The 68,530-nt window shown below is 39.2% G+C and overlaps 2 protein-coding genes across 3 annotated transcripts; one reads left to right on the forward strand and one right to left on the reverse strand.

Annotated features, from left to right (window-relative positions):
• The first annotated feature begins 961 nt into the window (after nucleotides 1–961).
• Nucleotides 962–16,056, forward strand: LOC139469556 (glutamate dehydrogenase, mitochondrial-like). Of its 2 annotated transcripts, none has more exons than XM_071251749.1 (12): nucleotides 962–1,469; nucleotides 1,938–2,138; nucleotides 2,621–2,707; nucleotides 6,724–6,812; nucleotides 7,454–7,552; nucleotides 8,562–8,699; nucleotides 9,198–9,335; nucleotides 12,691–12,771; nucleotides 13,399–13,522; nucleotides 14,169–14,266; nucleotides 14,587–14,649; nucleotides 15,502–16,056. In XM_071251749.1, exons 1-12 carry the CDS (start codon nucleotides 1,076–1,078, stop codon nucleotides 15,619–15,621), a joined length of 1,632 nt encoding a protein of 543 aa, XP_071107850.1. In that variant the 5' UTR covers nucleotides 962–1,075; the 3' UTR covers nucleotides 15,622–16,056. The 2 variants fall into 2 exon arrangements, with proteins under 2 accessions (XP_071107850.1, XP_071107849.1); XM_071251748.1 differs by lacking the exon at nucleotides 2,621–2,707 and adding an exon at nucleotides 2,776–2,862 and having other exon boundaries at nucleotides 963–1,469.
• A 3,135-nt stretch (nucleotides 16,057–19,191) lies between these two features.
• LOC139468635 (large ribosomal subunit protein uL1m-like) lies at nucleotides 19,192–33,716 on the reverse strand. The gene is made up of 9 exons (XM_071250758.1): nucleotides 33,674–33,716; nucleotides 28,833–28,998; nucleotides 26,504–26,720; nucleotides 25,873–25,962; nucleotides 23,668–23,739; nucleotides 22,562–22,682; nucleotides 22,025–22,137; nucleotides 20,429–20,510; nucleotides 19,192–19,630 (listed from the first exon to the last, which is right to left on the reverse strand). The coding sequence occupies exons 1-9, from the start codon at nucleotides 33,714–33,716 to the stop codon at nucleotides 19,476–19,478; spliced, it is 1,059 nt and encodes a 352-aa protein (XP_071106859.1). The 3' UTR covers nucleotides 19,192–19,475.
• Between the last annotated feature and the right edge of the window lie 34,814 nt (nucleotides 33,717–68,530).

Genomic DNA, 68,530 nt, shown 5'->3' on the forward strand with positions numbered 1-68,530 from the left:
CAGTCAGGAGATGGAACTATTCAGTCAGTCAGTCAGTCAGGAGATGGAACTATTCAGTCAGTCAGTCAGTCAGTCAGTCAGTTAGTGAATGAAGGATCATGACCTGGAATATAAACTTATTATACATGTACAACGTTTAGGGGCTACTTCTTGTCCCTTTATCGGATGAATGAGTGAGGCTGTTTTCGCCGCAATATCACAACGAAGGACTGAAAGACGGACTCGGGAAGTCAAACAGTTCACACACTGTAGCCCATATTTTAGTCGGCTCTCACGCAACAAGCATGGGGTCAACTTTTGACAAAGCGAGTTACATGTTGATTTCTGTTGAAAATTAAATTCATTTTTGAATAAGCATATTCTTTGAACCAAAACGATGTAAACAAGATAGGAATTCTTCTTTGTTTACAAAACTTTTCTCCTCAACTTCAAAAATGGTATCGATTTGTTTTCCCCCAGAATTCTTCAAACGTCACAAACGTCCTCATGTATCCACGTAGAGAATCTACAGTGTTTGACAACAGTTCTTGTGACCGGTTGCATCAGAGCTTAGTCACGTGGGCGCTGAGTTGACATGGGGTTTCTGTGACTTTTGACATTGTCGTATGATTTTTTGGGTGTTTTTTTTTGTGACCGGTTGCATCAGCTCATAAAGATCTTGAACCGTTTGTGAAATGCTTCCGCTGCATAGTTCGCCGTGGGTATATTTAAATATGGGACATGGTTCGATCACAACTTATCTGAGGAATATATTTTACATCAAGAATCCTTATGAACTTTGGAATTACGACACAACTCTGATATACACTCCACATGGTATTTTGTTTACTTTCTTGTTGGTTGTACTGTGGTGACATTTCACTTTTGACCTCATTGTAAAACACGATTGGTTAAAATCAGTCATGTGCTAGACACACCTCCAACCGGAAGGTCACCTCAAGGACGTCTGTTGGCCAATCAAATGAAAGTGTTTCTCTACCCTATCAATCGTGGTGTGCGTTGCAGATAGACGTAGGGAATAATTCATCAAACTTTACGATTCTTTCGTGTATAGCGGGGTCACACAAATAGCAAGATGTTGCGTCGTGTTTCAAGCGACCTGTTCCATCTTTCTCAGAAAGTTGGGGTTCAAAAGGTGTTGGGAAATGCAGTCAGGGCGACGACCGTTTCTCGGCCCTACTCATCTTCGGCAGAGAAAAGTGACGACGAACTGAGTTTTAACGAAACGGTCGACAAATTCTTCGACAAGGCTTCTGCTTTGATCGAAGAACGACTTGTCGATGAGGTTAAAGGCAGGAATTTGACACATGAAGACAAAGTGAAACGGGTACGCGGGATTTTGAAGATAATCAAACCATGCAACCACATTTGTTCGATGTCATTTCCAATCAAGCGTGACAATGGTGAATACGAAGTTATAGAGGCATACAGGGCTCAGCACAGTCAACACAGGACACCATGCAAAGGAGGTAACACATTGGTCAAAATGATGAATAACTATGTCATGTATGTTAAACTTGTCCCTTGAATGTTTGCATATATCACATGCTTTTATGTCGGCCTTGAATGATACTAGGGTAGATAGAAGCATTGTCATTATGCTGGTCATTGGCCAATGCGTTTTCTGCTATGATTTACTACAATTGTAACATTGTAAATATAAAGGAAGGTATCGATTTAAAGGTCACGGATTTTCCTGAACCGAACGAGTTCAAGCGCTCATAAAATCCATCCATGAAGGACATAAAGGACGTTAGCTGCTGAGAACTTTGCCGGTCCTAATTTCGGTGGCCTGGAGCTTTCTACGAATACTAGGTTATTGAGAAGGATGTTTTATCTGAATTATCATCTCATTAATATGATCATGATGTATTTTGTGGAGATTTTAAACATAAGACAGGTGATGTTTCTAAATGTAATATCATTATTTTTCAAAGGTATCCGATACAGTCCTCTTGTCAATGTTGATGAAGTGAAGGCTCTTGCTGCTTTGATGACCTACAAGTGTGCTGTTGTTGACGTTCCCTTTGGTGGTGCTAAAGCTGGTGTAAAGATTGATCCCTCGAAATACTCAGAAAATGAGTTGGAAAAGATAACCAGAAGACTGGCAGTTGAACTAGCAAAGAAAGGCTTCATTGGTAAATCATGATAAAGTACCAATTGTTTACCTGTTTACCATTGTAAGACAATGCCAACTATAAAATAAGGTTGATCAAAATAATTTGTATGGCACAACTGAATATGAAATGTCATTAAAACCTTATGGGATTAAGTCCTTGATAAAATCCTCGTGATTTCATGCATTTGACAAAACTGGTTTACCATTGTTCAACTTTTCGGCATTAGCATGTTTAGGGAGATGTTAAATTCAATTCAATCACTGAACATGGTTGATTTCATTTACATATTTTAAAGTTAAATGTAGTCTCTGGGTAATTTTGTTTTGGACTTTATTCACAAATCAAGTGCTAAATAGTTATAAATGTAAAAGAGTTGCTTCATTTGTAAACATACATATGATTTTATTGTTCTTGAAAGGAAAAAGCAAAACCATCAAATCAGTGGAAACTAGCAAATTTCTTCCAGCTGTTTACATGTTGCTGCTGCATACATTATGTAGGTCCAGGCATCGATGTGCCAGCCCCGGATATGGGCACTGGTGAGAGAGAAATGGCCTGGATTGCAGACTCATTTGCCAATACTCTGGGTATGTAGAACATACGTCAACGTGTAATATGCATAATCTAACCTTGTCATATCTTTCATAATCATAAGGTGCGGGCATTGATGTCCCTGCCCCAGACATGGGCACGGGAGAGCGCGAGATGAGTTGGATTTGTGACACATATTCACAGACTCTTGGTAAGATACAATGAAGATATAGCACACACTTGTTTCAAGCCAAATGCTATTTAATACTCACACAGCTTCACGATGGTTTAACATGTTTAGTGAACAGGATAGATGGATTTATTTCATTTCTAAACTCGATCTTGTTTCATTATGTCGGAAATGTTTGCCAAGATATTGTACATTTAAAATTACATCATGAAACTTTGAAGTTCATTGTCCAGTACTCAGTCATTGTCCTTTTGACTCTTGATAGAATCTGGGTTTGAATTGTTCCCATGCCTTCTATATTCATATTTGGCCTTCATTCGTTGTTAAGGGCTTTATGATAATAAGAACAGTATGATTGTTGCCTGGGATACTGATCATATGTACATCAATTTTATGCTTGGTATCACATTTCATAACATTGTTCATGATTATCATGATCTAAATGAACTAACATTGTTGCTACTGTCACTGTTACTACAGGTTCAAACTGTTTTAAAAGTAATTCATAACAAAATCAGATCATGATATGACATGTTCCAAAAAATTTGTTACCCAATATTCGTGATATGAATCGTATTCGCCTCACGGTGTATTCGATGCAGCCCGAACGATTAGACTTTGAATACTAGCCATCCAATATTTTGTGGTTATTGAGTATAGGTACTATATTTTGGCTTGAAATCAGTGAGTGTCGGGGCCCTGGGTGTAACAGACTTGCTTGCTTCTCTTGATCTGTTGTGGGTGCAGGATCTCTTTGTTGTCCTTTTCTGTCTATAATACGACTAGAACCACTTTCTTCTAACATGTCATTAGGGACTGTGTTCTTTTCTGAACAGTTGGTCACTAGGTTTTGGTGTAAGTTGTAACAAATTTTAACTGGTTGTTTCTTTGACCATGTTGATTAGGTTATAATGTTAGGATGGGATTCATTCTAATTCTTCTCATCCAAACTAAATGACGTAGGTATTTACAAGTGGTATCACCATGTTTAAGTGTGGGACTTAGTCTGAGAGTGGGCTTTACCAAGTGTTTATTTGCAGACCTATTCCATGTTGGTGATGAGATGTAGGTTGTAGTGTTTGGTATGTGGTACCTTTCACATATACCCAAGCTTATTTTGTTCCTTGCTGATGTACACATGTAAATGACCATGTTTAACTGTTAGTCCCTTGGAACGTCCTTCACTTATAGATGTTGAAAATGAATATTCATGGCAGAAGCTGTTTACTTATTATTTGATCTTGTTTCTGTTGAAGTGGAATGAATTTGATCAAATGATTACGATTTTGTGTTCAGTGAATTATCTACCCTGCTTGAGGCCGATATCTTTGTTCCAAGTCATCAGCAAATGTCAGTAAAACTTCCAAATTAGAATTAAACATTTCATAAGCCATGCTATTATTGTTATAGTTATGTTGTGGCTTGGTAGTGATGACCTGTATTTCTCTGATAACACGGCCAATAGAGAAGAAAAGGCTTTAATGCTTTGTTTAACATTATTACATTGAATGCAGTGTTAAAATACAATGTTAAGATACCTCTGAATTTAGAAATAATACAAACTTTAAAAGAAATCCAATTTTGAACAAAATAACAATTTACCCAAGTTTGCCTACCAAGAGCACATAGTTTGGAATCATAGATAAATCCCTGGTGTTCCTGGTCCCATGGATGACGATGCAGTGTAACGTTCATCACAGTGCCCAGAGTCATTCCTGTTGTGGGCGACTTGACTGACTGAATACATGCTAGCCTCTAATGTACAGAGTAGGAGCTTATGCCAGGTAGCACTAATCAAAACAGATAATCCTTTGTAGTTCGTTGTTAAATAAATATATGCTAATTGGCTGACGTGTCTTCAATTCTGTTTATTCATCATTTGTAAATCCACACGAGTCAAGGTTTCATAATGTTTACTGTGTATGGTTGAATATAACAACAACATCTGATCATGTTTCCTGTATCAATGATTTGTCTGAAAATATTTGTCAGATTTTCTATGTACATGATGTATGTACTAAAAACAACTAAAATTAATTATTCTAACTCTAACTATTGATATCACTTTACATATGAATGTCACGAATTAATTTGGTATAAGTTCAAACATTAACACAATCTGTGCTCAAGAATGCCTTGAAAAGATATGCTTGTTGTAGATGTAGGATAATCTCTGAGTTTTGTCTCTTCCTTGGATACCTAGTGGATGGATTTGAAATTTCCTGGGCAATTCAGACACTAAATGTATAATGAATACTCAATGCCATTTAGAAAGTAGTGAAATGTTAGATTTAAACACTCTCTCAATAAAGTACAAATTCTAGTACTTTTGGGGGTTGAGTCCCATCTGGGATTCAAACACACTCTCAGAGTGAGGCACCTAATCACCAGCACAGTGGATTTATGGAAAATGTGCACACTTGTTTTTCATTTATATATATCCATGAATACAAACCATATTGAAGTCAATTCTTATAAATATAGTCAACAATAATTACTGCACAGACTGCTTATTTAAAGATTATCACTCAAAACTGCAGACATCAGCATGATCAGTACGAAATCAGTGATGTTCAGCACAATAATGCAACAAGCCCTGGCCATACTGTCATCAGCCAATCAGGAAACAGTAGTTTCTAAGTATGCGTGGCCTAAATTGTTTTTTGTTTATGGAAATGGAAATGCAAAAATATTGCTTGTACAGCATATCAACCTCAAGTAATACTGCTATAAGTTATGTGATGTTGTGGTTTGGCCACTATTAAGACAGTGACTTCATGATGGAGTTGTAGGATAGATCTTCAACAACCCATGCTTGCCGTAAAAGGCAACTATACTTGTCATTAGAGGCGACTAACGGGATCGGGTGGTCAGACTCGCTGACTTGGTTGATGCATGTCATTGTATCCTAATTGCGTGGATCGATGCTCATGATGTCATTCACTGTATTGTCTGGTCCAGACTCAATTATTTACAGACCACCGTTTTATAGATAGAATATTGCTAAGTGTGGCGTTCAACAACAAACAAACAAACAAATTGTCACGTACACTGATGAAGGAGGTGTAGTTAGTCGGGGAGAAAGATACAGTTCCGGTAATCAAGAGGGAAGAACAGTTACCAACAATGTTATTTCAGACAGAATATGTCTTGTGCAATGTGAGCAGACTTGACATTGTATAGTATTACTAGCAGGAAGACCTAAAGGGGAATCACTGTGGGAAATCCACTGATAGACAGGCTACCTGCCCTGTTTACCTTGACCTCATTTCTCAATGTATTTTGTTGTTTCATGACATGTTAAAGAACTTGTTAAGCCTTCACAGACCTATTGCCCAGTTCACATTTCCCATTGACCGTCACCTTCACCTCATCCTTGCATCACGGCATTCTAATCAATGCATCAACATTATGCTTCATGTTTACTAATTTTGAAACTTCAATCACCTCTCTATTCTTCTTAACATTTGTTAACAATAAACTGCATTACTAATTATTTTATAAGCATGTTTATAACTTTATTGAACTCTGCTGAATGATAGTAATCTGATGCTAAATTATTGCTTTGAAAATGGACTTCCCGTTTTAGGTAATAGTTTGAATGTCTGCCAGAGTCAATGTTAATTCAGCTGACATCCAATAGCTCTGTAAATAAGGAATCCTGTTACAGCAAGAGCTAATGTCTATACTGAATAAGAACCATCTTCATTGATGGAACTAAATCACTGTTCAAACATGTTACAAACACTTCTTTGCTAAAATGCTATCCAACTTGTATTGGGATTCAAAATAATTGTATTAACAATCATCACTTCCGTGTCTCCATCATCCCAATCAATAGGATTGTGGACATTGTCATCAGGATGACATTTGTGACTGCAGGACACTACGATATCAACGCTAGAGCGTGTGTGACCGGCAAGCCCATCCCACAGGGAGGAATCCATGGCCGCATCTCTGCCACAGGGAGAGTGAGTACATACATGCATGCATGCATACATACACACACATACATACATACATTACTGATTGTTTTGGGGTTGATTACTGAATGTTTCGGGGTGGATTACTGAATGTTTTGGGGTGGATTACCGAATGTTTCAGGGTGGATTACTGAATATTTTGGGGGTGTATTGTTAAAAAGAATCATGGTGTATTACTGAATGTTTCAGGGTGGATTTCTGAATGTTTCAAGGTGTATTACTGAATGTTTCAGGGTGGATTGATGAATGTTTCAGGGTGGATTTCTGAATGTTTCAAGGAGTATTACTGAATGTTTCAGGGTGGATTTCTGAATGTTTCATGGTATATTACTGATTGTTTCAGGGTGGATTGCTGAATGTTTCAGGGTATATTGCTGAATGTTTCAGGGTGTATTACTGAATGTTTCAGGGTGTATTACTGAATGTTTCAGGGTGTATTACTGAATGTTTCAGGGTGTATTACTGAATGTTTCAGGGTGTATTACTGAGTGTTTCAGGGTGTATTACTGAATATTTCATGGTATATTACTGAATGTTTCAGGGGGGATTGCTGAATGTTTCAGTGTGTATTACTGAGTGTTTCAGGGTGTATTACTGAGTGTTTCAGGCTGGATTACTGAATTTTTCAGGGTGTATTTCACGGAGTGGAGAACTTCATCAACGAGGCCAGCTATATGAGCATGGTTGGACTGACGCCAGGATTTGGAGACAAAACTTTCATTGTGCAGGTGTGTACTGGTAAACATGTCAAACAGTATGTCAGTTACATGAAGACAGATTGATTTATCTGTGTCCCTACTGTATTGTTCCATTACTGATACTATACTACTTAGCAATTGCTGAGGACCACACCTTTGACTAAAGATGACTATTTTGGTCTTTTGCAAATGGCGAGTACTATTAATAACTTTTATTAAAGTGTTAATGTGGCACTTCATCCAATTTTCATTGATGCTACAGCTTTTAAATGAAATGTCAGTTGCTAGTGCATAATGCTTAATTCATACTGAATGCTAAGAAAGGGAACTGATTCCACATGGAAGCATTACCATGTTTACACGTTGGTGCTGCAACTTTAGCCTTGAGTAAAGTTTAGGTCAAGTAAAATAATTTGCTCTAGAAGCTTCAGTTAATATGTTCCGCATGTTCAGATTGAAAACCAATCTCCAGGGTAATATCCAACAATAATATGTGTATATTCATAACGTGCCAAATCCACTGGCACACCCTAAAGTGTGTTACTTTATGACCCTGGTGAATGGATCTGTGTGCACTCAGGTTTCATGATGTCTTGGTTTTGGCTCGGTTCCTGTTGGCTTCGCTTCAGCATTGGCGTTCCTATCCTATTCCTAGCCATAACTTGAAAACCGTTCAGTATATTTCAATGAAACTTGGCATATGCATTGCTCATCAGCTTAACTGGGGCCCTTTCAAAGCTATTTTAAAAAAATGTTTTTATGGAAACAATTTTGACTTAGTCTCAAGCAACTCTTGACTTCTTTTCCGTGCCATAACATTCCAAGTAATGAATTGCATGAAACTATACATATGGAATGACCACATGCTCTACTATTGTCTTCTAATTTTTGCTTTTTTTTATTTCTTGTGTTTCCATGGAAACAATTTGGAAATTTGTAAGAGTCTTTCTACTAAGCATAAACTGATGGGTTACGTCTATTTGCACAATTCTGTTTCAAACATGTACCAAGATAGGTTGTGTAATCTGTGGTGTTGCAGGGTTTCGGCAACGTCGGCATGCACAGTATGAGGTACCTGCACAGAGCGGGGGCCAAGTGTGTCGGTATCGTGGAGTACGATGGAAGCATCTACAACCCAGAAGGAATCGACCCTCGGGAACTTGAGCTGTACAAGATTGTACGTCTATTTTCATCTTTGTGGAAATTCAAGGGCTGAATAACAATATCCAATGCTTGTATTAAAATAAATATCAGAAAGTAGGATCTGGTTGATTTGCTGTCATCAAACACTTTTTTTTCAGCCCCAGATTCAATTATTTGGAGTAGCTGAAATAATTTCTAGCCATGCTAGCTTCCGATTGATAAGCATTTGGTCATTTTATTTGATTGCATTCTATTATTGTAAGAGTCGGTCGGGTAGCCTAGTGGTTAAAGCGTTTGCTCGTCACGCCGAAGACCTGGGTTCGATTCCCGACATGGGTACAATGTGTGAAGCCCATTTCTGGTTTCCCCCGTCGTGATATTGCTGGAATATTGCTAAAAGCGGCGTAAAACCATACTCACTCATTCACTATTATTGTAAAGTGGGGGCTCAGTCTTAGACATCTGGATGCAGCTAAGACTCTGGCATTTGAAACTTTAAATTTGTTCAGTATGTGGGCCCGATTGTTTGCAGGAACACGGAACTGTTGTTGGCTTCCCTGGAGCACGTGCTTACGAGGGAGACCTGCTGTGTGAGAAGTGTGACATACTGGTGCCGGCAGCCAGTGAGAAACAACTCACTTTAGAGAATGCTCACAAGATTCAAGCCAAGGTACACCGTTTGTGGCAATGCATGATGGGTATCATCCAGATTACTGCGCAATCTTACATGGTTTTAAAGTATATTGACATGTTAATTAATTGCAAATGATTTCCATGTCATTTAAGCGGCTAACCAAGCACATGTTTCCATTAACCTTAAATTGGCCACACCCACTGCTTCCTGATTGGGTGATGATAGTGTGGGTGGGGCTTGTGTTGCATTAATCCGCTGAACAGTGACCCTGATTTCATGTCGTCTACAATGCTTTATGATTAAATATGCAATTTTTTACTTATCCTGCATTACTCCTTAATGCATCTACTGCTTACCTTTGACAAAGATATGAAGAAAAAAGGTAGTTTTCACTTTCAGTCTACTTTTGTGAGGACCCACTGGGAAAATCCCAGGGCAGGAGCAGGGATAAGAGGGGGAAGCATTGAAGCTTTGAACAATCACGACTGGGAACCCCACCCACAGTCCTCCCAATGGTCAAGGAAGGCTGGGCGTTTTCTGGCAGAACTTGTCGGTCTGGTAGAGGCATTCGTACTAAATGTACTGTGCATTGACATAGCGGTAAACCCATCGTTGACCATGTCTCCTCCACCTTATAGACTATTAGGCTTACCCAAGCAACATCAACTACACAAATCCACCATAGACATCTTGCAGAAGAGAACTATAAAGATTGTACACGCCCCAGCGCTAAAATTCTCACATCTTCCTGGTACCCAAGGACTCAGACAAGATGCAGATGATCCACAATATCTCAGTGTTCAACGAGTGCTGAGCGCTCCTTTGAGACAGATCAGGACCAGTCTCCATGCCTTCGACTCCCTGATCAGTCTCGACGTACCTGCATGTACCTAACCATCCCACAGGCCGCAGGTTTCTCCGGTTCCAGTTCTATGTGGTCCTCTACTAATGGGCGGTCCTGCCCTATGGCATTTCAGTGGCCCCGTGGCTATTTACATGCAATCTGTCACCTGCCCTGCGACAATCTCGCACACTTCGCCAGTAGCAAGTGTTGTTGGAATTGCTCACATCAGCAAGGACATCACTCGACCGTTTCACCTAAGGACACATCTCAACTGGTGGACGATAGTCGAACGTCTTAGGAGGCGTCTCCTTATCCAGGCTAGCCCCAAAACCACACCCTTCAGGGGTTGGGTGAACATCTACAGCGCGAGACAGCCTCAGGGCTGTGTTCAGGCTTACAACGTAATTGGCACATAAACAACCTCAAGTTGGAGGCGTTCATTCTGCCAATTTCTCATGGGTTTATTCTGGCAATTTTACATGGGCAGGAGCAGCTACGATACACCCAACTCGCAATCTCCACTGGCAACAGCACGGTGGTGTGATGCCTGCACAGTCAGCAGACTATGCACTCTCACTCCCTGCTTCAACAGACGTTCCGGTTCGTTCATCTTGTGGATCACATAGGACTACAATTCCTAGTCCAGCAAATCCCCGGATGTCGGAATATTTTGGTGGATGCTTTATCCCAACCAGACATGGTGGCTCCCATGGAGTGGAAGGCCCACCTAGAGGCATCAATGCTGTGGTCAAACTGACATCAACCTTTTCACAACACATCAGAACCACCAACTAATGATGTACATCCGATCCCAGATCCACAGACTTGGGCGGTAGACGCATTTACCATCCCCTGGGAAGGGTTAAAAGCGCATGCTTTTCTGCCTCTTGTACTACTTCCCAGGGGGATTACAAAATAAAAGCAACCAAGAGCATCACTCTGATTTTGTCGCACCCTGGGGGCCAGTGAGGGGTGGTATGTAGACCTCAGAAGCCTCGCAGTGGACAGTCCACTACCAGAGTGGCCAAACTTACTCATCCACCCTCAAAGCAAACTACCTCTCCCAACGCCAGGCAGATATCATAGACACGCTTGGCTTGTCTTTAAAGAGCTAAAGGCTATTTGGCACGGGCAACTAAGGCCATTGCTGTATACCTTGGGGTTATGGCGATCGTTTGAAACCTTTTGTAAAACAAAAATCAAGATCCCACTACAGTATCACCTCATTATTTAGCCGAGTACCTCCTACTCTTGACCTCCTACCAAACGACACTTGAAAGGAAGCACCATTACTACGTACTTGGTAGCGCTTAATTCAGTTTCACAATCACAAATGATCAAAGTTCCAGAACTACAGGCCCCTTAATGCTCCTTCAGACTGGAGGATCAGAAGGCCAAATTCCGTCCCCCCACTTGGGATTTGAATGTGGTACTTTAAAGGATTGCGTACATCTCCAAATGCTTCATCCCTTTTCTACCTCACCAAGAAGGTGACCATGGCACAGGTTAGCAAGTTCCATTAGTTTGGTAGCAGTCTAGTAGGTGACCAGCCCCTGACGCAAATAATGAACTCTTCCTGTTCAGAGCCAGTCTTACATGACCTGCGCAGTGTTTTGACACACCCTTTAAGCCTTGGTTGGGTAACTCAGTTTTTAGAGATTAGCTATTTTCTTCTTACTGTTGTTTACCAGGACTGATCCTCTTTTCTCGTTTCTCTCTGATGGATGAGATTGAACAAGCAAAACCGATCGGCGCTTGACATGTTTGGCGCTTGACATGTTTGGTGCATCAAGGGCTTATATATATTGAGGATATATATCTGAATGTATGCCCACCAACTTCGGTCTGACACGGATGCATAAGGTGTAATGTAGGATAAGTAAAACATTTAGTATAATCCAAGATATTTTTTATACTTGTAAACTTATCCTGCATTACATTACCATCGCAGACCTGCCTCCCCACTATAGCGCGGGTCACAAGCAGTAATATGACCAGATGTGACCAGATGTGACTTCATGACGGACGGTCACATGACAGCTGTGATGGGTCCTTACAAAAGTAGACAGAGAGTGAAAAAAAATGTTTTCTTCATTAAGGACAATCACTAGGCACTGTCTCTTTGTCAAAGGTGAGCAGTAAATGCAATAAGGAGTAATGCAGGATAAGTTTACAAATGTGAAAAATAATTACTAAATCTGTGAAGTTATTATTGTTGACTAATTTATTTATATGAATTGACTTAGCATGTCCGCTATGCATATTTACACAATATGCACACCAGATTTTATGTTGATGGCTCCGTAAACACAAGTTACATGGAAGTCAGTTCTTAGATATTTTATCTTTTGATACATTGAGACATGGTAGTATTTTAGTTGAGGCATATTCCTTCACGATGTTAAAGTGAGACATTTTTCAAAGAACTGAGTTTTAGACATTTTAAAGTAAAGAGTGTGGTAATTATTACACTGAACAATGTGTTTGTGAGCAACACATTTAGATTGTGAAACAAAAGACTGTATCGGCATATCCTGTCCTGTGCAGATTGTAGCTGAGGGAGCCAATGGACCGACAACGATGGGAGCTGACAAGGTGTTCTTGGAGAGAAATATACTTGTTATCCCTGTGAGTTTATAGAGTTTATTGTAAAGCTTAGTTGATATTTGATTTGTATGGATTGCAGAAATTGGACAGTAACAAAGAATCGATGTGAACATTGGAATTTCATACAAATACGACCCTGATTAGAGCCATAGCATCATAATGCAAAGAAGTATGAGCTGATTTTATCTCCTGAACTTCATTTCACATATTATTTCTTTGAAACCAATTTAACTGATTATGTAGATATGGAATTAAATGTAACCTTTATCATATAAGCATGTGACCGCCTCCATGGTAGAGCGTCCACCCGGAGATCCGTTTGGGGCTCGATCCCCGGCTGCATCGTACCAAGATGTTAAAAGATGGTACTTGTTGTTTCCCTGCCTGGCACTTGGCATTGAGGCACTAAAACAAGGACTGGTCGGCTTGAGTCAGTATACTGGGCATTCATGTTAAACCGTAGCATGCTATGTCAGTGGTCTAGCACCATAAAATCCTCATTAGTCCAGACTAGTACAAGAAGCCAAACATATGTGCATTCACGTAGCTATATAAGTGCAATAATCTTGAACGTGACGTTAAGCCCCATTTCACCTCACCTCAGAGGCCTGTACTTCATATAATGGAACCTGGTTTGTGTTTGTTCAGGACTTGTACATTAACGCTGGTGGTGTGACGGTGTCGTACTTCGAGTGGCTGAAGAACCTCAACCATGTCAGTTATGGCAGACTCACTTTCAAGTATGAAAGGGAATCCAACTATTATCTTCTTGGTAAGTAGTTTAACCCAGCTATGTTAGTCATGCCTGTTGTTAGTCCTTTTTATTGTTTGTAGATGGATATGTTTGTTATAAGTCCTCTGGTTGGTATTGTGGGCAAACATATTCTAAAAAATTCAGATTTCTCTTTTGAATTTGTTGACTTTTGGTTGCTAATCTAATATCTTATGGGACAGTGAGACCAGGACTTATCTAAGGACAAATTATTTCCTAATTTTTGTGTATATAATTAAACGAATTTGAAAATTTGTAAAGAAAATTTTCAAATTATCTACTCAAATGCTCTTCGCCTATGATTGATCTTGTCAAAAGCTCACTTGAGTTTCTCTAGTGTCTTTTTAAAGTTTTAAAGTCAGATTTCTGCTTCTCGGAGTTCTAGTGGTAGATTGTTCTGTAGCAGTGGGCCAGCATGTCGAAATGACCTATCGCCATATGTTTTGGTACTTTGGTTCCACTAGCAGATGTTGATCTTTTGATGCTTGTGTGGTACTATAGGTTCCTGTAAGTCTGCAGGAGCCGAACTGTGCATTGCCTTGTAAACCAGAGTAAGTAGTATAAATTCCCCCTTTTGTTGGACTGGCAAATGCTATCAGTCAGAATCCAAAGGCGTTTCTTAGAATGTATGATTCTTTTTCTCCAGAGAGTGTTCAGAAATCTCTTGAACGCAAGTTTGGAAAGAATGTAGGCCAAGGCAGCATTCCCATTCTGCCAAGTGAAGAGTTTGAAGCTCGCATTGCTGTAAGTAGAAGTCTTGAAGTTCTGGGAACTCTCAACTGAGGTCAAAATGTTGTAATATTAATATAGAAAATGTCACATAAGGAAAGTATTGTTATGTGTCATAATTGTTCTGTGTTTAACAGTGTGAAACAAATTTCAACTACAATTGCTAAAATTAATCTTATTTCAAGATGAAGACATAAAACTTTTTTTGATGACATTTCATGGCTACTTCTTGCGTCTTCATCAGATGTATGCTGATTAACTGTTAACGTTTAGTTTTTATGCTCGTCCAACTTCCAAATGCCAATTAAAGACTTTTTTCTCAATATACACAACAGGGTGCTTCCGAGAAGGACATTGTACACTCAGGACTGGACTACACCATGGAGAGATCTGCAAGGGTGAGTACTTGTGTAGCACCAGTAGGTGCTGTGTACGACACAACTACCACACCCAACATGGGCACCTTGTGTAGACTTGACTGGGCTCGGGTTACTGCCACTTCCTTATGGGTAGAGACATGTGTAGCACCAGTAGGTGCTGTGTATACTACCACACCCAACATGGGGACCTTGTGTAGACTTGACTGGGCTCGGGTTACTGCCACTTCCTTATGGGTAGAGACATGTGATGACACCAGAGAACCTGCCTTCTTTCCACTTTATTCCATGATCCAGCCCATTAAATTTTAATTTAAGAACAAGAAGTTGTAACATACAAATTAATGAAATACTTTCTATGCAATGATAACGCAGCATGTGGTCCTGTGCACAGATCACAAATTAGGTGAAGTTAAGCAACTTCGGTCACGGAGAGTAGTTGGATGGGTGACCACATTCAGCAGCTTGACTCCTGAGAGTTTGTAGGGCTTCGGTCCTGCCCCACACTGAAGCACATGTACCTCATGTGGTGTCTCCTTAGGCAAGTGACTTTGTTCAAAATGTGCCTCTGTTCACCCAGCAGTGAGTGGGTACCCGGTAGGATGAGATGGAAATGTGACTGTTGACCTTCTAGCGCCTCACAGGCAGCTTGGGTTGTATACATCCCAGGGAGCTGAGAATGAAAAATCGAGTGCTCACTGCTCCATTGACCGGGGTAATAATGGTGTAGCGCCATGAGCATCCACTTGGTGAATGGAATCTGGCGCATCATAAATGAACATATTATTATTATCATTATTTTTATTATTAATATTATTATTGTTATTATTATTATCTGAAATGATTATTGAGTCATATGGTACCAAATTGCAGAACATCATGAAGACTGCAATGAAGTACAACCTGGGTTTGGACATGAGAACTGCAGCCTTCATCACGTCTATAGAAAAGATCTTCGGTGTGTACCAGGAGGCTGGTCTCACCTTCACATAACCTGCACGTGCCTTGTCAGCTGCATCACCCTGGCCATCGCCTGCTTGCACTGGGAGGGAGGAGATGTGTAGGAAGTGTTGTGCAACTTGGATAGGGTTGTGTTGGGTAACACCATATGAATACATGTAGTGCTGGTTAGGTTAAACTCTCCACATCAATACTGTTGCTTATACATGGGAAGGGGGGGGCATCATATAGTGCTGTTGGCTGTCTTGCCACCTGTGTAATATTAAGTGAACGTTCATACAGACAGGGGTTAAAAAATGTGTTTGGCCATAAACCAGCGAGCCATGACAACCATTATGCTGAAATAGTTTATACAAGTCTCAACACATTAAAGTACTCATGGAAAAGAAAAAAACCTGTTTTGCTGGATTTAGTAATCAACACAAAGCATTACGTAGATGTAAATACGAAATAACAAAACAACTGGAAAAGTACTAACAACAATAAAAATAACAGCAATGTTTATGTACATAATAATAATGACATGTGAGTTGTTGTTTGAGAAGGGAATATGTTACTTTTACGTTCTGATATTTTGACGATGATTCACTATCCCACAATGCCACTGACAAATCACTAACCACTGACAAATCACATGCACGTGGGTTTCAAGAACCTGTTGTCAAGGTGTCATAGGTCACCTGGTTATGCTCAGTTTCACAATAGTCTGTTTTGTTCATATTTTAACACACTATTATGTGTAAAAAAGACTTAAAAAACCTTTGATATGCTGTATTTGTGCCAAGGCCCAATTAGTACTAATTGAGTTGTTTGAATATTTATATATTTTGTATATTAACTGCATTTATTTAAACTCTGAGATCGAAAAAAACCAGGATTTTTTTCATTTCCGTGAGTACTTTAGTGACATGGTTATGAAAACAACTGAATATCAGTATCTGTTGTGTTGGATATTTACATTAGCTGTTAATTCATGACTAATGTATTTTTTAACCCCTGAGACAGCATCCAACTAGTGCCACTGATGAGAAAAGATTTTTTTGAAGGCAGTTGGTGGTATCTATATTATTGGAAGTAATATTAACTCTTTTAGTTACCAGGTATTCCGGTAGTTTTACTATGATTTGTAGTACTTTGGGTTGTAATTGAGGATGGAGACTGTCTGTGCTGTATGATGTTCATGCGGAAGTTGATATTGAAATACTCCTTGGATATTATCATTATGATATGTAACTGGGCTGTAACACTTCACGTTGCTGCAATAAGATTCATCAGACACACAGGCCAACTGATACTAACACGAAAACACCAGGTTAGGTTAGTGAGTTGTAATTCTCCAACATTGGCAGACCAGAGATGATTACAAAACATTTAAGTAAATTGATAACTATGACATTAATAAACGCTTGACATTCTTGAGTATAGTCTCAGTAAGTGTCATTACCATGGAAACACCTTTCCTAAACAAGTACCAGTATCAGTTTGTTTTGGTGATTAAGATACATGTGTTCATCTTGCAAGAAGTATGGCACAGCCCTGGTGCTGAAGGTGAATAGTTATAGCCCTGGTGTGCAGCCCCTCTTGATCTTCCTTTCTAGACCTAGCATCTTCATCAGCACAAATGTGTCATTATTGACATCAGTCCACTGATTTCAGAGTCGTATAGTTTACTTACAATTATATTTTATTACTTGCTGACATGATAGATGGTCTGTATGTTTGATGATGAAGATCACCATGATATCATTGTATCCATGTACTTATTGTGACCAAAAATAATAACATTAGATTCTTCTGCTTTTATCCTATTTTCCTAGTTATGATGGTCTGTCACTTACCGTTATATTGTTAGATATATTTATTCAATGTTATGTTTTCTTAGTAATACAAGTGCTAAGAATGTATTCCTGTGAATTTATACTGACATGAAAAGGAATGCTCTTCTCTCACCCAATAATGGTAGAGGAATCTCATGTTTTTGAGTGCTTCTTACTCGTGCAGTCCACACCCCTGTGATTTTGAAACCTTCTGTTGCTTACGTTTGAGAAATTAAAATGTAAACATAAAGGAAATATCTGCCATAATCTGTTTATTATTTATTTGATGAACATATATATTGGATATAGAAGTTAGAACTGCCAACTGATTCAAAACAAGGTAAAGCCTTCTGTTTTTCATAGAACTATTGTTAATCTGTCATGGTATGACTGCGTTTATGATACAGCAAGGTCACGATACGATATGTATCGCGATACGCATCTTTACATCATATCATGTGGAAACCTCTTGTCAATAAATGTTTCAGAGCAGGTTCAAATAGAAAGCTAGCTGTAGACACGTTTTCGAAGCAGGTATGTTTTGGAGTGAACTTGAAAGGCAATACATTTTGCGATATTTGACTGACAAAAATGCTGGGAGTCATTAAAAGTGTATTAGGTAAGTTATTTTAGCAAATGTATCTTTTTGTATCAATACAGGGAAGAACATATCATTTATGGTATCGTCGCATTGTTTCACCCCTAGTATGACATGAAAAAACTCATTGTTCTTTAACTTCTTCTGATTGGTAAGTAAAACATTTACCAGGTATACACGAATCTGTAACATCTAACTTACCATTGCTGTCACTGTCACTGTAACCATGGTAACAGTTATTTGAGTGTCTGTATACACCAAGTCTATATGAATGACAACCCCTCAACATTCTGCAGGGAAGACAGAGACCTCAATTTAATCTTTTCGATTAAATACAAAATATTCATTCCAAGAGATTCCATAAGATGCGACAATCGTGACCTCAAAATTAGCTTTAATATAGTAAATCCATCACCATATTTTTAGTTCTTGTTTCTGAAGAAAACTATATATTTGATGCACAAAACTGACAGTATAGTTCACCTTGCAGTGGGTTTCATTATGCGGATGTTTGTAGCAATCTCCTGGATCCTGTGTGAAAACATTGTAATAGTTGCCATCTTTGATTTTTACATCTGAATAAATATTTGTATACATGTGTTAATATGTGTTTCCTTTTACAATATATTGGCTTGTGTTCAAGTCCGCACACGACTGAGGTGGAGTGGTGGAATAATTTCAAAATTGAGAGATTTTCACTTGTTTTCAGGATTATAAGGCAGGGTTTTACCTTGTCTTCCAAAAGAGGGGGTCCAGGCCTGACCAACCGATCAATTTGGTCACCTCTTGTGACCAGCATTGGTTGCTGGATTGTCTGGTCCAGACTTGATTATTTACAGACCGCCGTCATACAGCTGGAATATTGCTGAGTGCGGCATTAAACAACCAACCAACCACTGGTTGTTGGGGATCTAATCCAACCTGGAATCCCCACAGGGAATTCTCGTGTCTACCCACAATCCTGGAATAGTGAAGCATACTGAAGACACTGGAACACATAACAACAAACCAACCAACATACACTGAAGCATAACCAAGTCAGCCTCATGTTAATCCTCCCCAAGGTTTCTGTTGGTAAGATACATGTTAACATGCTGTAGACAGTAACAAATAACTGCTGCCAATTTTGGCTGAGATTCTGGCAACAAGTTTGTGCCCAGTGATATAACACTGAAACTGGGTGAGGAGATGCAAGTTTTATTGATTTATAAGTCGAACATGACAGCTGGACTACTAATATCACATGCTGTAGCCTCATATCAACATACGATCAAGGTGTATTTGTATCTGTCATCGTTGCCTGACTTTATGCCCACCATCACGGTCCTTCCAGTTCACTTGCCTTTGGTGAACAATCAGAATACATTGAAAACCATTCACAGCTCCGTGTGTTCCTCCTTGCCTCTCACACACCATCACACACCTATACAAGAGAAGTCTGTTCCAGTTCACTAAGCACACTGACTAGATACTCAGTTCCTTGCTTCACTCTCGTCCTCCTCCTCCTCATCTTCATCAGCCATGGCTGACTTCTGTTTGCTGGTGTCGGCCATGTACTTCTCCAGCTCCACATGAAAGCGCTCCGGTGATGGCGGGGCTATCAACACAGCCTGGCTTACAAACTGACCTGAAATGACGCGCCAACATGATAATATTGCCTCATACATCGACAGGATTCAGTCTACTGTCCACACACTCATATCTGATGTGCCAGTTTCATTTTAAAATTCACACATTTCTACCTTTTTCAGCAAAAGTAAGGATTTTAATGCCACGTCATGATCTCGGCAGCAGTACAACAATCAATGTTATCTCACTTGTCTACCAAATAGCAAAGCAAAATTTTGTAAAACATTTTCTACTATTTTGTCATCATGGTCTGGGAATGAAAGATTACAGAAAAAAAGAAAAAGAATTATTTTTTCAAAATGACCCCATGAATTAAAGCTATAGTGATACAAAGTAAGGACAGTTAATTGCTAAAAAGCTTTTTGGATAATTTCAACAAGACATGGACATAATTTACATCTGAACTATGGTTATAGCAAACTCAAAGGGACCACTAATTGTAGTTAAATAACAGTAGTTCATTATAAGCATATATACAGCAAATGGTCTGGGGGAAAAAACAATTGTTTGTTATATCTATAAGTTTGTTATAAGCATGTTTGTTATAAACATAGTTTACTCTATATATTTTGGAAAGCAAACCTTGTCCTTTGAAAACATGACAAATGCACTTCTCACTTGCATAACTCCAAAATATTTTGTTAAAGAGTATTTCAAATATTTGAACGAAGTGTACAGTCTGCTCTCCTCTCACATTCAACGACATGCCATGATAACAGAATTACTCTTCTGTGTGGTTTCATAGACAACTCACTTCAATATAGAAACTCTAGAGGCTAAGAGATACATAACTTACCTAGTTTGGGTGCCTTCTGTTTCTTGATTGACTCCATATATGCTGAAAAGTTCTCCTCCAACTGTTCAGTGGACATGTTCAGCTGGAACACATCACACGAGGATTCATAAGGAAAACCCATCATTCACCCGAGTATCAACTACACTGTTTGAAGAACTTTTGAATGAAATAAATTAATCCCAATATACCTTCAGAAACAACAAAAAAATAGATTTTTTCTGGAATATTATATTGGATCAGAAAAAGATTTTGTTTGTTGTTAAACGTGTCATTCATCAATAATCAAGCTATATGACTTCTTAATAATCGAGTCTGGACCAGACAATCCAGTGATTGACATCATGACCGTCAACATGCATCAACCAAATTCCGTGAGTCTGACCACCCGTGCCCGTCAAGGGGATGAACGGGGTCATCTGAAAATCATGCTGAAATCACTATTCACCAGTGTACCAATTACACTGATAGATTAACTTTTGTATGTAATAAAAGAAACCAAAATGCATTTCAGAATGCAAACGATAAGAAAATAGAGCGGCAAGGGTCTGAAGCTGAATTTTTCTGGAATATTATATTGGCTCTGAAAAAGGACTTACAAAGAAAGGAAAGAAAAAAATAAGCAAATGGATACCGGTAACCGAAGTGTCCACATAACACATTCTTATAGTATGATAACTATATTGCACATAGAGGGACAGTCTTACATGTTCATTATGACAGACATGGAACCAAAGACAGGCACAGCTGTACATGAAGGTCAAAGGTTGAAGCTATGTCAAATACACAGTCCAACATAAAATGTGTTCTTGAGACATACATGTAGAACACACACTGCATATCAAATGTCAATGATTGCCTACATGAATGACATTTTAAAAATGGCTGCTGTGGTTGTAAATTGGATGGGAATTCTGTCCACATGTTTAAGAGACCTTCAGGCATTGCTGCTTCAGAGGAGATCGTGAAAAGGTACGAACCAGGCATCACAACAAACGTTCAACAGTATTGCCCTTATATAGTGATGTGCAGGCGTGTGTGCGTGGCTGATTATAGTCCTGGACTAATGCCGGCTTTACAGTGCTAGCCCACTAAGATACCATGCCATAGTTTACCATGAATACCCCACCCAGACGCCGAGCCTACCAGTCCTTGTTTTATCTGTTAATGCCGAGTGCCAGGCAGGGTAACAACAAGTAGCATCTTGTAACATTTTTTGGTATGACTTGACCAAGGATTGTACCGATTTTCTGCCTTCGAGGCAGACACTCCATCCACTACACCACAGACGCGGTCCTATCAGGCAACTGGGACAACTACTTGTCACTCTTTATAACACACAGGGATACAGAGGATATACTCCTTAAAGCCTTCGCTCGTCACGCTGAAGACCTGGGTTCGATTCCCCACATGGGTACAATGTCTGGTGTCCCCTGACATGATATTGCTGGAATATTGCTAAAAGTGGCGTAAAACCATACTCACTCACTCACTCCTACTTTCAGCTTCATAAACAGGACATGGTGAGTTTACATAGCATTAACAACATGTCGGCCATATTGCAACAATGGCCAATGAATGAGCAGAGAAACTACTCACAGTTCCCAGGGGTACTTGCAACTTCCCCACAGCATCGGAGTGTTTGGTGGACGTGTAGGTGACGCCTTGCTGGAACAGGGTCATCATCTCCTCCACGCTGGAGCTCATGTTGCCTGTTGACGGAAACCATGCAACCTTCATTACCCAGGGATAAGAAATAGGGAAAGACACTGAGATATTGTTAGAACCAAGGCAATAATACGATGGCTAACATTTATCTTCAAATATCTGCCAACACGACTATGGGTAATATATAGAGGATATTATATGAGTGTTCATGTCATGCTATGTTTACGACACGAGTGTCTAAATCTAGTATTTCCTGAGTGAGAGCATGAAAACCCCACTCAGACACAGTATACTGACTCGGAGCCGACCAGTCCTTGTTTTAGCCCCTTAATGCTGAGTGCTAGGCAGGGTAACAACATGTACCATCTTTTAACACCTTCTGGTAGGAGGTGGCTGAGGATCTGAACAGACGCTCTTCCACTACACCACGTAGCTGTTTCATCTGAAGACCAAAAGTAGGATACAAACCTCTGCTTTTGCGTGGAAACATGTCCTTCAGTATTCCCCGTAGGACCAGCATTTCCACCATTATGTCCGGCGTAGCAAGGGCGAAGTCAAACTCACTTTTGTCAATTATCCCATCAACAATCTAAGGGGAGATAACTCAGAATGATCAACAGCAGACACTGATAAGTCAAAACATATTACTGAAGTGAAAGTAACTTGTATTGTATGAATGTAATTGGATTGGGAAAATATAAAAATGGTACCACGACACTTTAGTTCACCTTTAATTGCAGTCAACAAGAAACAAAAGTTGCTTTCAATAGTTATACTAAAAATAAGATTCGAACCTCACAAATTCAGGTCTCATCACTGGTGAGAACAAGCATGTGACGTTTCAGCTTCAGTGGTCAAGTGGTTTTGTGCAGAGAATATTTACAGTGCAACAAAAATGCATTTTGACATAATTTAGGAGCCTAGTAAAAGTGGAAATGTCAAATCAAGGTCAAAATTCAAATCATTGCACACAAAAATCGGAAACGTGTTGAATTACAAACTACACACACACACACACCAAATTTCATCATATTTTGAACATTTTGTGTCATGGTCATAAGACGTTTCAGCTTTCAGTATGGTTGATGTTCAAAGGTAAAATCAAAGTCAAAATCTAAAATATCGCCAAAATAAAAGAACATATAGTTTACATAATACATAATAACTACACATGTACCAAATTTAATTACATTTTGAACAATAATAGTAGTGTCAGCCATAAATAGCTTTTTCAATATGGTTACGGTTGTGGCCATGTTGAAATACAGATTTGAACCTCTTGAACAAACTGGAGTGTCATCACTGATGGGAACAAGTAGGATATGTGAAGTTTCAGCTTCATTAGTCCCCGAGTAGAAACAAAGTGATCCTAGCGCTACAGCAGTGGAAAGCTACAACAGTCAAAGCTACAATCACATTGTTGATGGTATCCAGTCTCCAGATTGCTACTCTCAAAGTTTAACATAGACTTTCAACTGTGGGATAGCTCTGTGGGATGGGACCCAGATCGCCACTGCTATGAGTGCCATGACTCCCATTGTTATTTATCACTGCGGTGTAGGACTAAGTCTCACCTGCTTGATGAGATCTGCATCTCCGACATAGAGAGCACCAAGGTCCCTTGCCTTCTGTTGGTCTTCACTTGTCTGTGGACAAACACCATATGCTAACACATAGGAGCATAGAGTCATGTCACTCTTGTCGTCAACAGAAACACACATTATTCACATAAACTATCTTCATATTAACACATAAAATGGACTTAAACTGTTTATCATGAGTATCATAATAGCAATACTCCAGTCATATTACACCAGGAGACACCAAGATTTGTTTGTTTATTTGTTGTTTCATGCTGCACTCAGCAATATTCCAGCTATATGACGGCGGTCTGTAAATAATCGAGTCTGGACCAGACAATCCAGTGATTGATATCATGAGCATCGATCTACGCAGTTGGGATACGATGACATGAATCAACCAAGTCAGCAAGCCTGACCATCCTATCCTGTTAGTCGCCTCTTACGACAAGCAAGACAGCAACCTGTAAATAATCAAATCTGGACCAATGGTTAGAATAAATCTTCAGCAACCTAGGCTGGTTCAAAGAGGTGAGTTAATAGATCATGTGGTCAGACTTGGTGACTTGGCTGAATGTCACTGCACCTCGATAGCCTGGATTGTTCTTCATAATTCATCATCAATTACAGGATTGCCTGTCATTAACTCTATTATTCATGAAACTGCAATACTCGCAGTCTACTTGAGAATGCACACCCTTCTGCTCCTCCTTAGATACAAGTTGATGCGCAGTCTTTACATATTGTCAGTCTGGGATTTATTTAAGACAGGTTAAGACATTTCTTAGAGGAGGAGCCAAGTCAATACATATTTTGTTCTCAACATACTTTTTCAGAACATACAGGATGAGCAGCAAACAATTTCTTTTTTTGTATAGCTGAGGACTACAGTAACAAACCTTGCAGAACATCGGGTGGCTGGTCCCTAATGCCTTATGTATAGCTGAGGACTACAGTAAGAAGCCTTGCAGAACATCAGGTGGCTGGTCCCTAATGCCTTATGTATAGCTGAGGACTACAGTAAGAAGCCTTGCTGAACATCAGGTGGCTGGTCCCTAATGCCTTATGTATAGCTGAGGACTACAGTAAGAAGCCTTGCAGAACATCAGGTGGCTGGTCCCTAATGCCTTATGTATAGCTGAGGACTACAGTAAGAAGCCTTGCAGAACATCAGGTGGCTGGTCCCTAATGCCTTATGTATAGCTGAGGACTACAGTAAGAAGCCTTGCAGAACATCAGGTGGCTGGTCCCTAATGCCTTATGTATAGCTGAGGACTACAGTAAGAAGCCTTGCAGAACATCAGGTGGCTGGTCCCTAATGCCTTATGTATAGCTGAGGACTACAGCAAGAAGCCTTGCAGAACATCAGGTGGTTGGTCCCTAATGCCTTATGTATAGCTGAGGACTACAGTAAGAAGCCTTGCAGAACATCAGGTGGCTGGTCCCTAATGCCTTATGTATAGCTGAGGACTACAGTAACAAACCTTGCAGAACATCGGGTGGTTGGTCCCTAATGCCTTATGTATAGCTGAGGACTACAGAAACAAGCCTTGCAGAACATCGGGTGGTTGGTCCCTAATGCCTTATGTATATGTGAGGACTACAGTAAGAAGCCTTGCAGAACATCAGGTGGTTGGTCCCTAATGCCTTATGTATATGTGAGGACTACAGTAAGAAGCCTTGCAGAACATCAGGTGGCTGGTCCCTAATGCCTTATGTATAGCTGAGGACTACAGTAAGAAGCCTTGCAGAACATCAGGTGGTTGGTCCCTAATGCCTTATGTATATGTGAGGACTACAGTAACAAACCTTGCAGAACATCAGGTGGTTGGTCCCTAATGCCTTATGTATAGCTGAGGACTACAGTAAGAAGCCTTGCAGAACATCAGGTGGTTGGTCCCTAATGCCTTATGTATATGTGAGGACTACAGTAACAAACCTTGCAGAACATCAGGTGGTTGGTCCCTAATGCCTTATGTATATGTGAGGACTACAGTAACAAACCTTGCAGAACATCGGGTGGTTGGTCCCTAATGCCTTATGTATAGCTGAGGACTACAGTAAGAAGCCTTGCAGAACATCAGGTGGTTGGTCCCTAATGCCTTATGTATATGTGAGGACTACAGTAACAAACCTTGCAGAACATCGGGTGGTTGGTCCCTAATGCCTTATGTATAGCTGAGGACTACAGTAACAAACCTTGCAGAACACTGCACATTTCTTGACAACATTTTCTTCAAAAGTATGGGGCAACATCAGTGTTGAGCTGATATTCCGCATGAACTTGGTCTGAAATAGAATAGGACCATATTAAAAAGGTACAATGAGATGTGCAAGCTTACTGGTCTCACAGAAGATGTGCTGGACAACTTTAAAACAACTGTAACTTTTCTTATTGATGTGAAAGTTCCAAACACATAACTAATCTTTCTTCATACTGGAATTTGTTTTCCAAACATAGTGAATTTTTTCAACTCATAAATAAAAATGATGTATATCACTCTGTGACATATACAGAAATATTATATAAATTTAAATCTACAACGATCACAATAGACAATTAATTGTTTCTTTAATTGTTCAGTTTATGTTCTGACTGTGCTGAAACAAGGAAGCAATGTGTAGTGGAAACTGTCAATACATATCGTACACCCATGCTACAAAGACAGTGAGTTGGTTTGACGCTGGTTTTAGCAATATTCCATGATATCACAGAGAGACCAAAGAGGGCTTCACACACTGCACCCATGTGGGGAACTGAACCCAGACCTTTGACGGGGTGAGTGAACCACTTGGCCACCCCACCACTCCTCAAAGACAGGGAACAAACCTTCTTTTTTGTGGACATATTCAGCTCCAGGTCTGCATACACCAGTCCATCCATATTATCAAACATGCTGGGATGTGCGTATTCTTTATGTCGCTGCACACATTCCTCTAGGGCGTGGCACTGAGGAGGGTAACGCCCCCTGATCCACACATCATCAGCTGGCTTCCTGTTCATCCAGTTGGGATGCTCCTTAGACTTGTCTTTTTCCTTCTCCAGCCTGTAATCAGTTGTCCACCCAAGTCATGATCACTTATTGTTTGTCAAAACAATTACCTTAGGCTAAAAAATAAATAGTCTTGGTTCTCAGGCACTGCCCGCATCATCATAAAGTTCGACGCGTGTTTTACTTATATTTCCATTTTTTTTTTAAATATTAAAAAATCCATAAATATTCCAAGTCCAATGGTAATCAAATACTGTATTCCAGTATTTTATTTATCAAGGAATACATTTATGTGGGGAGGCCCATTCCCAGGTTGATTGTACACAAATGTTTATCTGGTTACACAACAGTCTATTTGGTTACATACTTGTTTGAACACCCCCCCACCACCCACAACCACCCACCCCGCCCCCCCAAAAAATGACACCGCCTGCCAACACTATATTTTTAAAAAATATTGCCGGAGAACCAATTCTTTTATTTTTTTAAGCCTTAATATTGACATTGAAAAAAAATATAAATCAAGTATCAGTGATCAAAGTTGTAAACTGGTTGACATTAAATCCTTTTTTGCATTTCGTATTAGTTTGTGAGAGGAACAACAAGGCCAACCAATCAGGCAACAGTTCAGAGTTCAGGAGTTATTTGTTAGTGAGTTTTCAATGTAGATGATCCTGTAAACATTAAGGTTATCCAAATGTAGTTTTGTGCAACGGGCATAACTTTTTGTTGAGGTTACCTTGAGCTTAACCTGAGTCACTAAGGTCCACCTGAGTAAAGGTTGTTTTGTACAACGGCATCCAGTTGTTTCTGCCAGCGTACAACACTATTCCAGTCTCAAGAACAGAGAAAGGCCTGTGTCCAGACATTTGATAGGGCACTGATATATAATGCAGGGCCTGCTACTTGTTGCTGCTGGCACTTATTTTACCCAGAGTATTGCCTTTTGTGATTGTGTGTTTCAACATAAGGCTTGAAAAATTATAAAAAAATTGGTTCTCAGGCAATGACTTTTGAAAACATAGTACGGGGTGGTGGTTGTTTTTTTTGGTTTTTTTTGGCTTGTCCAAACAACTATGTAACCAAATAAACACATGTGTGCCAACAATATGGGAAAGGGCCTCCCTACTACATACACAAGCATACATACTCCTATGACCATAACATGAGATGCATACCATGTAAAAGGAAGTAACTGTGTGCTATATTGGATCTCATTGTTTTTAAATATTAGGATTAAAAATAAAAATTTAAATGGAAATAAAAACGAAACGTGTGGCAGACTTTATGATGCAGGCATAGCCTAAAAACCAAGACTATTATTTTTTTTAGCCTAATGTGTTGATTATTTATTGATCTTGTGTGGTCATTTACAGACCTGACACGTTAGTTCTGTAAGAACTGATTTCCAAGTTAACCACTGCATTAGTTCTGTAAGTACTGATTTCCAAGTTAACCACTGCGTTAGTTCTGTAAGTACCTATTTCCCGGTTAACCACTGCGTTAGTTCTGTAAGTACCGATTTCCCGGTTAACTACTGCGTTAGTTCTGTAAGTACTGATTTCCCGGTTAACTACTGCGTTAGTTCTGTAAGTACTGATTTCCGAGTTAACCACTGCGTTAGTTCTGTAAGTACTGATTTCCCGGTTAACCACTGCGTTAGTTCTGTAAGTACTGATTTCCGAGTTAACCACTGCGTTAGTTCTGTAAGTACTGATTTCCCGGTTAACTACTGCGTTAGTTCTGTAAGTACTGATTTCCGAGTTAACCACTGCGTTAGTTCTGTAAGTACCGATTTTCCAGTTAACTACTGCGTTAGTTCTGTAAGTACTGATTTCCGAGTTAACCACTGCGTTAGTTCTGTAAGTACCGATTTCCCAGTTAACTACTGCGTTAGTTCTGTAAGTACTGATTTCCCGGTTAACTACTGCGTTAGTTCTGTAAGTACTGATTTCCGAGTTAACCACTGCGTTTCAATTAGGAAAGCGCCTCGTAACACTTTGTGTAAATGATTGTTAGAAATTCTACAGTTATAACATATGGGTAATCAAGAAAACTTCACAGCAGCACAGACATACAATGATCAATATCGACACACGTCATGATTTGTCTGTGATACCAGTAAGCCACAACCGGCAGCAAGCCTCTCATCTGACCTCAACTGACCTCACTGCTTTTGCTTTCACCCATTTCTCCTTCTCCTTGGCTACATGTGGCGTGCGCAACTTCTGACTCTTCGTCACCTTCCATCTGACCGGTGTCACGGCCAGTGATGGAGTGGCTCGCTGCAACAATGCTGATCGTAGTTGAACCAGAAGCACGGGTCTTAGTGCTAGGAATGGAAAATGAAGAGAACACTTTTATAGATGTATACCTAGACGTTAAGGTGTTTAGGGATATGACAAACACTTTTATGAAACTAACAAGCTCAGGTATGGTGTTGACAGCCCAGAATCATAATCAGCCTGAATCTGGAACTACTCCAATATACAGTAACAAGTAGTTACTTTGACTATTTACAGTAACAACAACTAGTTACTACCCTTATATACAGAAACAACAAATAGTTACTACCACAATATACTTAGGGAGGGGTATATATAGTTACTACCCTGATATACAGAAACAACAAATAGTTACTACCCTGATATACAGAAACAACAAACAGTTTTTTCCCTGATATACAGAAACAAACAGTTACTACCCTGATATACAGAAACAACAAATAGTTACTACCCTGATATACAGAAACAACAAATAGTTACTACCCTGATATACAGAAACAACAAACAGTTACTACCCTGATATACAGAAACAACAAATAGTTACTACCCTGATATACAGAAACAACAAATAGTTACTACCCTGATATACAGAAACAACAAATAGTGACTACCCTGATATACAGAAACAACACTGCAGTGCCCTCATTTGAGTGAGTGAGTATTGTTTTATGCTGCTTTTAGAAATATTCCCGCAATATCGTGGCGGGGGACACCAGAAATGAGCTTCACACATTGTACCCATGTCGGGAATGGAACCCGGGCCTTCCCCACCCCACTGCACCTCCTCATTTGAGGGAACAAGCGTGTCCATGTGGTCATGATAGTCTGGAAGGTAATTTGGTGTTGGAAGAATTTAGTCAAATAATATTTATACCACACCCTTCAAACTTTTTTTCTTCTTTTTTTATAGTTATTTTGTAACTCAAAACTTGACGAAAGGGCAAAAAATATTATTTCTTCCATTTGAGAGACAAATTATCAAGTATTATAATGTAAGTGAGTGAGAGAGTTGGGTTTAACGCTGCTTTTAACATTATTCCAGTTATATCACAGCGTGTCAGCTCAATGTGGGAGGAAAGCCCGAGGTGGTGCAGGTCTCAGACGTTTACCACTTCAGTGAAACCCACGAGCACGGGTATGGTGCTGACAAACCTAGAAACATAATCCGGGTGAACCGGGATTTGAACCCACGATCATAGGTTTCTCTGCACGACGAATGGGCCACCCGAGCCCCCAGTATACATAAGTAAAGGGGTGAAGTATGACTTCACAGTGCCAGTGCACTCAGGCTTACTCTTGAAGCATGTGATATCTATATATGGTTTAACCGTATATGGACATATAATTTTTTAATGTGAAGTTTACACGATACACAGCTTTTCCATTGGACGATAGGTCGGTCATGACCTCGAAACTGACGTTAATAAGTTTATGCACAACACAATTTTATGTTCATATGTTTTTCATGAGACTGTATTCTTGAAATGATGTCAACACTGACGAGTATTTCCACATTCCTGGGGCAACCCCTGGGATCTCCCTAGCACGAATACATATAGAAGCATTGCTTCTGATCGTTTAGATCCTTTAATCTTGGACTCAGCGTTTTAGCATACATTGAAAAAAGCCAGAGACTTTGAGTGCAAACATGAAGTCACTTGTACCACTTTAAATATATTTTGAAAAGATCTCGTGCTACATCCCCTGAGGTGAAAAACAGTGATATAAAAATTTATACGAACTTAAACGTTCATACAGCATGGTGCTCACTCAATAAATTTCATACTCCAATGAATTCTAACAAAGTAAAAATCAATACTTAAAGGGGCACAGATCTAACGCAATTCCCAGGACTGGTTGTTGCCTTTGTTATTGTTTTTTCCCCGTGAGTACCCGGATGATATGCTACGCAACTGAGCGTGACCAGAGACTGGGCTACCGTCTGCAAGGAGAGCTAAATAAACTTGGAGGCTGGAGGCAATATTTGTTTTACGAATTTTTGCATAAACACTAATTGGTTAACTGTGATCTATAAAGATTTCGACAAAGAGCACATGTTGATTAATTTCTTCAGCCTAAACAAACAGACAAAAAGAACGGCGGAGCTCATCGGATGTCCTCATTTGGAAATACCCCAGATGGTTATAGTTTAATACTAAAAAAGTATCTATGCAGTGAAAGCATTTTCGGATTTCGGATTGCGTCGATGATACGATTACCAATTCCTTGTTGTCATCCACGTTTTCTCGTATAACCCTACACTTGTGTATTTGTCGTCATTCACTTGATGCTCAGTTAATGAATTTATTACAGGTACAATCAATGGTAGCACCACTTATATTACCTGACAAAGGTTTCCATTTGGCATTTATTGTGTCTGGGGTAATTATTCAATCTAAATCCAGGTTTGAAGTGAGGTGAAATGTGTGTTATGTAATATGCACGTGGCAGACCAGCAAGAGGTGAATGATCAGTTGATTTACTTTTTTTTGTAAATCAACAGATCGTTCCTAGTCATCAAAGGATTAACAGAAAATACGTTGATTGATTAATCACTGTTATCTTGCACAGTGGATATGTCAAAAGTGAGTGTTTACATGTCTAGGTTTACTAAAACAAAGGGAATACACTCATATCATGGCGTGAATTGCCGATGTAAAAACAACATACAACAAACAAAGGGTTAACTGATAATACGTTGATTGATTGCTCATTGTTATCTATCACTCAATGAATTTTTAGGAACAGTGGATGTTATGAAAATAGTTGTCACGTGGGCTTTCTCAGCCGACCCTTGAGACTTGACACCTATGTGAAACACCTGAAACAATCCAAGTGATCAGTTGAGAAACGAACACGGGTTATAATATCCCGAAACGATATATATCTTTTAAAATATTTGATTGTTACAGAGACACGTGACATCGAATATGTTTCTTTGTACAGCTGCAGACGAGTGGGATATTGTTCCTTTGTGTGGATATTCACAGATACATTCCTCGAACAAGGAAGCTCCTAAAATGTATACACATAAATTTGGTAGGTTGCAATTATGGTATTTGCATTTTGTTTTCCTTCATTTGAACCGATTCGGTCTTGTTTCTCTACGTCTTGGTTGGGAAATTCTTCAATGCGCGATAGACGTTGTTTTCGCAGGTCTTTTCCTTTGTAAGCGTGTATATATTACCGTCAATTTGTAAAATGTGATTCTCTCAGGCAATTTATAAAATGTGTAAAATGTAAAATGTCATTTTGACTAAAAAATCTGTCCAGATTGATTAATATGATCAAAAGGGCCTACAAACATCACAACAGATTATTATGTAGGATTAGAAGCCAAACAACATAGACATGTACTTTTCAACGTAACATTTTCAGTCTCTTGGTGATGACATTAAACATCAAAATGTTTGGAATTCATCATCATAATAATACAGATGGAAATGTTTTTCAGTCACTTTGTAAAATAACTCAATATTTAGACTTTAAATTAATTTGAAAATGTTACACATTTTGACAGTAAAAAAATATACACACTATAAAAAAAAGCAATGCTCAGGTGAAATATTTATTTTGAGTTGCAAGTCAAAATAGTGTTAACGAAAATCGCAAAATTACTAAGCAAGTGACTTATCAAAACTTTGTCACCATTACCAATGCTACCCACAAAGATATATACCTACATTTCCTTATTATCTCGAAAACTGTATTTCATTTAGTTGATCAATGTGACCATACGCCCTTATTACTACCCATAAAAGTGACTGATGCGCTTACGAATTGCGCAGCAGAGGTCGCGAACTAGTCTAGATTTCTGCTATACATCCGGGTACTCACTGGGAAAAAACAATAACAAAGGCAACAACCAGTCCCGGGGAATTGCGTTAGATCAGTGCCCCTTTAAATAAATATTAAGGAAGCAGAATGAGCTTTCATTATTAATGTGATTCCTTGAAGTATATTACGGTACTTTTCAGTGCACCACATTGTTTCTTCCACTTTCTGTAGATGTCATTGGTTTTTACATTGTTGGAAACAATGTGCAGTTATTATCAATAAAAAGTTTCCTGTCTTATAGAATGTTACAAAAAGAAGCATAAAACACACACTGATGTTCTATGCCAACTTCTGAAGCCCCATCAAAGACTTCTATAATTTTCAAAATATGTTAATAATCAACATCTTTCATACAACACTAGGTAAGTACCATTTGTGAACTGCATTGCCTACACTAACAACACAATCGGTACACAAATGAATTCAGATAGAGGAACAACACCATTTGTTTACGGTATCGGTCACGTGACCTCTATCGCATGTGTCTTTTTCATGTTGAGTGGGAAGGGTGTCCGTATTATAGATCTCCCACCTTCCACAAATACGGACCTGCTGTGGCGTAATGAAAACACATGGAGGTAAATTAACAAGCAGTAGTTCACGCGCTAATAAAGAGGAACTGGTGATAGACCCAACCAGCTATTCTTCTCAGCGACTTTTCCAATGAGTTGGTCTTTTTCAATTTCAGTTGAGAAATGTTGTTGCACGGAAGTTTCAATTTGAATGGTTGTCGACATTGTAGCAAGGGCTTATGTTGACAGTGTTGGATAATTATGGCAAGTTAGCCATATACTAAACACCACATATACGAACAAAATCCATCAATTCAAAACGCCACTTTATCATTTTAATTTACACTGGATAAACATTGTTGACAGCACGCACCTGTTATGGAGGTCGCCATATTTGATAAGGGAGGTAATTTCATTCGTTTAATTTATTCTAAAAGTGAGATTTTGTATTTCAATTTGTACGTTTTGAGCAGATATTTGTCCAAAGGGATGTTTATTCCGATTTTGTACATATATTTTTCCTCCGACCGTTTTTTCTTGAGAGGTAGCCAATAGAATCGCTTCTAACATAAACGGTAAAGGACCCGAAGATCAAAGTCGGCCATTTTCTTCTTCAGACAGATATCGATGCTACGAGAAAATTGAAACAGCTGATTGAGTGATCTCGTTCAATTATTTATTCCTTTTAGGATTATCGATGAAGGTATTATTCTTTGATCGCCAATGGTTGTTGCCATTTAACCTATTGTCAACAATTCTCCGCCAGACGAAGGTGTTTCTTGTCATAAAGTTGGAATTGTCATGTGTCAAAATCGTTTTTGTTAAAATGAAATAAGGTCAAATGATAAACGACTTTTATTTGATTTTGTAACTTTACCATACCCCTTGGTGAGGCATCTGATTATTTGATTAATTGATGTTAGTTTCAGGTTGCCAAAGCTTATTATGAAACGCTACTTCTTTCTAAGTTTACACTCAAATTAAGTCTTTTATCTTCATAAATATGAGATAATAATGGCATGCCTATGAACAATATAAAGGTGCTATTTTGCATATATTCTATATTAGTATTGGTCAAATCATGACAATTGAACTACAAGTATTACTGTTAGAAGAGTTAGTACATGACAGTAATGTGAGAGTGTTTAGGAGTGTTGAAGTTAAGCATTGTTGAATAGATATATTCTGACATCTGGAAATATGTTTCTTTTGATTAACATCATGTAACATATAAGACCCCAATTCTATGTTTCAATTGTGAATTCTGAATATGGGTACTTTCACACAATAAGTATTTGCTAAGGAAACTGCCTTTTGATCTGTCATTATATGCCTGTGTTTTGGTTCTACTGAAGTACTGTGTAGACTGCATTGATAGCTGAGGAAACAAACCAAGTCAGTGTTTCCAGGAGTGAAGCAAATCTTGTTGAGCATGTTGAGTATTATGCTGCGCTCATGTTGTGGGTTATGGGCCATACAAATGTCAGACAGCTAAACATTTAAAACATATTAACATGATTGAAGGGGGTGTTTGGTTGGCAAATTATTATATATATTTTTACTTATTTTTTTTAGAAAATTAGAATTAAATCAAATTATGTTTAGAAATTCAAAATGTTGTTGGTAGATCATGTATGTATTGAGCTCACTGAAAATCGAAATAATGATCATGTTGCAACAGTATTAATTTATTGCAGTCCGTTATCTGTCTGATTGTTCCAGCTATTAACACTTGTCTTCTGCAATCCAGCTGAAGGGATGAATGTGAACATATTGGATAATGCTTTGCATCATCATGGGTCTGAGATATGTTCATGTGATTAAAAGCAATATTTTGATTTTTGAAAGAATATGGAATTGATGAAATAATGTGAAGAATTGGACCATACGGTCCTGGAATCTGTAACATCGATATGTGTAGAAACAAATGGGATTTGTTTTTGTTCATACGAGTATAATTTAAAACAAAAATTAAAAGATAAATTAAAAATATGGTAAAATTTCAAATTTGAAAGTCCTTAAATAAACAATGCATAGACAGCTGAAATTATGTAAAGATGTATAGGACCATAGTATGACTTGGATTTGTTCATAGGGTGATTTTTAAGAAAAAGTTTTTTTCAGAAATTAATATTAGAAATTATATTTTATTTGGGGAAAAGATGTTGAGCCCCATCTTTTAAGAAACAAGAAGACTCAGATAGATGATATTTATCATGATATGATTCACAAGAAATCATGGTATTTATCATATATTAAAGTTAAAAGAATATGACATTGAAATTATGCTGTACTCTCACATGAAACAAACTAAAGGACCTTCACACTTTCCTTTCTTGAAAGCTGAAGATTCCACATCATGTACATGATGTAATAATGGTAACAATTTGCTAACAAGTCATGTGCCTGGTGAGCAACAATCCTTTGTGGTTTTGTTGTCTTGATTTGAACATGTCACCTTGTCTATATGAGAAGAAGTAAACAGTTGGGAGTACAACCTGTGGGCACCATACCCAGTAATCCATTCTTATGCATTCTATGATAAAACTTAGGTACCGTTCAAAGAGGCTTAAATAATGAAATAATAAAAGTGAGGGTCTATTGATTCATCTTGAAATTAAGATATGATTTAATTCTCATTAGGCCTAACCATGTTTTGATTTATATGTTAGTTCCTAATCGATTTAAAATTTAAAATTAAAAAAAAAATGTTTTCAAAGTTTTGCAATAACAGCCTGTTTACTACCTGGTCTAATGTAACCCACCTCCTATCACAATCACAGAAGGACTGCTTCCATGGTCTAGTGGATAGAGCTTCTGCCTGGAGAGTAGGACGTCAGGGGATCGTTCCCCTGTTGGGAAGGTAGAACCTAGTACTTTTAGTTACCCTGCTTTCTGCGCAACATTTAGGGGATAAAACAAAGGCTGTTTGTCTTGGACTCAGTATACCATGTATACAGTTTCCAGGCAGGTGGCCCAACCTAAGTCCTTTGGTCACGCCAGAAACCTATGATTGTGGGTTTGAATCCCGGTTCAACCCAATTATGTTTCTAGGTCTGTCAGTGTCATTCCTGTGCTCGTGGGTTCCATCAAAGTCATAAACGTGTGATACCTGCATCACTTCAGGCTTTTCTCCCATATTAAGCTGACACTTTGTGTGATATAACTGTTCAAACAGTGTTAATCCCAACTCGACCACTCAAACAACATTCATGCATAAATGCTGTCATTTGAAACCAGGATATTTTGCTTATTATCAGAAATAATTTCATGCTTATTGTGTACATGAAATAAATATTAACATGGGCATACAAGTTACCAGTAAATGCTCTTGATTTCAGTACTATTTCCAAGAATGCCAAAGGAAAAGTATGAGTCACCTAACCCTAGGAGGACACATACACTTATGTCACCAGAGGATGTAGCAGCGGGTAAAAAGTCTTCCTGGTATGAACTGGAGATTACAGGTAAGCACAGTTTGTCACCACTCAACTGTCTAACTTATGCGTAAAGTTCAGTGTACAGTAGTAGTAACTTTGTGTTTGCATTAAGCAAGAATGTCCACAGGCCACAATCCCTCATGTTAAGTGGGTCCCTAGATTAAAAATCGGGGAGCAGAAAACCTTGAAGTCCCCTCATTATTTTAATGGGTCTGAATGTCAACCTCATGAGAATGTCGAGAGAAATCCATCACTCAGAGAAACAGTATGTATCTTAATATTAAGGTGAGATCTGAAATGGAAAGTTCTTCAGTAACCTATGCTTATCATAAGAGACGATTAATGGAATGGGGTGGTCAGACTTGGTGACTTGGTTGATGCTTGTCATCATCATGATCATATCTGAATTGTGTAGATGCTCATGATGTCAATCACTGGATTGCCTGGTGCAGTCTTGATTATTTACAGACTGCCACCATGTTGCTGGAATATTGCTGAGTGCGGCGTTAAACAAGAAACAAACAAAACAAAAAGCGTCTGAAGTCTTGTTTCATTGGTATCTGAAAAGATCACTGGATATATTCTCCAAGAACAATAGTAAATGTAGTTGCAAGCAACAAAGCGGGCTTCAGGAGGGTCCTGGTTCACATTCATAAAAGTACGTTCAAGCGACACTAATATTTAGTGAAGGATACAGCTTGGTACATGTGGAAGTTCATTTACAAGGTCTCCCTTTTCATCCCCCGCCCCAACGAAGTTGGCGGGGGATATAGAAACAGGTTCCGTCCGTCCATCCGTGTGTGTGTGTGTGTGTGTGTGCGTCCTGAAATCGTTTCCGGACCATAACTTAGAAACCGTTCAACATTTCTCTGCAAAACTTTGCATGTCTATCAGACTTATGCTGAACTGGTACCTTTTGCTATTTAGGTATTTTAGAAATTTTTATTTTTTACAAGGGCTCGAAATTAACCGTATTTTGCGTGCCATCGCACACTTAAAATGAAAATGGCACGGCTAAATCATGATTTTCGTGCCTCAATGGCACGCTTGGAATATAGGAATTAATAACCTACCTTTGCCACATAAGGCATGTTTTAATGATAAATATCAATCTCGTCAGCAATAAATTAACTCTTTCAAAACAGTAGGCTGGTTTTCCGGCCAAGAAGCATTGAGTCCCCAGACACCGTAGGCTGGCTAATCGGCCAAGCCGTAGTCACGTCAAAATAGTATATATTTTTATGGACTTACCTGTAATATCATTCATTTATTAAATCCATCACATTTCACAATGTCTGAAATACGTATTCCATTTCAATTTATCCTTTTTTATCAATAAATTAAAAAAATGTTCACTTTTTCCTGGGATGTTATTGAAAATAAAATTCACAGACACACATTTTGACAACGGGTCCACATCGAACATGTCAAAGAGCAAAATAAAGACATTTTAAACAAATCTTTAAATATATTATACAAAGTAATATACAAAATCAACAAAAATATGTCTTAAAGTAATTAAACTTACATCTAAGTTATTATTTCCATCTTTTTGTGCGATCGCGTGTAATGTAAGTCAAATGACATCTCGGCTTTCGTTGCCTTGAATTCTCGACTCAGACACGAAGTTTAATGTAAAAATATATGCATGAAAAATCTTTGTCACAGCTCGTAACCTGGCACAATACATTCACAAAGTTCCATATTTTTAATATATATCGTGATATCCTGCTTAAAACGTTCAGAATAACACGATTTAACAAAAAGCTTTCGCCAACATCTGAAATTTATCAAACACGAGCTTGGTATCACAGCTGTAATTTGATTGGCTGCCTTATGTCACGTGCTCAAAATTGACCAATGCCGAAACTTGTAGCAGATTTCGTCAAGAAAGCATCATTAGAAACCAATTTTAATCCAATGAAATCGCTTGTTATAACTACGGAAAAAAACCAGGCGATGTTACAAGCGTGTAGATGAAGGAATAAGCTTTCCAGCGAAGCCTCGAAAACGGGGGTATTTCTTCATGTTACTGAGCGGACAGCCGCTGTTATCGGGAAATGGGTGATGACAGAAACTATTTATAATTCTTTTTAAAATGATTTTCCAATTACGTTAACAATGAAAATAAAAAAGAAATAGGTAAGTGGATTTTACTTCAGATCGGGCTCCAGTTATGAGGGGAAGAAAGGGGTGTGTGGCAGCTAAACTGAAACATGATGTACCTCATGTTATAGCTATACCTTGTATTGCACATATGGTCAAGAATGATCAAACAGGACAGAGATTACAACCAATACAGCAACATCCTGGAATTGTTGAAAATTAGTTTGGTACTTGCAGTCTCTTCTGCGGAATGTGAGAGGGGATTTTCAATGATGGGGAGGGTAAAGACAGCCTGGAGATCATGCTTAAAGTCAAGTACACCCATGACAGTTGCCCAGTGCAACACAACACTAGAGAAATACAGTCCACAAGGTGCAATAGCTAAGTGGATGTGTGCAGTCAACAGAAGGTGACCCCAGCTTATGGGACTAGGGTTAAAGCCTCTGTCACAATCTGACAGTAACTGAGTTGAGGGGGGCTTGTCTGTCACAGTCATTAAATGGAAGTCAGTCAATTAAGTTTGTAACTCACTTTAACTTGAATAAATCACTTACTATTAAGATCACAGATGTCTCACTTACTTACAATTACATGAATTTATTAACATTTTGATTGAACTACTGACAGAGAGACACAAATAAACAACAAACACTTTAATGGTTGTTAAAAATTTTAATGCTGAAATGTAACAAATAATTGGCTGGGCGCCCCTTGATTTCCCAAGGCACAGTTTAATTTTATACCTTGTGCCTTGTGGCACACTTAGCAAAAATTGCATTTCTAGCCCTGTTTACGTTTCCATGGCAACAAGTTGGACTTAGGTTCTGTAAGGGTGGTGTTCATTTCCGGCGCGTAACTCAAAAACTGTTTAATACTTTCTTCCAAAACTTTGCATGTCTACCAGGCACATACTGAACTGGTGCCTTTTGCTATTTAGGTATTTTAGAAATATTTTTTTTTTACGTTTCCATGGCAACAAGTTGGACTTAGGTTCTATAAGGGTGGTGTTTGTTTCCGGAGCTTAACTTAAAAAAACGTTAAATACTTATAACAAATAAACTGTTAAATATTTCCTTGCCAAACATTGCATGTCTATATATAAAGCACATATCCTTTGCAGTTATTTTGACATGGGCTAAGAGAAATGTTGGGTCAGTTACCTGGTTTGGGACCATAACGTGTTAAAATGGAAAGGGGATATAGATGACTTTGTCGACTATACGCATGTTTTAATTTAATTTTGTTGTTTTTTAGTTTTAACTGTTTAAAACAACGCCCATTACTTTTAGAATAACGGAGGATTTGGTAAAAATTCAAACAAAACCTTTGTAGTTGCTTGTTTAAAGTTCCATTACTGTAAGTGTTGGAACCTACAAGGGTGGACTTTTCGTGTGCAATACATATTCACAGTGAACAGACACAACAGGAAATTGGACAAATTCGGACCAGTGAGGGTTGATGGAAAATCTGTTTGAGTTGAAAATCATGTTTTCCATCTTAAATAGATCGCAGAAACACAGAGAGGTCACGGGACATTTCTAGTTTTATGAATACTTATATGCCTACTGAGAGATGAAATATGTTGTTTTACATGAACTATGCTTTATTTTTCCCTCCATAGCCTTCAGAGCTATTAGACTGCAATTAGCTAGTGTAAAGAACAATCATAGTCTACATGCACACAAACAGTTTGGTCAAAATAGGACCACTGGTTTCAGAATTACAGTATTTCACATCCAGAATCAGTGTTTCACATTGGAACACAATCAGAACCTGTTCTTGACTCTAGAACAGATTGCAGTATCCAATATGGCTGCCAAACGGTGTCTTTTTGCGACATGGGATGATGAGACAAAATTGATGGGCATCTGATTTTGCTGCTGCATGCCAAATTTGGAATTCATTGGTCGTTTAGTTTCAGAGATAATTGCTGCTAATTATCCCCCGTCATGAAGTGGAAGGGGGATATAGGAATGGGTGCTGTCCTTCCGTCTGTCCTTCTGTCACATTTCTTTTCCGGAGCAGAAGACAAAAACCATGAGATATCTTAACCAAACATGGCACATAGATAGGTCTACTGGTGAACTGCTGCCTTTTGATAGTTTGGGATTTAAAAAAAAAAATTTCTTTTTTTTTTGCATTTCCATGGCAATGACTTTGACTTAGACTGAAAAAAGCGGCAGTCCTCGTTTCCGGAGCAGATCTTGAAAACCAAACAATATTTCTTCCAAACTTGGCATATAAATAGGTCTAGTGGTGCCTTTTGATAGTTTGGGAGTTTTTATGAATGTTTCCTTAGCAAGAACATAACTCAGGAACTGTTTACATATTCTTCAAAAGCATCTACACAGGGTTGTCTGAGAACCATTACCATAATTACCTAATTGAGATGTAAAGCACTTGACAAAAGAACTTGGACAAGGTATACGGTGAAATATTGTGAAAACACAATTTACAAGTGGCACCCGAACCAGCCTACTTCCTCGCAGTGGGTAGTGGTAACATGGACAGTGGCACCCGAACCAGCCTACTTCCTCGCAGTGGGTAGTGGTAACATGAACAGGGGCACCTGAACCAGCCTACTTCCTCGCAGTGGGTAGTGGTAACATGAACAGGGACACCCGAACCAGCCTACTTCCTCACAGTGGGTACCGGTAACATGAACAGGGGCACCTGAACCAGCCTACTTCCTCACAGTGGGTAGTGGTAACATGAACAGGGGCACCCTGACCAGCCTACTTCCTCACAGTGGGTAGTGGTAACATGAACAGGGGCACCTGAACCAGCCTACTTCCTCACAGTGGGTAGTGGTAACATGAACAGGGGCACCCGAACCAGCCTACTTCCTCACAGTGGGTAGTGGTAACATGAACAGGGACACCTGAACCAGCCTACTTCCTCGCAGTGGGTAGTGGTAACATGAACAGGGGCACCCGAACCAGCCTACTTCCTCGCAGTGGGTAGTGGTAACATGAACAGGGACACCTGAACCAGCCTACTTCCTCGCAGTGGGTAGTGGTAACATGAACAGGGACACCTGAACCAGCCTACTTCCTCACAGTGGGTAGTGGTAACATGAACAGGGGCACCCGAACCAGCCTACTTCCTCGCAGTGGGTAGTGGTAACATGAACAGGGGCACCCGAACCAGCCTACTTCCTCACAGTGGGTAGTGGTAACATGAACAGGGGCACCCTGACCAGCCTACTTCCTCACAGTGGGTAGTGGTAACATGAACAGGGGCACCCTGACCCTGGGTACCAGTAATATGACATTCACTTACTAACTTCATGCAGAAACTTCAGGATCTTTTCAAGCAGCATGAATGTGATCATGTCCTAGTTACTGGGGATTTCAGCTGTGATCTAAGTGAAAAACTGAAACTTGAAGATTTCTTTAATGTGTGGAAAATGACTCAACTCATTCACTCTCCAACTCACTGTCTTGGACCTACACTGGACTTGTTGTTTACTGATCATGCCAGTGCTGTAGCATTCCAGACTCCAGCCTACTACTCAGATCATCAGATGATTGGTGCTGTACTTCTGAGTACACCTCATGGTGACCCCTGCTCTCATTGATCTCTAAGTAAAGAAAGAACTCCCTTACTTCTCTGATTATTGTTTAATTAATAACACAACTCATTACAAATACAGTTATGTATTCTATCATAAAATGCAGATGGCAAAACAACAAAAGTAATAACATTTTTAGTGCTGCAATTAGGCCATTTACAAAAAAGTCCAAAGAACATAGTTCACAGGAGCTAATGCATTGCACACAACAAGACATGTAATATTGGCGGGGGGTATGAGTATTTCATGCTTGTTTTTTTATATATTTTTTTCACTCATCTGCCCTTAGTCCTTGAGCCGAGGGCCTCGGGACTTTTGTGGTATGTGCTTCACATTGCTGCCAATGCTGCTGACTGTAAGGAGTGATTGTGGCCACTGGTTTTGAGTTACTGGCGCCACAAATCATAATCATAACAATTACAATAGGGCTCTAGCCTTTCCAGCTTGGAGCCCTAATTTTGATCATCGTCATTTTATAATAACGTTGAATCCATTACTCAAGCCATTAATTCTTTGAAAAGTTAAGGTGTACAGGGCCTTGTACCACAAATCAGTCATGGCACTTTGACTATTGCATGTGTAAGTGCTGACATTGCATTGTGGAGCAAGGTCCTATTTGTGTTTGTGCAGATGGTTCCCATGGATTTCTTAAGGCTTATTATACCCCCCGACCTTAAATAAACTTTCAGCTTGTAAAACATCATTACTACTGTGAGTACCACATGTCATGCACCATTTGAAAGGTCTAATCCTACTGTTTATAAATATACTGAGCAACAAAAGTTCCTGTGACATTGAATAAGATTTAATGCAAAGTAATTTTTTTTACCAGATCTGAAACAATTTCAGTTTGCAACAGATAAAAGACTCCTGTAAGTGTTCAAATGGTTTAATTTGCCATACTGACTTCATAAAATGCTTGATTTCATAAAAAACCATGAACATGCCAAAATGTCAATTTACAAATCAGTAGTGTGTGTGTCCACCTCTGGTTGCGACGCAAGCAACACATCTTAGTCTCATGGAATGAACCAGGAGTCGCACAAAGTCCTGTGGGATATCTGTCCATATCTGCTGGAGCATGTTTCGAAGTTCCTGGAGTGTGGAACACGTGGTTGACGTGGAAGGCGCCAATCCATCTCATCCCACATATGCTTGATTGGTGAGAGATCAGGGGAGCGAGCCGGCCAGGGGATGACATTCAAGTTGTTTTGTTGAAGAGAATCCTGAACAAGTCAGGCAATATGAGGCCGGGCCACTGTCTTGCTGTCTCCAACCCCATACCATAATGCTGCCACCCCTTGAACCGATATTCTTCCATGACACAATGATTGACGTAACATTCACCTCGACGTCGGTACACTCGAATCAGTCCATTGCTGTGGCTGAGGTGATAATGAGACTCGTCAGTGAATAGAACTTGTCCCCACTGCATGGCCTTCCAGCGTAGACGCTGTCTGCACCACTGTAGATGTGCTTGACAGTGGTTTCCTGTCAAAATGGGACGCCTGGCGGGTCCTCTTGTGACAATCCCTGCACATCTGAGGTGACTCGATCCTGCTTTAAGCATACCAATGGCTTGCAGAAGCTCATTTTCGGACAGGCGTGGCATTGTTGAATGTTGAATAATTGCATAATTTGGTTGCTTTTCTGAGTGGTTGTAGTCAGCACGATGCTAAACAATGCATATGGAATCCTGTTAACGCACATGTTTTTATACCCATTCTTGGGTAGTGAAATGCATGGGGCTTGCATAAAAGTCAACTTTTGCATGGAATGCATGCTTTTCTGTAGCAGTTGCGTTTTTGTGACATGATTCCATACATGTACTACAATATTGAAAACCAAACTTTACTTGTCTGAAAAATACACTCAAATATTGGTGTCACAGGAACTTTTGTTCTTTTAAGATTTCACAATAGAGCTAACTTTTCTTTTTTGTTATTGTTAAATGATGATTAGAAAGAATTTCAAGTACGATCTGTCATCACATTTTCCCCAGTAATAGTGTCTTTCTGCTCAGTGACTTGAGGAAATTAGGAAATGTCTCTCTTTCGAAGCTTTGTATAAAAACATGTGCAAAGCTTCGTTCGATGTTCAAATCGTGTTATTTTGAATGTTTTAAGCAGGAAAGCGCGAACTATTTTTAAGATATGGAACTTTGTGGACATATCGTGCTAGGTTACGACCTGTGACAAAGATTTCCCACGCATCTATTTTGGCATTAATCATTGTGTCTGAGCCTAAAAATCGAGGCAACAAATGGGGAGGTGTCATTTTGATGTTCATTACACAAAAAGATGGAAATAGTAACTTATATCCCCATTCCACTAGGCGGCGATCCACGGCGCTCCGTGAGAGCGCCATAGAGCGCCATATAGAGCGCCAAAAGCGCTAACGGATCACTAACAGATCGCTAACTGATCGCCAAGGTTGCTGCTGGTTGACTCCCTTGCACGAAGATCAGTGGCGCTCCGCCCAGAGCGCCATCAGATCGCTAATTGATCGCCTAGATCGCCATCGGTGCGTTACTTGATCGCCAAGGTCGCAATCGGAGCGCTACTTGATCGCCAAGGTTGCAATCGGAGCGCTACTTGATCGCCAAGGTCGCAATCGGAGCGCTATCGGATCACCATAGAGCGCCGCCGATCGCCACAAAAGCTGGCCTACCGATCTTCGGCACTCCATGGCGATCTGATTGCGCTCCAATGGCGCTCCAGGGTCTCACCCAGAAAGCCTTCCTTCTCCTTCTTCTTCGAGGCTGCTGGGCCAGAATAGCTATCTGCTGGTTCACGATGGCATGGTTCACGAGATTGTAAATCACTTGTTATATAGCAGCATCTCTGTGGTTCATGGTGATACCCGTCTGCTGCCAAGCACAGAACTAAAGAGCGCGGCTGAACGCCACAGGTTTTTATAGGATCGGGCCCTTTTCGGCGATCAGGTCGCAGTTGGATCGCCTAGAGCGCTACTTGAGCTCTAATGGATCTTCATAGATCGCACTCGATCGCTATCTGATCAGAGAAGAGCGCCATACATCACAATGATCGCCAATAGAGTGCCATCGGATTGCATCCTGATCACATCGGATCGCGAATGAAGCGGGAACTGATCGTGCAAGATCGCCACATTTTGGGGTGGTTGGGTGGCGATCAAGCGCCATCAAGTCGCTATCGGATCACAAAGATCGCTATTGGATCACTATCTGATCACAATCGGATCACAAGTGCCCCTGTATCGCCTCATTATATGGCGATCTATGGCGCTCCTTCAGATCATGTAGATCACCGTGGATCGCCGCCTAGTTGAATGGGGTGGGAGTATGGGGGAATAGGGGTATGAGATGTAAGTTTGACAATTTTTAGAAATATGATTGGTGAGCATAGTTAAAAGTTATGTTAGAGGTTGCTATGATAGAGACGCAGACAGAGTGAACTCTAAGGAAAGGGTTAACTGATCTCACTGTCAGCCACCCCTAATAGTGGGATACCCTAGTTAATCCTTCTATTGTTCTACACCTTGCGGGTATTTTGAAAGTTTTGGAGTAAGTTGGTGCAGATATGTGGATTTTCTGAAGAAAAATATGAAGTATTACATGTTTTGAACTTGGAATGTTTTTTTTTTCACTTCAACTTTTGTGCAACCTATAATTTAAAAACTACTTCATGGACACTTTACCAAATGGGAGCAGTTTCTATACCAATATTAGTGGTGCTATGCAAAGTTAAATTTCCTTAAGTGGATTTTCTGAGAAAATGTTCGTTTTTGCATAAGCCATGCTCACTTTTTTTTACAAATTTTTTTTTTTTAGTTAAAATATATACAAATTCAAAATGTCAAATGCTGATACACCAATCCACTTTCCTCAGCCTCAGGCTTAAGCCATGGCCTTTGGACATCTTTGTTGCAAATGTGGCTACCTTGCGTAAAACAATGTTTTATTGTTTGATTTGGTTGGTGAATGTCAACTTTACCTCATCATGGAAAGAATTAACTTCAATTTACCGATATACCGGTAATACCACACACCCTTAGGATATCTAGTTATTATCAGTTATTCCATCTTGTTAATTTCAACAATATTTTATTTACTTTTAGAAATAGACATGAAATAATTCAATATAGAAATTAGAACTTGCTTTGTTAGTAGGTACATCAGTAATACACTCTTAATCCTGTATTCAAATAAGTAATTACCCAAATCACTTTACTCTCACATTGGACCTCCGTGCTCTGGTGGTTTAACATCTTCCCAAAGAGCGGAAGGTTGGGGGGTTTGATCTCTGGCCATGTCATACCAAAAGAAGTTAAGCGATGGTACTTGTTGTTACCCTACCGGGTGCTTGTAATGAAGGGGCTTAAACAGGACTGGTTGGCTCGGAGTCAGTATACTGTGTCTGGGTGGTATAAATTCAATAATCTTGAACGTGATGTTAAACCCAATTTCACCTTGCTCTCATATTGAAAACATATAACAGTATATCCTATGCCTTGGTAAGGAGATACATCAGCTGCATATTACAGAGTGAAATATTTACAATGTATTATAAATTTTTATTGTATGTTTGTAATATCTCATTGACCCAGTTGTGTGGAAACCATCATAACCATTATAATCAACAATCAATCACTAGGCTTACTTGTAATACCAGGGTTAGAAACTAACAGTTTTTGTCCACTAGTCCTTACAATGATAACATATAGCAAAACCCTTAAAGTGGGCCAATTTCTACTAGTCCTTAGGATACCTTTACTATTGGGCAGTTTGGTAAGGACTACAGGACTAGTGCCAATTTCTAACGCTGAATACATACATAAATATTCATGAAAAGAAACCGTCCCACAGCCGGGACATTTCATCTGGGTGATTCCAGAGAATATAGAAAATTTGGTAGCAAAATTTGATGTTTGTGTTTTGCATAACATATTTATCATGATATACACTGAACAAAAATAGTTAAGGATCATGAATATCGTGGGGGATATGTTTTTGTAGTAAAGACTGAGCAAAAAATTGTATGAAAATATTCATGATCCCAAACTTTTTTTGTTCAGTATATATGTTATTTTTTGCAACTTTCTTCCCACGTTGTGATGCATCCAAGTGAAATAGCTGCAGGCTGGGTTGTAGCAGCAGCATAACCCAGGTCCACTTCTCCCCCGCTGACTTGTGTGTTTGTGTTGCAGGTTCTGTGCGTAACGTGGGTCCAGAGCTTTGGAAACTCCAGCATCTGACATCATTGTATTTAAACGACAACAGCCTCACACGCTTACCTCCTGACATATGTAAACTGACACACCTTACCTATCTTGATCTTTCGTCCAACAAGTTGCGGAGTTTGCCATCAGAATTGGGAGAGCTCATCTGCCTTCGAGAGTTGCTTCTTAACCACAATTGCCTGCGCAGCTTGCCTTTTGAGATAGGGAAGTTGTTTCAGTTGCAAATATTGGGTGAGTCGAGAACTGCCATGTCATGAGACCCGTGAAGATTCGGGTTAGAAAAGGTCTTCAGCAACCAATGCTTGTCGAAAGAGGCGACTAACATGATCGGGTGGTCAGGCTTGCTGACTTGGTTGATGCATGTCATCGTATCTCAATTGCGTGGATCGATGCTCATGATGTCAATCACTGGATTGTCTGATCCAGACTCGATTATTTACAGACCGCCGTCATATTGCAGGAATATTGCTGAGTGCGGCGTTAAACAACAAACAAACAAACAAAGCCATGTGCTTTGAGTACATTTTGACACTTTCTGCAGTCTGTGCCAAAAACGTTTGAGTCTGCCAGCTCATACCTCAATTTTGCCATTATGCCATTCAGTAGATATTAGTCTTTGCATATGGACTAGTACTAGATGATCTTACTAGACCTGAAGAAATTTTACTAGATGGTCTTTGGATGAGTGGATAAAGTTCCTATTTCTTACTCGCAATCAAATGTGTATGACCCCATGGGGACTCGTTGGACTTGATCACTGGGGCATTCAAAGATGCTCATAGACCCAAGGATCCCCCTGAACTTCCTACACGGACATTTTATACACAGTATGTGCATATTGATTGTGATTGTCTGTCCTGAACATTTTATTGTCCCTCTACCATCGTTACTCTTCCAACTTAATTCTTCCGTGTTAACTCTACCATCGTACTACTATTCGTTTGTAACTCTAAGTTTGTATTAGTACCATCGTAACTCTGCCACTGTAGCTCTACTATTTTAACTCCACATTTGAAATGCAGGATCACCAGGATACCAGATGAGTCCAGTTTCTGAGACATCCAAACTGTCCTGAAGATCTGTTGTTATTTCGTTATGATATAAAAATGATAAAGGAATGTCCAATCAAAAGTTGATAAAATAATAAAAATGTCCTCACAACTTGTATCTCAAAGTCACTGTTGTGTGTGTTTGATGATGAAGAGTAGACGAAAGCAAAATTGATCAAGATAGTTGCCAGTAAATAGATTCTCTGTTTGGTTCAAGGTACATGTATGTTGAATAAATGTATGGTTGTCCTCTTTGAGATCCCACCCCCATTCGACAAAGCAGTCGAAACATGATGGCATTTAGTTTACTCAGAAGTAATATAGGCCAGGTTACACATCAGGAAGTACAGAGTGAGAAGGAATAATATGATATCCCAACTGCAATACTTTTGACATGGATTAACCAAGTGGAAGGAGGCTCCAATCTGTGTTTATATTTTTCCATGGTTTTGGCAACTCTTGATAAGCAGGTAGTGTAACATGTTATTCTAACTGATCGTTGGACAATTATGTTGGAAGTTCCTACATGCATTGTGTTTGGTTGTTTCAGGTTTAAAGGGCAATCCATTGAATCCAGAAATATTCAGCATATACAATGAACCTAATGGTACTGCCAGGCTACTTACGTTCTTGCTCGACCACATTGCATGTAAGTACCAGCTTCATAAAACTCGGTCATCACTAAATGCTTGCACACCTTGAACAACAGGATTAGAACTGGTCTTCAACAATCCATGCTTGTAAGAGGCGACTAAAGGAACGGTTCATGCAAGTCTTCATATCCCAATTGAGTTGATTGATGCTCATGATGTCAATCACTGGATTATCTGGTCAAGACTCAATTATTGACAGAGTGAAGTCATATTTTTTTAATATTGCTGAATGCTGTGTCAGACAACAAACAAAATCTTTTTCTGATCTTGTATAATATTCCAGAAAAATATTTCTTTGTTGTTTCTGAAGGTGGCCATCAGACTGCTATCATATAAATGGAATGTTAGTGAGTGTTACGTTAAACAACAAACAAGATCCATGCTCTACATAAGAGGTGCCTATAATGAGGATGGGGTGGTCACAATGTGTGACTGTTTAATCATGTCGTCATGCCCAGACACCATGGATGGTCATACCCTTAACCACTGGTGCCTGGCCCAGGTCACAGGAGGCATAGTTGAACCAGGCGTCTGAGGCATAAACCTATAATCATTCAAATCTTAGTTCTCTGGTTATGTTTTTTGGTTTATCAGTACCATACCCATGCTCCAGGGTTTCACCAAAGTGGTATGTACAGTCAAGTCCCGTTAATCCGATAATCGGCTTTATCGGACACTAATGATGGCAACCTATTAATCAGTGCCATTAAGACCCATTAATTTGACAGTCTGACGCTCCGACCATGCCACAGATAAAGTATGGATAAGGTCATAGAGGCACAAACCATAAACAACACCACAATAGCAAGAGAAAACCAAGTAGAAATAGCAAAGGATGCTGATAAACTGCAGAGGCTTTATTTCTCTACAACATGTTGAATCACAAAGCAGTAATGTGCTCTTATGTGACGTCATGTGGCAGCTGTGTGAGGGTATTGCAACACCACTGGTTGGAACAACAGCTTCTGCAGCTGGATCTCTCACAGGAATGTATTTCTGTCAGAAAACAGCAATAAATGCATTGAGGAGTAATGCAAGATAAGTATACAAATGTAAAAAATATTTAGATTCAACTAAATTTTGCAAAGGACTGCAGAAATCACTCATTAATCAGCTGCATTAGTCCGAGAAAGTGGTCAGCTTATTTGGTGGCCATCTGATTTTTTATCACAAATGTTGATAATATTAAATTTCGTTGATCTGACATACTTGTTACTCTGACATTATCATATGCAGCCAACAGTATGGGATTAACGTGACTTGACTGTATGTCTAAAGACACATCAAGCTGACACACTGTTATATGACTGAAATATTTCTATCCTGCTACATCTGTGTGCAGTTTGCTTGTTATCTTCAGTATTCACAACAATTGCACAGTTGTAGAAGGACAGTAATACTAATAGTTCACAGGAATCTCAGTATTCAATATATCCCGTTTATTTCTATCCTGCTACATCTCATTCCAGCAGTCAGCATTCGAAGATGAGTAAGGGGGGATAACTCTATAATTGGTGATCATAGTTCCGGGGGCATTCATGCTTTTCTTTTCACTGTTATTCATACTGATGATAAGAAGCAAATTGCACATGTCATTACGGGCTAAATAAAAAAATATGGAATATTTATCAGATTCCTGTAAACTGTTCGGTTTAAACTCACTGATAGTAATATTGTTTCATGTAACGATATTGCTTGAAGACTGTTGCCGTGGGCATAAAAACTAAATATGTGACGTTGACTGGGGATTCCGTGATAAAAATTAGAATGGGCAACTTACTGGAGGTGGGCAGGTGACAAGATGGAGTTGGTAGATTGATTGTCATCACACTCATAATATCCAGCCATTATGTATAAAACATGATGGCAAGCCACGTATTGAACCACAGCACAGACTTTGTCTAACGTTACTTTTGGGGAGACGATGACTTTAAAATTTTACAGCAGAAATTTGGACTTTGTCTGAAAAGAATTCTAATACCATTGTTTTAGGTAACTAGCGATGGGTTAAAGTGGGAGTTACTCCCCTTTCATATCCAACCAAAAGCATGCTGAGAAACTTATTGATGTGAATTTTACTGTCAGTGAGTGCTATGTGCCTTATTTAGCATTTACATTGAATACACACTAAGGATATGATATTTTATTTGAATTCTTTGCCCTTGGGCCCTTGACGTTCTTTTTACTTACAATAAGGTTATGTGAAGGACATTATCTGAAACAAAAAGTTTGCTTAGCTGTAACCATGGTAACTCAAGTTGGTTTTTTTATGACAGTTGCATGGAATTTGTGTGCCATGAACTGACAATAAAGATCAGGTTTGCTGAATTCAAGATAATGTCGTCATGTGTGTTTGATTACTTTACTCTGTAAGCTCTTGGCTGCTCAAGCATGTGGCCTGCAGTGGTTGTTCAACTGAATGTGTTTCTTCACTGAGGAGAATATTTGCAGTTCGACATACACGATATTCGTAAAAGGCGACTATACTTGTTGTAAGAAGTGACTGATGTGATCGGGTGGCCGGGCTTGCTGACTTGATTGATGCATGTCATCAATCCCAACTATGTGGATCGATGCTCGTGATATCAGTCACTGGATTGTCTGGTCCAGAATGGATTATTTACAGGCCGCTGTCATATAGCTGGAATATTGCAGAGTGTGACGTTAAACAACAAACCAACCAACCAATCGATGAAACTAACTGATGACTGCCTTGTGGTACCTGTATTAGAATAGTGTGGTCTTGTCACACCGAAGACCTGGGTTTGATTCTCTACATGGGTACAATGTGTGAAGCCCATTTCTCGTGTCCCCTGCCGTGATATTGTGGGAATGTGTGAGAAGCATTGGTTGCTGGAGATCGTTTCCATAACAGAATCCCAATAGTATAGGGCAGTATGTGAGAAGGAAGCACTCTTGATGAATTGTATCTTGGTATCGTCTGGCCCAAAGGATTGTGTGTGCTTTTGTTGTGAGTCATGTACTGTCTGTTGCCTTCGGTTATATATAATCTTTATGTTTTCAATTACTAGAAGTTGGTGACCATTAGTGTTCTCAAGTTTTTGGGATGCAAAGAGTTCCATGGTTGTTCAATTGTTTTGAAAATGTTACATTTCATCTATATATGAAACATGAAATGTTAGGTTTGCAATCACAGAGGCTGCAGTGATTCACCTATGCAACAGCGCAAGAGATATATTTCTCATTGATATGCTTAAAACATGATTTCTAAATTGAAATAAAAAGTCGTCACTACATGGGCAGTTAGTCGCCTCTTACGACAAGCATAGTCGCCTTTTACGGCAAGCATGGGTTGCTGAAGACCTATTCTACCCCGGATCTTCAAGGGTCTCAACAACAATGGCCAAAGTGGGTACAAATGGTGGTGCAGAAAGTAGCTTGTCTTACTCGCAAACAGTGCATCCTGATCCTTATTAGTCACACCGATTCAGCCGTGTGGGGACCAAGGTGTAGAATTTGTCCCCTGGGGATTCTGGATTAAAATTGGTCCCTAGCAACCTGTGCTGATCGTAAGAGGCGACTAAATGGATCAGGGGGGCAGTTGATAGATGGTGTGGATAGTTGCTCATAATATCAATCATTTGTCCAGGCTTAATTATTCACAGGCTGCCTTCAATGCTGAGTACGGTGTTTAACAAAAAAAAACACAGGTCACCCACACCATTTCAAATGTAACTCTTTCAACATATATGTTGGGACAGAATTGCATCAAATCAAATTATTGGGGCATGCGTACAGTGTGTATGTGTGGTGTGTAACCAAACATGCATTTTCACATGATGATGATGCAACATATACATGTTACATGTTGTTTAACGCCACACTCAGCAATATTCCAGCAATGTGAGGGTGGTCTGTAAATAATCGAGTCTGGACCAGACAAACCAGGGATTGACATCATGAGCATCAATCCACGTAATTGGGATATGATGACATGCTTCAACAAAGTCATAGAGCCTGACCACCCAATGCTGTTAGTCGCCTCTTACGACTAACATAGTTGCCTTTTACAGCAAGCATGGGTTGCTGAGGACCTATTCTACCCCAGATACAATATATACACTGTTACATATGCCCCAGCAAATGTATATTAGTCCTGTAGAAGATCTTTTCTTGGCAATGAAAGTATGGAGGGTTTGGTCAGCTTCTGATTTCAATGATTATTTCTCAGAATGATGTTCGGACTTATTGTTTAAAACTCTACAAGACCATGTTCATTTCTTTACAGCTGTCCCATCCAACACATACAAGCCCATCAATGAAGGTAAGTGTTCTTTATCTGTTTCATGAGTTTTCATTGTGTCTTATTCATGTACTGCTATTTGCCAAGTATTAGTACTGGGATACTGCTCTAAAAGCAAGGTTAGATATATGTACCTTGTCCACACTGTCCAATTTCAAGTTTTCTGTTCCTCCTTTTTTGAATGTTGAGTGCACTGGTGCCCTTGTGGTGTAAGGTGTCATAACTTGCTGTGCAGAGTTGTGTCCCCTAGTCAAGCCCGGATCTGCTGGTAGTTTGAATCCCAGATTTACGCTCCTCATGATCCTTGGTTAATCACCACCTGACTCTGGCCTGTGGGTTTTCACCAAAGTGGTAAGCGTCTATGACCTGTAAGTTAACACACTGATACAACTGAGATATTGTTCAAAGCAGCATTAGAACTATCTGCATGTTATTCTTAAAAAGACATTGGACATGGGAATCGGATGTATCAAATTAGTTATTCCTTATTTAAGTTTAATTTTTTGCAATCTTTGTGATGTTAATGTGGAAATAATGGTTCTTTGAAATCTTAGTTCCTTCAAACATTTAGTTAAATGTTATGTCAAGTATGCCAGTATATAACAATTAAAATAGCGGTACATGATGAATCCATGCCAAATGCTTTTGTCTGTCATGTTTTCTATTTGAAATATGTATAAATTGCATGCAAAATATTCACAGAAACAGGTAAGTAAATTGAATAAGTGTTCCTTTTTTTTTTGGAAAGCCCCATTCACATTGAACAACGCATGCACACACACAGGGTGTTTTTGAACATCAACAAAACTAAGAAACACATGATGAGGTTGATGTTTTGTATGAAGAAGCAAGATTTGGATAAAAAATTCAACACCTCCATTTACTTTACATTTCACTTTTCTCATCACTCCGAATACTGAATAAATGATAGAAATTTCAACTTGTCCAAGGATACTGTTAATGTGTTTAAGAGTGTCTTATCTTTTCCCTGCATCCGCACCAAAATAATTGACCGTTGTAGTTTACAGCATAACAGTGTTGTAATGAAGTTTCGGATCGTAGGAGGGGCTGTCACTCGGGTTGGTTTGCCCTTTGGGATGTTGATAAGCCTTTCTCATGCTTTGATATAATCACATAATCACCAGTTCCCAGCTGTTGCTGAATCATGGGGATGCAAGCTGGTATTGCCCTGTAGCACACTCGGTGAGCTTATGGGTGGCGCTTACCCCTGGGAGTAGAGCGTGCTGGGCCACTGTATGTCATGGCTGACAGGTGCCCTTTCACCATGCTATTGATGAAGTTGCCCAGAAGCCAGACTCTGTAGGAAACTGAATAAAAACATTATGTTTGATAGGAGGACTCTCTTAATAGACCTTGTTCACACATAATGCATGTTTAGATTGACGAAGTAGCACATCTCCTGTAAAAAAGGATAACTGCAATACAAGACTGTGTGTGCTCTTGGCCTTGATTAGATGCTCATCAGAATATTTTTGTTTTGTTGAGATTAATCACTGTAAGTTTGTATTTGTAAAATATCGGTTCTTGAGAAATATCACTAGATATTCTGTTACAAAGGGATGTTTTTTATAAGAGTTATGGACCATATAAATCTCTGTTTGCAGAAGAAGTGCCACTTATTTATTGTACTATAATTACTAAGTTGAATCGAGGAATGGAATACAATTGCAAATCATGTGAGTGGCAGTAGCTACTGGACCCGTGAAGATTCCGGGGTAGAATAGATCTTCAGCAACCCATACTTGCCGTAAAAAGGCGACTATGCTTGTCGTAAAAGGCGACTAACAGGATCGGTTGGTCAGGCTCGCTGACTTGGTTGATACATGTCATCAATCCAAATTGCTTGGATCGATGCTCATGATTGTCATGGTCTGGTCCAGACTCGATTATTTACAGACCGCCGTCATATAGCTGGAATATTGCTGAGTGTGGCGTTAAACAACCAACCAACCAACCAACCAACCAACTCACCAACCAGTAGCTACTGGTAGGACTGGACACAATTACCCTCTTGCCAACACCTGGTGTCATCACTGATTCAAGTGATCCATTCACATTATTTCTCCACTCTCTTGCCTTTTATGCCCAGTTGGAATCTGAGCGGTTATTCTCTGCCTTTGACCTATATTTTGGAGTATTCTGCTTTCGTCACATGCTCATGTGGTAATTAGATATGCAGTGTTTGAAATTAAACATGAAGGTTGAAGAGTCTTTGTCATTACTCTTATGTTCAATCTTTTTTCAACACCTCCTCGACTTTTTCCTTGCTGTTGCAAAGCCTGCTTGTATGTAGGTTTTGTTTTGTTTGTTTGTTGTTTAACACCGCACTCAGCAATATTCCAGCTATATGGCGGTGGTCTGTAAATAATCGAGTCTGGACCAGACAATCCAGTGATTGACATCATGAGCATCGATCTACGAAATTGGGATACGATGACATGCATAAAAAAAGTCAGCAAGCCTGACCACCTGATCCTGTTAGTCACTTCTTACGGCAAGCATGGGTTGCTGAAGACCTATTCTCTACCTGGATCTTCACGGGTCTTGAACGTATGTAGTGGAGTGAGCATTAACTTGGTGAATGGAATCTTGCACATTATAAATTGACTGTCCAAATCATTTTGTTCATCTTTGTAACATATAGAGTTTCATGTAAAGTGTTAAACTTTTGTTCACTTCAGAAATATGGATATGATTAACAGGCATGCTCCTTATGAATGAGCTATGTTTGGGATTTTATTGCACTTCAGTCACTTTCATAAGAATCTGTTTTTATGATTGTATCTTAAACAATGCATTAATTTAGAATAATATGGGGCTCTGTATGAGTGATTCAGTGTTCCTTCATACCAGTGTTGAATTGTTAGTTTAACAAAAATATTCCTTTGTCCTCCTTACTGTTCAGTGTATTACCTCCCTTTGACCTTCAGGCTTGCCATGATTTGATATTTAACACGGTAATGAGGTGAGGGAGGGCATGCAGCGAGAATGTGGAATATTGTTAGAGGCTTTGGCCCCTTATTTTACAGTGCCCTTTTTTTAAACATTATGGAAAAGCACTGTGAATTACAACAGCTGGGTATTTAAGTTGTTATCTTTGTTTGCTTAAGACTGCATCTTCATCCCGTATTTCCAGATGTACATCGTATTTAATGACTGAAGAATACAAACTGTGTATTAATCTGATGATGCGTCTCAGATAAGAAAAACATTGTTATTGCACAATACAACAAACGCCAAAGACCCGGGTTCGATTCCCGACATAGGTACAATGTGTGAAGCCAATTTCTGGTGTCCCCTGCCCTGATATTGCTGGAATATTGCTAAAAGCGGCGTAAAACCTTACTCACTCACTCTCAATACAACAAACATTGTGCTTGTGAGATGTTATTTTTTAACAATACTTTAGTCACTATTACTCTTTGTGTAACAGTTGAGTAGATCCAGTCTTTAGTTACATGCTTCTTTGAGGCCACAATAATAGTCGTCATTATGAAATATGAATAACATGATCAGTCTGTGTGGTTCCTTCATGCTGTAGTGCTCAGCAGTGAGCTTACTGAGTGATACCGTGTCAGACAGGGATTTGGCTGGAGACAAAGGCAGTGGGAGATTTTCATGAATGTATCCACTTTTGATAGGACATTCTTCTACATCCTCACTACATTTTAAAAAAAATTACCTTTAGGAGCTTTTGGATCACAGTCAGTCAGTGTCCTAGAAAATGCACGAATCAGCAACCCTGTACCACTCCCCGACATGTCTGGGCTTTAGCTTCATGTAAACTCCCTATTTGTTTGCCCTATCAAGTGTGTGTAAAACATTTCTTGAACCCCTTTTCTGACTGCATTTTTTCTTCTTTTTTTCCCCTTCTTCTTTTTGCCTCTAAATGCATCCAGTGTGTAAACAGCAGGAGGTTAACATTAAGATGGTATTTCAAAAGTGATCTTTACATCAGATATCAAACTTATGTGACTCACAGAATGTGTACTAAAATGAATGGTGAACACAACCAGTTTTGTTTCAATTACTACATTAGTTGATGGGCGGGGTTTGAAATTTTTAAAAATGAAAAATGTCCAGCTGCCATCTGGACCTACATACTTTAGAAGCTGCAAGCCCTGACCAAAGTCTTTAGGCCCTCATTTTAAAAACTGCAGCTTGTTGTGACAAAAAGAAATTGACATGTAAATTTGCTGCGAGCGAAAAGGATATAATTTGAAATGACGGGCCTGCTGGGGCCTATGGGCAGGTGCTTGTTTTGAACACTGATGATGGGTAGCTTTGTGACTAAATCACTGGTCTGTCATGCCTAAGAACTGAGTTTTGATTCCCCACATGGATACAGTGAGTGAAGACAATTCTTGCTGTCTCCAGGCTCATTGTGACTTAAATTTGCACTTTGTCAAATAACCCAAACCTGTCTTGATCTCCATGGTTTATAATAATGTGTCACAAAGCCTTCAGTTCGGCTGTGATTTACATATGTTTTGATAACATTAATAACGAGCATGCCTCAAGAATTAGGGGTCATTTTCCCTTGTTTAAAGGTCAGCAAATTCATGTCCATAACCAGAAGGCCTCTTCACATGATGGATATGTATTTATTACACATAAAGTAGATTAATTGCTGTCAGGAGAACATGCTCCCCAAATCCTCCCATGTGCTCCGTCTTTTGTCAACATGGTCTGGGGGCCCTCAGGCCTGCCAAGTTTCCATGTTGAACTCTAAGGGGTCATCACAACAGGAGCAAAACAAGCCTCGCATTTCACATTTCTTGCACGGAATTTAACGAACATAAAAACATTTTTTTGCAACTGTTATAATCTGTTGATTTGGTTCAGGACATGTTTTTAATGTGATGTGTTGAATTTACTTTTTTAGTTCAGGAAATATGATTCATCACATTGTTAAGTGACATCGCTATGGAAACTATAAAAATTCTGTTTGATGTTTTGGATTTATATTCATCATAACTATTGTAAATATATATAATGGGATTACATGTTTCAAATACACATGTAATGTACATATATTTAGAAAGAAAACACTTATCCCCACTCACACTTTATGATACCACAGGTAGTTATTATGGATGTTCTGTTTTTGATACTGTTCAAGACACATTGAAGGTGGAGTGCCATGAACAGGGCTTCACACACTTTACCCGTCTTGGGAGTTGAACCTAGGTCCCAGGCATGACATGCCAACGCTTCAGCCACAAGGCTACCCCACCGCCCATTTGCATACCAGAAGAAGATAGATTCGTTCAGTAGATTGCTAGTTGATCCTTTTGTTACAGGAAAGAACTATTAAAGGAACATTAAATATTTATATGAATTTATCAGTTTTTGTATTATTTAATCAGAAAATAGTACATTATTAAAGTAATGCTGTTATATCAGTGTTCAAGACTAAAGATAAAAGTCAAAGGATAATTATGAAAGTTTGGTGGTCCTTGGATTCAGATACTGTGGACAGGACCTGAAGGACACTTAGTTTCTGCCTCTATACAGCATAGATCTTGTGCATTGTGATTATTCAGGTTCAAAGCAGCATTAAACCCAATTAACTGACTGTGAGCTTCCTGGCCTTTGTTTACCATCTCCTTTGGTTAGTGATCTCTCGTGATATGCTGCACCGGTGATGTTTCTGTGATGCTAAACACTGAAACACAGGGGTGAGACTCTATAAAACATGACTTAACATTGTCAGAGGACATTAACACCAAAGATGAAGGGAAGGTCCTGCAGTGTTAAAGACAGGTTATTGCACCCTGGGAAGTTTGTTTGCAACCTGTGTTGACCTCTCAACTCAGGGTCAGAGACCTCTGTTGTGGATGGTCTTGTCCCAACTATGTCAGTCTACGTGCTGTGATTGTACACAACAAAGGGTGGTTTGTACAGAAGGCCTTTTGTATGATCTTTACCTTTTGTTCAATTACTGCCCAAAGAGAATTGATCAAAAAGTTGCAATGAGTTCTTGGCCATTGAAGAATTGCTCAATAGGCTGACAGAGTTGCAGCAGGGCAGTTAACGCCTTGACTCATTGGCCTGTTAAAAATGGCCCAGGTTGCGTGCAAGTGCATGAACTGACTGTTGCGAACGTGACTACACATTTCCACAGTCTCGTTGCATGTTCGCACATCCCGTCAGCAATCAGCGTACAGTGTAACTTGCATGTTTGAACTCCATGAAAAAAACCATGGTTCACACATGATCAAAGAAGCAACTTTCAGATAAAAGTCAAGCTGTTTTAAGTTAGACTCCTCTTGCAGGAAATAATGCAAATTCAAGCTTATTTCTAGGGGAATTTGCTCACTGGTGCTGTATCAGCGCGTAACTCAGAAAGTCGAGATTGTGCTGTTAAGTATGTGTGTCGGGCACATTCTGACAGACCTAGAATTTCTACCTGCATGTGGTGTCTGTAAATACCTCCTTCCTGGCATGCAAGATCATGGGGCACCCAAAAACATGATGTTTCTCTGTTGTGAACTGCCATTTGGTTCACCGACTACCGATATTGTGATCATTATTAACTCTTTTTTAACGGTCTCTGTGAACAGCTTCTAAATTGTTTAGTGAAATAGTCAAGCAATTTAAATAAGATTTTGTCAGTTTTGCCCCATTGTTTACTTGAATAATTGTCAACATTATTAGCCTTGTATGTTAGATGTTATTCATATTTTGGGCATTTTGGTGTTTTTGTTTGTTTTATGTTAATGCCGCACTCAGCAAAATTACAGCTATATAACAGCAGTTTGTAAATAATCGAGTCTGGACCAGACAATCCAGTGATTGACATCATGAGCATCGATCCACGCAATTGGGATACGATGGCATGCTTCAACTAAGTCAGCGAGCCTGACCACCCGATCCCGGTAGTCTCTTGTGACAAGCATAGTTGCCTTTTACGGCAAGCATGGGTTGCTGAAGACCTATTCTACCCTGGATCTTCACGGGTCTTGTACTCTTATGTGTTGTCCATTGGTCTGCAGTACTGCAGTTCCCTTTGAAGAGTGGCTTCTTGGCTGAGAGGAAAGGCTGGTAGAGTGATGAAAACCAGAATGATGACCAAAGTTGTGATTGTCAGTCTGTCAGCTCCATACCAAGGCTTGGGGTGTCACCAAAGTGGTAATCATTGAACACCTGAGTCACGGGGGCTTACCTCACTCAACACATGGCATCAGTGTCCGAAAATAACTGGCTGCCCGCTTGCCCGTGGCTGGTGACTTTTCTGTAGGGCCGCATGAAATGTTTGCTCCACCTGCCCGACTGTCTGTCAGATAATTGTAAGACTCTTTACCTATTTAGTTTTATTTTAATGTGTTGTAGATACTGATGTTTGCATTATTTCAACTTAATCAAGATGTGATTAGTCTCTTAGTTTTTTTATTTTTCAATATCTATAATGCCTGAATGCAGGCTCTTAAGTTAGTAAATGGGCAGGCAATATTTATGGGTCACCTGTCCAACTGTCTTGTCGTGGTGGGTTTTAGAATTATTTCAAACACTGCATGTCATATGACTAATATTTTAAAAAGTGTTAAACCCAACTCGCTCACTCTAATAAAGATCAGGGGACTTTCATCACTTAATGATCCTGATGTAGCTGTGATATTGCTAACTATGAAGTCTGTATGGCCTCCCTCGCTTACTGGGACATTCCATGATTGCCTTGGTGGCAGATCCATGGCTTCCAGTGAAGCACCGACGCCCTGGACATACAGGAGACCGGGAATTGGTTCATGTTCCTTGTTTCATTGACTTCACAGATCATTAGTGCTGTATTTGTCTGAATATCCATATCCATAATCCTAGCTCTCGCATTGATCATTATTATGGATTGTTTCTATTTTAATTGTCATGAAGTAATGATGATATTTCAAATAATATCAATGCCCAATTCCTAATGTTTATTGAATTGTGGTACAAATATATACATACATCATGTATAGAACATAATATGTGTCCTGTATATGCAATTTCCGAAACATTTTGCTCTAGATAAATTAGGCCTGACTAGATCGATAATTATCCTGACTGTCCATGTCAAAGCATTGACCTATTATTTGATCAATTGTTCTAGCAGTCTGTGCCAAACACTTTTGAGTCTAACTAGCCCCAACATGGCTGTTAGCATCATTTTCAGTAGATTTCAGTGTTATTTTATGGACTGTTTTTAGCTAAGCTTACTAAACCAAACAGAATTTTACTTGACTCGAGCTGGCTACAGTTGCAAACTGTGGAATTCAGATCTCCATCAATATTGGCTCTGTACATTTCACACGGTTTTTACTTGTATGATCATTGAATTGTTTTCATTGTCATCCTGTCAATGTAAAGTTTAATCCATCTTCCTGAGGCAAGGGAGTTAACTGACTATAAAAGTCAATTGCTGAACTGGGCTGGATATACAGAGTTATGTTTTGGTTGTACTAACGAGACTATGCATAGTCAAATCAAAATTGTGTTCCGTTTGTAACAACATTGCAGCTGCCAGGTAGATTTTGTTCGATTGCGGGATTTGCAAAACATGTATACTGTGAACTGGCTGTCAACAGATATTTACCAAATCTTTTCATGTTTTTAATCAAGGTACTTAAGTGACCTGATGCACTTGTATGATCCGTATTATTACAATATAGATTGTTCAGATTGTCCTGACTGGACATAGAAGGGACATAACCCGTGATAGCCACTGGTGGCTCCATGAAATTCCAGTCTATTTCAGCAAGGGTGGAAACTGATCTTTTATAGTCGGTTAACTCCCTTGCCTCAGGAAGATGAGCTTAACCTTTTTCGTTAGCAGATCACGTGCCAGGAGCACACCAGAGGGAGAGAACAAGGTCTAGTGTCATTTAATCAGATGTTCAGCTTCATCAGACCCCCCTTCCATTACGACTCAATGTTTAAAGATAGGAAATGTGCAGATTATGTGCCTGAGCCCATTTAAGCACTGACAGATCCCAGTACCTTTGTAGCTTCTCATGGTTACTCTTCTCTCCAGACAAGGAAAAAGTCACATTTTCTGTGGTAGAATTTTGAACATGTTGTGGCTTATATAGGACATCTGTTGTAGTTTTTATGAAAAAGGCGTTTGTCTTTGAAGGACAATTACTAAGCACATATTCAGTTAAAAACAGCAGTTTTCAAAGAGTAAACTTCCACAGTAGCATACCATGCTTATTTGAAGTGAGGTGAAGAAGTCTTCATGGTGTTCAGTTTGCAAGTGTTACATGGTCATGCCTGTGACATCTGGCGGTTGTTGATGTAAGGACAGTAAGTGTTGTCTTGATGTATTGTAACGCAGCCTTACTTTTAAAATATGTCATCTTATCCTACCAAAGTGTATCACGACAGTTTAACCTAGTTGTTATGATATTGCTGGAGACCCATTATATAATGTATCTTCTGAAGATTCGTCTTGCTGAAGATTTCTAATTGAGCCCGTATCCTGCTTGCTCGCTTGCCAAATCACTCACCCACTTACTTGCCCTTCACCAGTGAAGATCCGGGTTACAATTGGTCTTCGGCAACCCATACTTGGCGTGAGTGGCTATGGGATCGCATGGTTTTGCAAACTGACTTGGTTGATTTATGTCATCAAATCCCAGTTGCATAGATCAATGCTTATGATGTCAACCACTTGATTCTGTCCAGATTGATTTTTACAGACCACCGCCCTATAGCTGGAATATTGATGAGTGTGGTGTTAAACATACAAACACACATCCACAAATGGCTTGCTGACTCACTCAATTTTTGGTGAGAGGAATGTCCATTTTTTTGGTTTAATTCCATTCCAGTGGGTAACAGTACCCTTATGAAGTTTTGTTGTGAACACTTTGTGCCTGTAAGTATAGTGTTATTGCTTGTATACCTGTTCATCCATGCCCTTATAGTTGTCTATGTGATAAACCTTATATCCCCTCTGTCTGCCACCTTGTGTCCTTTTGTTACTGTAAACCACTTGATCTGTCCTAATTAGATGCATGTTGATCTGGGCTGACAAGGGCATGCTGCAGCATGGCGGATAGCATTGTCTCTTTGTTCACACAACTTGTGATCACAAATAGAACAATATGACCAGGAGATACTGCCCTCACAGGTTGTGGTAAATGGAGCTTAAGAAAAGCCAAGTTTTTGTCGACTTGTTATACTTGTTAAAGAATACCTTCTTCAACAATGATGCTGTTGTTTTGGTGAAAAAGGTGTTGTTAAAAGCTGCTGACATAGGCCTAATGATGACCTGTTTCTGCTGTCTCATGTATTGTAGGCTTGAAGTCTTGCAGAAGAGACACTGCATTCCATGACGTTTGTAGTAAGACACTGTTGTTTATGGGAGAGATGCTGTCACTCGTCTGCTTGTAGGATAAGGGTGAAAAATAATAAGGATTAGAAATGTAGCACAAGAGAAGCCCTGAATAAATGTTGTTCTTTCACTTTATTCTGACTGCTTGTTCATGTTATTTACAGTGTTAGATTCATAGGGGAATGTAACTGATCATTATGGACGTGGGCCTGTGTCTTTCTGTGCTGAACGGAAAAATGAATCATGAATATTTTTGTGGATACTTTTAGGAAATTGTGTGCTCAGTCTTCAAAAATATCCCCAAAGATATTCATAGTCCCTTCTTTTGTTCAGTATATTTTCCACCACAGGAAATAAGGTCTTGTACATGAGAATATAGTTTTCTTTAATAGACTCATAACCTACATAGGAAATAAAACCATACAATAATATCCTCCTTTGTACCCGGGCATGTTTGAGAAAAGTAATTAGAAAGAACTCCTTTTTATCTGGCTTAATTGGTTGGAGCCTTCATCGCATCTGTTTCCTGCTTCTCGGTGAAGAAATATGCCAGCAGTGTTCAGGTGGTTTAGCTCATTGTTCATACTGAGTTCTAAGTTTAACATACAGGCACAGGAACCACACTAGTTTTTGAAGTGCAGATAATCATGCTATGTGTCAGTCTGGCTAACTATTATATCTGTTGGTGCACCATTCACGTTTTGATCTAAATTTAGATCATACCCCAAAAACACACCTGGTATGACATATAAAAAAACATCAGTCCTGTTGGGCCTGTGAGCAGTGACAAAGTACTATCACATATATTATGTGACATTTATGAGATATCGTGCATAACATCAGAGGTGTAGCAACTGCTGGAGACAAAAAAATATTGGACCGAAGCTCTCCCGCTGAGAGCCTGCTGGTTGAAACCACAGCCTTCCTTATACCTTTGCCACATTTGGAAACTAGGTTGTAAGTCACTGTCCTTCCTGCAGACCATAAGGTGTGCGATATTGATGCTGGCATGTCTTGGTTGTCTTCTGAGGGTTTCCTTGTTTGGAACAAGTCGACCTCCGACCTTGTCTGTCCAGCACCCCTGTCACTATACGTGGCCTGTTCACTGTCACTGTTTCTGCTTCGTGCAGCAGCCTTCAAAATTCATGCTAGTCTACCATCCCGAGACAACTAAATCATGCTGAGGACAGGTAGAATTCTAATGATGGTAGTCCACATTGACAAGCAGCACTTGGGGGCTCTGAACCAGTTCTCAGTGCTTCAGTTTTGCTACATATTGGAAGTGAATAAAACTGACAGAAAATGTAAATAAAGTAAACATTCTTCTTCAAGCAGGACTAGCTACAAACTCTGAGGACCAATGAAATAAAGTTTGCTCTTGTCTTTAAAAAAACAACAACTAAATTTCTGAGGCTGTTCATATTGAATGTATTGATTAAGTTCAGATATTTTTTTGTCAGTGATGATATCAAGGAATATAATTATTGATTAGTTATCCAAAATGTTGTATTGAGTTTATTTGTTAAAGGAAATTGCTTTCAAAAGCTATCACGCAATGATTGTCAGATATTGTGTGTAGGTTTGAAGGTTTTGTTTCAGACATATTGTATATTCAGCCAGCATGTGTCCCATTATACTGTGAAAAGACGAACTGGGATACTTTTTTCATCTGTAATTATTCTCTGTGTGTGGGTGTGTGTGTGGGTGTGGGTGGGTGTGTGGGTGTTTTGTGGGTGTGAAGTACAGAGAGATTGCACATGAAGAAACTGTTTGGATGACAGATCTAGTCATGAAGTAAGGGCAGTGTGTCGTCATGATACATGAAACTAAATGTATTATATGTCTGTTGATGAGACGAAAGACGCTCATATTGCAAAAAATGACAGACAAATCAGAATTCATTCGTGATTTTTATTCCCCACGTGAATAGAGAAGGATGCTGTTCGTCTTTCTGTACAGTCAAAGAGAAATAAAGGAAGGCTGTTGCAGATATTGTTCTGAAATTTTGCATTTGGGTTCTGAAATGAGAATTATCAGATCATATGTAGTAGAGTTTTTGCCCTTTGGAACCGTATTCAGCAGAGCATTCGCCCTTGCTTTTCTTAAATCAGGTCTTACACCATGTTTTTAACACGTTTATAGCTGGACAAGTACAGATATTGCCAGAATAATGAATGTGGTCTTGACATCTATACCTTCTATGTGTAGTTTGATATCCACTTGCATTTTATTCAGCATTTGTGCATGTAGCAATGTTTAGTTTATGAAGTAATTATGCATGTAGCAATATATAGAATTTATGTATTTATTACCCATAATAGGTTAGAAATATTCGAGTTAAAAATAATCGTATGTGCATTTGTGCAAATATCACTTCACGCTCACCAGTGTATTGCTTATGTTATGTGGATGTCATTGTTGACGTCCTTCAAATCTTATTCTGACGTTAGTTTGGAATGATGTCACACTAGAAAGGGACATCATAGTCATCCGACAATTGTGATTTTTCTGAGACAGAAGTCATGATCAGTGGCCTTTTCTAAGAGGAGCTAATAAAGTTAGGAAATAATGGTTAATGAACACATTATACTTGCATGTGTGTTGCACTGAATGTGCGAAACTCGTGCAAGAATTCATGTATGACCCTGGCTCTCCCTCTCGCTCGTTTCGTAAAATCAGTATGGCACACATGCTTCTATAATAATCTCTATGTATCAACGTGTAGGTTATGCAGCATTTATGCAGGTATCAAAATTTAGTTTATGAAGCATTTATGCATGTTTCAGCGTGTAGTTTTTGCAGCATTAATGCAGGTATCAACGTGTAGTTAATACAGCATTTATGCATGGGATCGAATCCTGGTTCGCCCTGATTTTGTTTCTAGGTTTGTCAGCACCAAAATGGTAAACATCTAAGACCTGTATCACTTAAAGCTTTCCTCCTACATTAAGCTGACACCCCGTGATATAACTGGAATACTGTTTAAACCGGTATTAAACCCATCTCACTCACTCAATCACTCATATCAGTCGATTTGAAATAAAAGTACAATAGATATTAGCTTCTCTGGTGATGCAGCCTATAAATCAGCTTTTTGAATCAGGTGGCTATGCTGATTTGAAACCCCTGATGGACCAATCAGAATTAAATATTTTGCAATTTTATGGTAGATTGACAGTTTGATAAAATTTCAATTACCAGAAAGTCTACTTAATCAAAGAAGACCTTTGTTGGTCAATAAAAGTTTCAGTCTGCTGGCCTGAGTGACCATAATAAGTAAGTATGCTTTAATATGTCTCAACAGAGCTTATGAAAGTGATGTAAACTTTGCTGTCTCAAGTCACAGACTTGCCTTCGCACGGGGCAAACTTCATGCAAATGTCCGTGGTTTGAAACCCTCATGAAGGTACAGCCATGCTGCTACAGAGAGATTCCAGTATGCCTATAGTGTCCAAGTCGGATAGGAATGCTTCAAACCATTCATAGCATACATAAAGTGTCTGCTTGAAATCTTTTAGTGTCTGTTTTAATGTCTTTGGGACGCGAGAGAAACTTGTAACAAAACAACAATAAGTTTATGTGTAAAGTAGACTTTTTACAAAATGAAAAACGTGTCAGGGGATGCGTGTAGGTTTGTTTTTTGCGTCCCAGTTTTTTTTTCCAGTGCATATTTTTGTATATGGTATGCTGCAAACGCAAACTCTGTACAGCATCACGAAACCAGAAAATCCTGAGTTTGGCTGCTTCAAGAAAGAGCCAGAGAGGCGAATCTGAGACCCTGTGTCCCTATTTGTTGTAACATTTACAGGAGAGGGAGCAAGACTTCCTGACATTTCACAGCGAGAAAAATGATGATTGTTTGTTTAAAGAAAAATTACTTTAGCGCTTTTAGGGCGCCATTGGGAGAAGGGTCATGTCGGATGGAAGCAAGTAGTGATATGGCAGGTCTGGTGATCGGAGGAAAATGTCACAGATTATGTTGGATGAATCAGGCTCCTGCAATGGCCTCACCAGGGACACAGGTCAATGAATGATGCATTGTCCTGCAGTGTCACTTGGAAACACATGCTGTCGAGATACAGTGTCATTTATACACATACTCTAGACATAGTGCTTGTTTATAACTCTTCCTGTAGTGCTCTTTATCACCTATCATCTATATAATGAAAGTGAGTTATTAGCAACCATATTGCCTCGTCTGTCTCCCAGACCCTAGAGGAGAAATTTAAAGAGGAGTCCAACTCAAGTCTAGAATGATTTGGGAAGTCAGCTCAGAAATTAGGGACTGTTGTGGGCTCCATTTGGATTATTCTTTACATTTAGTAGATACAGATTTATAAAAAGAACTTTATTTATGGGACTAAATGTCAGTCAACATTTTGCCATGTTTTTTCAAAATTAGAGATCTATACTATTTTTTTTAATTCCTAAAATAATTAAACTGATTAGACATGGTAGATTAATAATCATTCTGATTGTCAACATGAAATGAACTGATTGTTCAGTCAGTGGCACCAGCAGTAGACCTACTGTGTCAATAAGAACCTCTTGTTCCACAAACACTCAATCGGCTCTACATGTAGTTTTC

The sequence above is a fragment of the Haliotis cracherodii genome, unplaced genomic scaffold (genome assembly GCF_022045235.1).
Source record: "Haliotis cracherodii isolate W230 unplaced genomic scaffold, xgHalCrac1.p SCAF_2, whole genome shotgun sequence".
NCBI lineage: Eukaryota > Metazoa > Mollusca > Gastropoda > Lepetellida > Haliotidae > Haliotis > Haliotis cracherodii.

Bases quoted from the DNA above. Each gene is read 5' to 3' on its own strand.
- LOC139469556 (XM_071251749.1), top strand. From the start codon at position 1,076: ATGTTGCGTCGTGTTTCAAGCGACCTGTTCCATCTTTCTCAGAAAGTT. The intron at 2,139-2,620 runs GTAAATCATGAT...TACATTATGTAG, and splicing joins AGCAAAGAAAGGCTTCATTG to GTCCAGGCATCGATGTGCCA. The intron at 13,523-14,168 runs GTAAGTAGTTTA...CTTTTTCTCCAG, and splicing joins ATCCAACTATTATCTTCTTG to AGAGTGTTCAGAAATCTCTT.
- LOC139468635 (XM_071250758.1), bottom strand. From the start codon at position 33,716: ATGAAATTACCTCCCTTATCAAATATGGCGACCTCCATAACAG. The intron at 28,999-33,673 runs GTGCGTGCTGTC...TTCCATTCCTAG, and splicing joins TATGGCGACCTCCATAACAG to CACTAAGACCCGTGCTTCTG. The intron at 22,138-22,561 runs GTTTGTATCCTA...TTCCGTCAACAG, and splicing joins GTTTCCACGCAAAAGCAGAG to GCAACATGAGCTCCAGCGTG.